Raw genomic sequence first — 72,089 nt, 5'->3', positions numbered from 1 at the left:
TACGCCACATAGCCAGTAGAGGAAAATCTTTCCGGTATAGGTACACCTTAGGAAATAGGATTACGAGAGTTGGAGAAGTATCACCAGGATACTGTGCACATATCGTACAACCTGATACGTGTATTAAGCAGATGGAAGAATTAGGGTTAGGAGATTTCACCTGGAAGGTGTGTAATATGGTTATGTCCTTCTCCGTCCCATATGTTCTCCCCGATGATGCATATTTCATATGCGGGAGAAAGGCGTACAAGTGGCTTGCCCCAAACTCTGAAGGATTGTGTTATATTGGAAAAGTATTGCCTGAAGTGATGACTGTAACACATGACAAAATGAAAGACATACATCGTGGTGCCCAAGCTCCTTATACTCACACCCACTACGAGCACGTTGTTAAAAGGCACCTGATAGAGAAGACAGAGCATCCGGCCTCTGATCTGATAAGTGAATCCACCGGGATTCAATTCTTAATCGCGTTAGATTTCACCCGCACCGCTAGAGGAGTGCTAAATTATAAATACATATCGGCGCTCGCAAATTTGTTAGATAATATCACTGAAATGTATGATGACACGTTTAGATATACTGGAAGGGAACTTCAAGCTTATAAAACAGAACTGGTGCAGCATAGAATGGTTCTTAATTACCTCACAGCAGTGACAGGCGGATATTGTGTTACATTGGCAACACAGTACGGCGTGAAGTGTTGCACGTATATCACGAATAGCACCGAGGATCCGGTCGAGGTCATAGACCAAAAGATGGACGATATTCTCCAATTGAAGTGGGAATTTCGCCGAAAACACAATCTCACTCTTGCTGCTGTAGGTAATGAGCTGACTGGTTGGGTGTCATGGTTGAACCCGCGAAATTGGTTCTCCGGTTTGGGAGACTGGGCTCAAGGAGTCATAATGGATGTTGGGAAGTTTCTCCTATGTATCTTAGGTGTTGTCATATCAATTGGCTTGATATTTAGATGCGGTCAGGCTTTAATGAAGTGCAAACATCGTACCAGGGTAATGAGTTTGAGGAGTGAGGAAACTGTAATTAACCTGGATTTGATTTATGACCCAATGATAGAAATAATGATGTAATGAAAATGCGATTATACGGTCCGTTTCTTTCACCTGTTTTTCTGGTTTTTCTCCAAGATAAAAAGACCCACTTGGACGAGGAAGTTGACGAGACGCTATACAGACAACGGATAGACCAAAGAAGAAGTTTTGACCACTTGAGATACGGACATTTGATGAACTTTGCCATGGATCCCCAGTTTCCCTAGAATTCTTAAACTTACGCTAGCCCAACATTTTTTGTAAATCTAATGGCATTGACAAAGCTTTTTGCTCACACCTAATGGGCAACACAGCGCAAAGAAGACGACTTTCAACTGATACCGAACAAAACTTCAACCGACAGATGTACATTAACCTGACATAGAATACTACTGCATTTTCCATAAGTGTTCTTTATCTTCATCTCTACAACCCTCAGGTAATGACACACATAGTCGATAGGGAATACAGGCACAAATATCAGCAACCACATACCTCCCCTATTCATGTATCATCAACTAAAATGTGCTTCCCCATTTTGTTACAACCACAGCCGAAAAGAGCTCGGTAGAGTTTGACAGCCCATCCACAGACCCTTAATACGGGATAAGAAGGAATTCAAATGTATACTTCGCAATACCTCGAAGCTTGATTTACAACACGTACGGCACGATGATACATGACCCCCCAAACATGGACTCATACACACATGCTTCTGCTATCTCACTAGGTCATACCCTCTTCCCACCTACTCCTCTCTCCTCCCTTACCCAACCATGGAAATGAATTAACCCCTGACATATATTTTTCTCCTTTTGAAATGTTTTAGAAGGTGGCAGTTATTATTGACTGCCAAAGGGTGGACTGTCAAAGTCAGAAAAATATCTCTATGCACACTGCCATATTTGCACCTCATTCAGGTCCGCGCTGCGCATGCGTGCGCTCTCCCGTGAGTGCGCATACCCGCTGTTGCGTGCACCCGCTGGTGCTCGGTATGCGTATTTACGGTAAAGTTTGTGTAGTCGTAGCGTGCGACTCAATCGTTACATATTTTCACTAATAAGGTATTTTATAGATCATGGTCCCTTTGATAGATTCTGAAAGTTTGGTTAACATAGCATGTTCCTGAACAGAGAGATCCCTCTTTGTATTGTACGAAGGGTCTAACAGGGGTCATACAGTAGTGTTTGGTACCCATCGGAAGAGTATTTAAATAGCAATATTCCGGTGTTGGTTTGGAGCGGATTAATCGCTCGTGCGAATGGTTATGGACATAAGAAGTTTATGTCCATTTACTATTATTTGTTCTTACTTAGTCATGCGGCGGGAAACCCAGTATCCCACCCACCTGAACAGTTGGAAACAGTCACAGCCCACCTGTATGAATCAACCTATGACCTTTTGTTATAATGCGAAGCCGAATTCCTGTGTCCAATGGACAATGAGATTGTAGGGACCATTGAATTGTATTGTGTGTGGGGCATAAATAGGCAGGCCGACCATATCCAGATTCACTCTCATCAACGGTTCTCATTGCTGATAATCGGAAGCTGGATATCGAGGCGCATGCGATCGTTCCCCTTGTGCGTAAGTTTTCTCCGTAATCATATTGTCTTACTGTGAGCCATCTCTCTCTCTCTCTCCCTACTCTTTCTCTCGTATTTTCCTTTAATTGTATTGTATTGTATTTCCCGTGTAGTTATCTGGTTAGTTAGTCTATGTTATATTGTAGTGTATCATTTGTACTGTGATTCCTTTTGCAAGTATAATAGTTATAATACATATAATAGGTTTTGGACCCTAAGCCCAGGTATCTGTGTATTCTTTATAGGGTTAAGTATTCTCTGAGCGTCGGTGACGCTCAAGCAGCTTTGTAGTTAATCAGGTTACACCAGGTTGCACTTACACTCTGTCTCTACACTAAGGTATACTGTGTATCTCATTGTTAAAGGTATAGATATAAAGGTTTTAACGTTGTAAGCGTCTGCACCGCTGGTGATCTCCTCGTGGTCCCGAGCGTACGCTACGCTATAGCGAATCATTACGTTAGTCGGCAGCCAATAGCGTGCCTGCCTGTGATCACTGGGCCGTAAGCGAACGTGACGCTTGAGCGTCTCGACTACGGTTGAGCGATCGCTACACAACTTGCGTACCCTTACGGTACTTCTTACGTAGATAGCGTACAGTGTTCTTAGACCTCTTAAAGTGTTTTATATACGATAATAAGATTTTACTTACCGATAAATCTATTTCTCGGAGTCCGTAGTGGATGCTGGGGTTCCTGAAAGGACCATGGGGAATAGCGGCTCCGCAGGAGACAGGGCACAAAAAGTAAAGCTTTTCCAGATCAGGTGGTGTGCACTGGCTCCTCCCCCTATGACCCTCCTCCAGACTCCAGTTAGGTACTGTGCCCGGACGAGCGTACACAATAAGGGAGGATTTTGAATCCCGGGTAAGACTCATACCAGCCACACCAATCACACCGTACAACCTGTGATCTAAACCCAGTTAACAGTATGATAACAGCGGAGCCTCTGAAAGATGGCTTCCTTCAACAATAACCCGAATTAGTTAACAATAACTATGTACAATTTATGCAGATAATCCGCACTTGGGATGGGCGCCCAGCATCCACTACGGACTCCGAGAAATAGATTTATCGGTAAGTAAAATCTTATTTTCTCTATCGTCCTAGTGGATGCTGGGGTTCCTGAAAGGACCATGGGGATTATACCAAAGCTCCCAAACGGGCGGGAGAGTGCGGATGACTCTGCAGCACCGAATGAGAGAACTCCAGGTCCTCCTTAGCCAGAGTATCAAATTTGTAAAATTTTACAAACGTGTTCTCCCCTGACCACGTAGCTGCTCGGCAAAGTTGTAATGCCGAGACCCCTCGGGCAGCCGCCCAAGATGAGCCCACCTTCCTTGTGGAGTGGGCCTTTACAGATTTAGGCTGTGGCAGGCCTGCCACAGAATGTGCAAGTTGGATTGTGCTACAGATCCAACGAGCAATCGTCTGCTTAGACGCAGGAGCACCCATCTTGTTGGGTGCATACAATATAAACAACGAGTCAGATTTTCTGACTCCAGCTGTCCTTGCAATATATATTTTTAATGCTCTGACAACGTCCAGTAACTTGGAGTCCTCCAAGTCACTTGTAGCCGCAGGCACTACAATAGGCTGGTTCAGATGAAATGCTGACACCACCTTAGGGAGAAAATGCAGACGAGTCCGCAGTTCTGCCCTGTCCGAATGGAAAATCAGATATGGGCTTTTGTAAGATAAAGCTGCCAATTCTGATACTCTCCTGGCAGAAGCCAGGGCTAGAAGCATGGTCACTTTCCAAGTGAGATATTTCAAATCCACCTTATTTAGTGGTTCAAACCAATGAGATTTTAGAAAGTCCAAAACCACATTGAGATCCCACGGTGCCACTGGAGGCACCACAGGAGGCTGTATATGCAGCACTCCCTTAACAAAGGTCTGGACTTCAGGGACTGAAGCCAATTCTTTTTGAAAGAAAATCGACAGGGCCGAAATTTGAACCTTAATAGATCCCAATTTGAGACCCATAGACAATCCTGATTGCAGGAAATGTAGGAATCGACCCAGTTGAAATTCCTCCGTCGGAGCACTTCGATCTTCGCACCACGCAACATATTTTCGCCAAATTCGGTGATAATGTTGCACGGTTACTTCCTTCCTTGCTTTAATCAAAGTAGGAATGACTTCTTCCGGCATGCCTTTTTCCTTTAGGATCCGGCGTTCAACCGCCATGCCGTCAAACGCAGCCGCGGTAAGTCTTGAAACAGACAGGGACCCTGCTGAAGCAAGTCCCTCCTTAGAGGTAGAGGCCACGGATCTTCCGTGATCATCTCTTGAAGTTCCGGGTACCAAGTCCTTCTTGGCCAATCCGGAACCACTAGTATCGTTCTTACGCCTCTTTGCCGTATAATTCTCAATACTTTTGGTATGAGAGGCAGAGGAGGAAACACATACACCGACTGGTACACCCAAGGCGTTACCAGCGCGTCCACAGCTATTGCCTGCGGATCTCTTGACCTGGCGCAATACCTGTCCAGTTTTTTGTTGAGGCGAGACGCCATCATGTCCACCATTGGTCTTTCCCAACGGGTTACCAGCATGTGGAAGACTTCTGGATGAAGTCCCCACTCTCCCGGGTGAAGATCGTGTCTGCTGAGGAAGTCTGCTTCCCAGTTGTCCACTCCCGGGATGAACACTGCTGACAGTGCTATCACATGATTCTCTGCCCAGCGAAGAATCCTTGCAGCTTCTGCCATTGCACTCCTGCTTCTTGTGCCGCCCTGTCTGTTCACATGGGCGACTGCCGTGATGTTGTCCGACTGGATCAACACCGGTTTTCCCTGAAGCAGAGGTTCTGCCTGGCTTAGAGCATTGTATATTGCTCTTAGTTCCAGAATGTTTATGTGAAGAGACGTTTCCAGACTCGTCCATACTCCCTGGAAGTTTCTTCCTTGTGTGACTGCTCCCCAGCCTCTCAGGCTGGCGTCCGTGGTCACCAGGATCCAATCCTGTATGCCGAATCTGCGGCCCTCCAATAGATGAGGACTCTGCAACCACCACAGAAGAGACACCCTTGTCCTTGGAGACAGGGTTATCCGTAGGTGCATCTGAAGATGCGACCCTGACCATTTGTCCAACAGATCCCTTTGGAAAATTCTTGCGTGGAATCTGCCGAATGGAATTGCTTCGTAAGAAGCCACCATTTTTCCCAGGACTCTTGTGCATTGATGTACAGACACCTTTCCTGGTTTTAGGAGGTTCCTGACAAGCTCGGATAACTCCTTGGCTTTTTCCTCCGGGAGAAAAACCTTTTTCTGAACCGTGTCCAGAATCATCCCTAGGAACAGCAGACGAGTTGTCGGCATTAACTGGGATTTTGGAATATTCAGAATCCACCCGTGCTGTTTTAGCACTTCTTGAGACAGTGCTAATCCCATCTCTAGCTGTTCTCTGGACCTTGCCCTTATTAGGAGATCGTCCAAGTATGGGATAATTAATATGCCTTTTCTTCGAAGAAGAATCATCATCTCGGCCATTACCTTTGTAAAGATCCGAGGTGCCGTGGACAATCCGAACGGCAGCGTCTGAAACTGATAGTGACAGTTTTGTACAACGAACCTGAGGTACCCCTGGTGTGAGGGGTAAATTGGAACGTGGAGATACGCATCCTTGATGTCCAAGGATACCATAAAGTCCCCCTCTTCCAGGTTCGCTATCACTGCTCTGAGTGACTCCATCTTGAACTTGAACTTCTTTATGTACAGGTTCAAGGACTTCAGATTTAGAATAGGCCTTACCGAGCCATCCGGCTTCGGTACCACAAAAAGAGTGGAATAATACCCCTTCCCTTGTTGTAGAAGAGGTACCTTGACTATCACCTGCTGAGAGTACAGCTTGTGAATGGCTTCCAAAACCGTCTCCCTTTCGGAGGGGGACGTTGGTAAAGCAGACTTCAGGAAACGGCGAGGTGGATCTGTCTCTAATTCCAACCTGTACCCTTGAGATATTATCTGCAGGATCCAGGGATCTACCTGCGAGTGAGCCCACTGCGCGCTGTAATTTTTGAGACGACCGCCCACCGTCCCCGAGTCCGCTTGAGAAGCCCCAGCGTCATGCTGAGGCTTTTGTAGAAGCCGGGGAGGGCTTCTGTTCCTGGGAAGGAGCTGCGTGTTGCTGTCTCTTCCCTCGACCTCTGCCTCGTGGCAGATATGAATAGCCCTTTGCTCTCTTATTTTTAAAGGAACGAAAGGGCTGCGGTTGAAAAGTCGGTGCCTTTTTCTGTTGGGGAGTGACTTGAGGTAGAAAGGTGGATTTCCCGGCTGTAGCCGTGGCCACCAAATCTGATAGACCGACTCCAAATAACTCCTCCCCTTTATACGGCAAAACTTCCATATGCCGTTTTGAATCCGCATCGCCTGTCCACTGTCGCGTCCATAAAGCTCTTCTGGCCGAAATGGACATAGCACTTACCCGTGATGCCAGTGTGCAGATATCCCTCTGTGCATCACGCATATAAAGAAATGCATCCTTTATTTGTTCTAACGACAGTAAAATATTGTCCCTGTCCAGGGTATCAATATTTTCAATCAGGGACTCTGACCAAACTACCCCAGCACTGCCCATCCAGGCAGTCGCTACAGCTGGTCGTAGTATAACACCTGCATGTGTGTATATACTTTTTTGGATATTTTCCATCCTCCTATCTGATGGATCTTTAAGTGCGGCCGTCTCAGGAGAGGGTAACGCCACTTGTTTAGATAAGCGTGTTAGCACCTTGTCCACCCTAGGAGGTGTTTCCCAGCGCTCCCTAACCTCTGGCGGGAAAGGGTATAATGCCAATAATTTCTTTGAAATTATCAGCTTTTTATCAGGGGCAACCCACGCTTCATTACACACGTCATTTAATTCTTCTGATTCAGGAAAAACTATAGGTAGTTTTTTCACACCCCACATAATACCCTGTTTAGTGGTACCTGTAGTATCAGCTAAATGTAACGCCTCCTTCATTGCCAAAATCATATAACGTGTGGCCCTACTGGAAAATACGGTTGATTCGTCACCGTCACCACTGGAGTCAGTGCCTGCGTCTGGGTCTGTGTCGACCGACTGAGGCAAAGGGCGTTTCACAGCCCCTGACGGTGTTTGAGTCGCCTGGACAGGCACTAATTGATTGTCCGGCCGCCTCATGTCGTCAAACGACTGCTTTAGCGTGTTGACACTATCCCGTAGTTCCATAAATAAAGGCATCCATTCTGGTGTCGACTCCCTAGGGGGTGACATCCTCATATTTGGCAATTGCTCCGCCTCCACACCAATATCGTCCTCATACATGTCGACACACACGTACCGACACACAGCAGACACACAGGGAATGCTCCTAACGAAGACAGGACCCACTAGCCCTTTGGGGAGACAGAGGGAGAGTTTGCCAGCACACACCAAAAGCGCTATATATATATCAGGGATAGCCTTATAATAAGTGCTCCCTTATAGCTGCTTTGTTATATCAAAATATCGCCATAAATTTGCCCCCCCCTCTCTGTTTTACCCTGTTTCTGTAGTGCAGTGCAGGGGAGAGACTTGGGAGCCGTCCTGACCAGCGGAGCTGTGAGAGGAAATGGCGCCGTGTGCTGAGGAGATAGGCCCCGCCCCTTTTCTGGCGGGCTCGTCTCCCGCTATTTAGAGAAATCAGGCAGGGGTTAAATATCTCCATATAGCCTCTAGGGGCTATATGTGAGGTATTTTTAGCCTTTATATAGGTTACATTTGCCTCCCAGGGCGCCCCCCCCCAGCGCCCTGCACCCTCAGTGACCGCGTGTGAAGTGTGCTGAGAGGAAAATGGCGCACAGCTGCAGTGCTGTGCGCTACCTTTAGAAGACTGCAGGAGTCTTCAGCCGCCGATTCTGGACCTCTTCTGACTTCAGCATCTGCAAGGGGGCCGGCGGCGCGGCTCCGGTGACCATCCAGGCTGTACCTGTGATCGTCCCTCTGGAGCTTGATGTCCAGTAGCCAAGAAGCCAATCCATCCTGCACGCAGGTGAGTTGACTCCTTCTCCCCTCAGTCCCTCGCTGCAGTGATCCTGTTGCCAGCAGGAATCACTGTAAAATAAAAAACCTAGCTAAACTTTTTCTAAGCAGCTCTTTAGGAGAGCCACCTAGATTGCACCCTTCTCGGCCGGGCACAAAAATCTAACTGGAGTCTGGAGGAGGGTCATAGGGGGAGGAGCCAGTGCACACCACCTGATCTGGAAAAGCTTTACTTTTTGTGCCCTGTCTCCTGCGGAGCCGCTATTCCCCATGGTCCTTTCAGGAACCCCAGCATCCACTAGGACGATAGAGAAAAATATTTAGCTTTATCAGTATGAGAGGAAGAGGAGGGAATACATAAACCGACTGGTACACCCACGGTGTCACTAGAGCGTCCACAGCTATTGCCTGAGGGTCTCTCGACCTGGCGCAATATCTTTCTAGCTTTTTGTTTAGGCGGGACGCCATCATGTCCACCTGTGACCTTTCCCAACAGTTTACAATCAGTTGGAAGACTTCTGGATGAAGTCCCCACTCTCCCGGGTGTAGGTCGTGTCTGCTGAGGAAGTCTGCTTCCCAGTTGTCCACACCCGGAATGAACACTGCTGACAGTGCTAACACGTGATTTTCCGCCCATCGGAGAATCCTTGTGGCTTCTGCCATCGCCACCCTGCTTCTTGTGCCGCCCTGTCAGTTTACATGGGCGACTGCCGTGATGTTGTCTGATTGGATCAGTACCGGCCGGTTCTGAAGCAGGGGTCTTGCCTGACTTAGGGCATTGTAAATGGCCCTTAGTTCCAGTATATTTATGTGTAAGGAAGTTTCCTGACTTGACCAAAGTCCTTGGAAGTTTCTTCCCTGTGTGACTGCCCCCCAGCCTCGAAGGCTGGCATCCGTTGTCACCAGGACCCAGTCCTGTATGTCGAAACTGCGGCCCTCTTGAAGATGAGCACTCTGCAGCCACCACAGCAGAGATATCCTGGTCCTTTGAGACAGGGTTACCAGCCTATGCATCTGAAGATGCGATCCGGACCACTTGTGCAACAGGTCCCACTGAAAAGTTCTTGCATGGAACCTGCCGAATGGAATTGCTTCGTAGGAAGCTACCTTTTTTTTTTTTTTTTCCCAGGACTCGCGTGCAGTGATGCACCGACACCTGTTTTGGTTTCAGGAGGCCTCTGACTAGAGATGACAGCTCCTTAGCTTTCTCCCCTGGGAGAAACATTTTTTTTCTGGTCTGTGTCCAGAACCATACCCAGGAACAGTAGACGCGTCGTAGGAACCAGCTGCGACTTTGGAATATTCAGAATCCAGCCGTGCTGTTGTAGCACTTCCCGAGATAGTGCTACTCCGACAAACAACTGCTCCCTGGACCTCGCCCTTATAAGGAGATTGTCCAAGTATGGGATAATTATTTCGGCCATTACCTTGGTAAATACCCTCGGTGCCGGGGACAGACCAACGGCAATGTCTGGAATTGGTAATGACAATCTTGTACCACAATTTTGAGGTACTCCTGGTGAGGAGGGTAAATAGGGACATGCAGGTAAGCATCCTTGATGTCCAGTGATACCCTGAAATTCTCCAGGCTTGCAATAATCGCCCTGAGCGATTCCATTTTGAACTTGAACCTTCGTATATAAGTGTTCAAGGATTTCAATTTTAAAATGGGTCTCACCGAACCGTCTGGTTTCGGTGCCACAAACATTTTGGAATAGTAACCCCGGCCTTGTTGAAGGAGGGGTACCTTGATTTCACCTGCTGGAAGTACAGCTTGTGAATTGCCGCCAGTACTAACTCCCTTTCTCCGAGGGCAGCAGGCAAGGCTGATGTGAGGTAACGGCGAGGGGGAGTCGCCTCGAACTCCAGCTTGTATCCCTGTGATACTACTTGCAGAACCTAGGGATCCACCTGTGGGCAAGCCCACTGGTCCCTGAAGTTCCCGAGACGCGCCCCCACCGCACCTGTCTCCACCTGTGGAGCCCCAGCGTCATGCGGTGGACTCAGAGGAAGCGGGGGAAGATTTTTGATCCTGGGAACTGGCTGTCTGATGCAGCTTTTTCCCTCTTCCCATGTCTCTGTGCAGAAAGGAAGCGCCTTTGACCCGCTTGCTTTTCTAAAGCCGAAAGGACTGTACCTGAAAATACGGTGCTTTCTTAGGCTGTGAGGGAACCTGAGGTAAAAAAATTTCTTCCCAGCTGTTGCTGTGGATACGAGGTCCCAGAGACCATCCCCAAACAATTCCTCACCCTTATAAGGCAGAATCTCCATGTGCCTTTTAAAGTCAGCATCACCTGTCCACTGCCGGGTCTCTAATACCCTCCTGGCAGAATGGACATTGCATTAACTCTGGATGCCAGCCGGCAAATATCCCTCTGTGCATCCCTCATATATAAGACAACGTCTTTAATATGCTCTATGTTAGCAAAATGTTATCCCTGTATAGGGCTATATTATCTGACAGGGTATCAGACCACGCTGCAGCAGCACTATTCATGCTGAGGCAATTGCAGGTCCCAGTATAGTACCTGAGTGTGTATATACAGACTTCAGGATAGCCTCCTGCTTTTTATCATCAGGCTCTTTCAAAGTGGCCGTATCCTAAGACGGCAGTGCCATTTTTTTTTACAAAAGTGTGAGCGCCTTATCCACCGTAGGGGATATCTCCCAACGTGACCTATCCTCTGGCGGGAAAGGGTACGCCAGCAGTAACTTTTTAGAAATTACCAGTTTCTTATCGGGGGAACCCACGCTTCTTTACACACTTCATTCACTCATCTGATGGGGGAACAAAACACTGACTGCTGTTTCTCCCCAAACATAAAACCCCTTTTATGTGGTACTTGGGTTAATGTCAGAAATGTGTAACACATTTTTTATTGCCGAGATCATGCAACGGATGTTCCTAGTGGATTGTGTATATGTCTCAACCTCGTCGACACTGGAGTCAGACTCCGTGTCGACATCTGTGTCTGCCATCTGAGGTAACGGGCGTTTTTTGAGCCCCTGATGGCCTTTGAGACGCCTGGGCAGGCGCGGGCTGAGAAGCCTGCTGTCCCAAGCTGTTACGTCATCCAGCCTTTTATGTAAGGAGTTGACACTGTCGGTTAATACCTTCCACCTATCCATCCACTCTGGTGTCGGCCCCACAGGGTGCGACATCCCATTTATCGGCCTCTGCTCCGCCTCCACGTAACCTTCCTCAACCAACCTGTCGACACAGCCGTACCGACACACCGCACACACACAGGGAATGCTCTGACTGAGGACAGGACCCCACAAAGTCCTTTGGGGAGACACAGAGAGAGTATGCCAGCACACACCAGAGCGCTATATAATGCAGGGATTAACACTATAACTAAGTGATTTTTCCCTCAATAGCTGCTTGTATACACCAATTTGCGCCTAAATGTAGTGCCCCCCCTCTCTTTTTAACCCTTTGAGCCTGAAAACTACAGGGGAAAGCCTGGGGAGCTGTCTTCCAGCTGCACTGTGAAGAGAAAATGGCGCCAGTGTGCTGAGGGAGATAGCCCCGCCCCTTTTTCGGCTGACTTCTCCCACGTTTTTGAAACTCTGGCAGGGGAATTAATTTACACCTATATAGCCTCTGGGACTATATATGGTGTAGATTTGCCAACCAAGGTGTGTAATATTGCCCTCAGGGCGCCCACCCCCCCAGCGCCCTGCACCCATCAGTGACCGGAGTGTGAGGTGTACATGAGGAGCAATGGCGCACAGCTGCAGTGCTGTGCGCTACCTTGGTGAAGACCGAAGTCTTCTGCCGCCGATTTTCCGACCCATCTTCATGCTTCTGGCTCTGTAAGGGGGACGGCGGCGCGGCTCCGGGAACGAACACCAAGGTCGGGTCCTGCGGTCGATCCCTCTGGAGCTAATGGTGTCCAGTAGCCTAAGAAGCCCAAACTACCACCAGTTAGGTAGGTTCGCTTCTTCTCCCCTTAGTCCCTCGCTGCAGTGAGTTTGTTGCCAGCAGATCTCACTGTAAAATAAAAAACCTAAAATATACTTTCTTTCTAGGAGCTCAGGAGAGCCCCTAGTGTGCATCCAGCTCAGCCGGGCACAAGATTCTAACTGAGGTCTGGAGGAGGGTCATAGTGGGAGGAGCCAGTGCACACCAGGCAGTGCTAAAGCTTTCTTTAATTGTGCCCAGTCTCCTGCGGAGCCGCTATTCCCCATGGTCCTTACGGAGTTCCCAGCATCCACTAGGACGTCAGAGAAAAAGTATTTGGTTATACCTTTCCATCAATGGAGGGAAACCATCTGGTTCTCCCCCATCAATGGCAAAAGTACTCTACATCGGCCATAAACCATCAATGATTTTGAAACATCGATGGCCATCCCTAATATGTAGCAGTGTGTTCAGAAACATGCGTTTGACTCAGAATATGGGAGCATAGTTGCCTTAGCATACCTTTTGCAGCGGGTGTCCGGAGTTGCATTCACATTATGGGTGGGATGTACTAAGCATTGCATCCACGATGTAGCACATCCCGCCACTTATCGTGTACATGCTTACCGGATATGTACTTACAAATGTGATTAGTATCGCACAGGACAGCTCCCCCGGTAAGAGCTGTTTTGTACGATCACTGGACTTCCGGGTTTAGGACCCGGGAGCCAGTGACGTGCAGTCAGGTGCGGCACAGCCTCACCTGTCATAGTCTAGTATACTACAGAGTTTTGACTATAAAAATGATAAGAAAAATACAAAGATCAAAACCCACCAAATGTCCAGCAGTACAGTACACACTGCTGCACCTGTGTATAATGCCCACATAAATACTCGGGTTCATATATGTGTGTAAATCTGGCTTTGATTCAAGCCAGTGCCTCCCCAGCCATTTACCTCCCCGCACGTAACTGCTGCCAGTGGCAATGGTCCTCTAGCCACCAAGTGCGCTGTCTTGGAGTAATTCTTGACTCCTCCCTCTCCTTTAAAGCACACAAACCTGCCGTTTCCATCTCAAAAATCTCCAGGATCAGACCCTTTCTCACCCAGGACACTAATAAGACCCTCGTCCACTCACTGGTCATCTCCAGATTGAACTACTGTAATCTCCTATCTGGCCTCCCTGAAAAACGCCTCTCTCCACTCCAATCTATCCTCAACCAAACATACTACATCCACCTCCCCTCTCTTGCAGAACCTTCACTGGCTCCCCTTCCCATTCAGAATCCAATTCAAGCTTCTCACACTCACTAACAAAGCCCTCACCCTCTCCTCTCCCTCTTACATCTCTGACCTTATCTCTCTTTACATTCCCACCCGTCCTCTCCGCTCTGCTAATGCACGCCGACTCTCCTGCCTACTGATTACCTCCTCCCACTCCCACCTACAAGATTTTGCACGTGCTGCTTCCTATCTCTGGAATTCTCCACCTCTCCCCACCCAGGAGACAGTCAATTGACCGCCTGTCGGGATCCCGGCGGACAGGATACCGATGCCCGAATCCCGCCACCAGCTGAAATACCGGCGGTTGGAGTCCTGACCGCCGTCTGGTTACCCCTCTTGGGTGGTGGTCCACGCCACCACCCGGGGGGAATAGAATCCTTCGGTCGCCATTGGCGAGTGCAGCGAGCCTGCAAGGTGGTATGCTGCGCTCCCTGCTGGGATCCTGGCTATCGGACTCCCAGTGTCGGTCTCCTGACCGCCGGGTTCCCAACTGCAGGGATCTCCCCTATAAAGAAATAAAACAATTAAAAAAGAATACACTCTCCACAATCCTAAAGGTTTATAATATACAGTGACATAAAAGATGGTTGGAATTCCTCAGTATATCGAGGAGCTTCGTGTCTTTGTTGGTATGAGGCTGCGGGACACTGCCATCTGGATGCCTGGGGTCTGTCGGCCTCGGACCACCTCCTCATTATGCTGAAGAAGACCAGGTTTGGGAATCGGATCTCTCACCAATACACCTGTTTTTATTGTAGGAATGAGACCTTGAAAGAAGACATAGGGCAAGGTTGGGGCGCGCTTGGCCCTCCAGCTGTTTTTCAACTACATATACCAACATGCCCAGCTACAGTTTTGCTATTCGACCATGCTAAAACTGTTGCAGGGCATGCTGGGATGTGTAGTTCAACAACCGCTGGAGGGCCAAAGGTTCCACACCCCTGACATAGGGGGTGATTCAGAGCTGATCGTAGATGTGCTAAAATTAGAAAATTAGATTTCTCCCTCCATGTTTTTCCCAATTTTCCAATTTTTTTTTTCCACTGTGTGGTGCTGTCGCTGCTTTGGCAACCATCTCACTCTCTCCTTGTTTTCTATTCAATAACAATTTAAGAGACTGATACAAAAGAGTAAAAGGCCCCATACATTATGTGACCTGTCCGACCGTCATGTCGCAGGTGATCCCCCCCGCAGCCTCCCGGGCGGCAGGATCGCCCAAGATACATCGTATGCTGTCCTTTTGCATACACTGTATCTTGTGCGATCCCAGTCATGCCTGCGGGGTCGGACATGATCGCTAGTGCAGCACGGTCAGTTTGGAGGATCCGATCCAATGCTCACGGGAACGCGGATCGGAAACACCTCCATAATGCCCGATTTCATCTGATATATCGGGCCGAATGCCCGAAATCGGATATTATCATTCTAGTGTATGGGGCCCTTATCACACACTGTCACTGACTGGGCTTCTGTGTGTGCTTTCACTGCTTTGGGCATTTGCTGCTGCGATCAGGTCTGAATTAGGCCCCAGGTTCCAGACAGTGCACTTCTATTATGCAGTACATTATACAAATGTTACTGTTGTTAATCTGGTACATTATTCTGCATGCATTAGCAGTATTTTCAAGGGGCCCAGACCATGCATTCTCTTATGGTAGCCAAGCTTAGAACATAGACTGTGATGGCAAATAAGAACCACTTGGCCCATCTACATGCACAGGCTTACACACTAGGGATATGTTTTTGTTGGGAACCAACTAACCTACCGGTATATTTTTAGACTGTAGGCGGAAACTGGAATACCCAGACAAAACCCATGCACATACGGGGAGTATATACAAACTTCACACGGTTAGAGCCGTGGTGGGAATCGAACCCATGACCTCATTGCTCTGAGGCAGAGACGCTAACCACTACACTATCTGCACTGTGGAGGCAGGCCACGCCCCTCAGCATCGGCTCTTCATGTGCCAGTCCAGCACTGGGAGTCTCATTACATTATATACTATAATGGGGAGCACAGGAAGAATATGCAAACTCCATACAGTTAGGGCCATGGTGGGAATCAATGCTGTGAGGCAGTAATACATTTATATACACACGTATACACACGTATACACACACACACACACACACACACACACACACACACACACACACACACACACACACACACACACACACACACACACACACACACACACACACACACACACACATCAAATCCACCCACCAAGAAGAAGCCATTTGGTGGAAGCTCCTCGGTCCTGTAGTCTGGAGGGGCAGAGCTTTTGATGTGACTGACAGGCTGGGACCCCAAGCATGAGAGGAGAGGACTGAGGAGAGGGAAAGGGTGGTCACTACACTGCCTGCATGCTCCATGTCACTGACTGCAGATATCTGACAGGCATGGAGGTTCTTCTGATAGGCCTCCTAGTTCCCCCTGCACTCTCAGACTGCTGTCAGCTACAGCCGGGAACACACCAGCGGCGAGGAGTGCAGAGTACAAAGGCCCCTCCCTCCCCTCAGGCCAGCCTGTTACAGAGCTCAGCAGGTGCACTCAGGGCATTCGAGAGCCAGGATGGGCCCAGGTACTTTTCAAGGGGCGTGGCCTAATCACAGGAGGTGTGGTCATGTACCCTTAGAAATAAATACTGAAAAAAATTGTAATTGAATTGAATTGAAAAGAGCTACATCTGCTGCTGCTAGGTAAGGGGATGGTGGCCAGGGCCCCTACTGGACCCTCACTGGGCCCCTCCATCAGACCTGGGCCCAGGTAATTTGTACCCACTACCCCCCTATCTCGACACCACTGGGTGCACTTCTTAGTGTGGCGCCTTTCTCACCTGCGTACCCGGCATGTAACGGGAGGGGAGGCCTTAGTTTTAGTTTGGGTGGGTCCGCTATATGGACATGAGTGACTATTTGGTTGCTCAACATTGCTAACATTGGGGGGGGGGTGAAATGATTTCTATGTCGCACTAAATACAGAAGTCAGCAAGCCAGTCTGTGTATAAGCAGGTGGAAATCTGTAGAGGCATTATCACAATGCATTAGGGACAGCCTAATTTGCATATGCAAATTAGTTTACCCATAATGCATTGCAGTTATAAATGATGTAATGTTTGCACTCTTGCGTCATTGACATATAGGAATCAATAAATAGTGATTAGCATATAGTGAGTATTATAAATGCTAAAACTATAAAGAAATAAAACAATAAAAAAAGGATACACTCTCCACAATCCTAAAGGTTTATGATATACAGTGACATAAAAGATGGTTGGAATTCCTCAGTATATCGAGGAGCTTCGTGTCTTTGTTGGTGTAAGGCCACGGGACACTGCCATCTGGTTGCTTGGGGTCTGTTGGCTTTGGACCACCTCCTCATTATGCTGAAGAAGACCAGGTTTGGGAATCGGATCTCTCACCAATACAACTGTTTTTATTGCAGGGATGAGACATCGAAAGAAGACATAGGGCAAGGTTGGGGCGCGCTTGGCCCTCTAGCTGTTTTTCAACTACATATACCAACATGCCCTGCTACAGTTTTGCTATTCGGCCATGCTAAAACTGTTGCAGGGCATGCTGGGATGTGTAGTTCAACAACTGCTGGAGGGCCAAAGGTTCCCCACCCCTGACATAGGGGGTGATTCAGAGCTGATCGTAGATGTGCTAAAATTAGATTTCTCCCTCCATGTTTTTCCCAATTTTCCAATTTTTTTTTTTTCCCACTGTGTGGTGCTGTCGCTGCTTTGGCAGCCATCTCACTCTCTCCTTGTTTTCTATTCAATAACAATTTAAGAGACTGATACAAAAGAGTAAAAGGCCCCATACACTTATGTGACCTGTCCGACCGTCATGTCGCAGGTGATCCCCCCCGCAGCCTCCCGGGCGGCAGGATCGCCCAAGATACATCGTATGCTGTCCTTTTGCATACAATGTATCTTGTGCGATCCTAGCCATGCCTGCGGGGTCGGACATGATCGCTAGTGCAGCACGGTCAGTTTGGAGGATCCGATCCAATGCTCACGGGAACGCGGATCGGAAACACCTCCATAATGCCTGATTTCATCTGATATATCGGGCCGAATGCCCGAAATCGGATATTATCATTCTAGTGTATGGGGCCCTTATCACACACTGTCACTGACTGGGCTTCTGTGTGTGCTTTCACTGCTTTGGGCATTTGCTGCTGCGATCAGGTCTGAATTAGGCCCCAGGTTCCAGACAGTGCACTTCTATTATGCAGTACATTATACAAATGTTACTGTTGTTAATCTGGTACATTATTCTGCATGCATTAGCAGTATTTTCAAGGGGCCCAGACCATGCATTCTCTTATGGTAGCCAAGCTTAGAACATAGACTGTGATGGCAAATAAGAACCACTTGGCCCATCTACATGCACAGGCTTACACACTAGGGATATGTTTTTGTTGGGAACCAACTAACCTACCGGTATATTTTTAGACTGTAGGTGGAAACTGGAATACCCAGACAAAACCCATGCACATACGGGGAGGATATACAAACTTCACACAGTTAGAGCCGTGGTGGGAATCGAACCCATGACCTCATTGCTCTGAGGCAGAGACGCTAACCACTACACTATCTGCACTGTGGAGGCAGGCCACGCCCCTCAGCATTGGCTCTTCATGTGCCAGTCCAGCATGCAAACTCCATACACTTAGGGCCATGGTGGGAATCAATGCTGTGAGGCAGTAATACATTTATATACACACATATACATACATACACACACACACACACACACACACACACACACACACACACACACACACACACACACACACACACACACACACACACACACACACACAGAAACATATACACATCAAATCCACCCACCAAGAAGAAGCCATTTGGTGGAAGCTCCTCGGTCCTGTAGTCTGGAGGGGCAGAGCTTTTGATGTGACTGACAGGCTGGGACCCCAAGCATGAGAGGAGAGGACTGAGGAGAGGGAAAGGGTGGCCACTACACTGCCTGCATGCTCCATGTCACTGACTGCAGATATCTGACAGGCATGGAGGTTCTTCTGATAGGCCTCCTAGTTCCCCCTGCACTCTCAGACTGCTGTCAGCTACAGCCGGGAACACACCAGCGGCGAGGAGTGCAGAGTACAAAGGCCCCTCCCTCCCCTCAGGCCAGCCTGTTACAGAGCTCAGCAGGTGCACTCAGGGCATTCGAGAGCCAGGATGGGCCCAGGTACTTTTCAAGGGGCGTGGCCTAATCACAGGAGGTGTGGTCATGTACCCTTAGAAATAAATACTGAAAAAAAATTGTATTTTAAGCACCTTCATGGCCACACTGCAGCCCAGTACACAGCGGCGTGTGATGGGCTGAGGAAAAGAGCTGCATCTGCTGCTGCTAGGTAAGGGGATGGTGGCCAGGGCCCCTACTGGACCCTCACTGGGCCCCTCCATCAGATCTGGGCCCAGGTAATTTGTACCCTCTACCCCCCTCTCTCGTCACCACTTAGTGCACTTCTTAGTGTGGCGCCTTTCTCACCTGCGTACCCGGCATGTAACGGGAGGGGAGGCCTTAGTTTTAGTTCGGGTGGGTCCGCTATATGGACATGAGTGACTATTTGGTTGCTCAACATTGCTAACATTGGGGTGTGTGAAATGATTTCTATGTCGCACTAAATACAGAAGTCAGCAAGCCAGTCTGTGTATAAGCAGGTGGAAATCTGTAGAGGCATTATCACAATGCATTAGGGACAGCCTAATTTGCATATGCAAATTAGTTTACCCATAATGCATTGCGGTTATAAATGATGTAATGTTTGCACTCTTGCGTCATTGACATATAGGAATCAATAAATAGTGATTAGTATATAGTGAGTATTATAAATGCTAAAACTATAAAGAAATAAAACAATAAAAAAAAGAATACACTCTCCACAATCCTAAAGGTTTATGATATACAGTGACATAAAAGATGGTTGGAATTCCTCAGTATATCGAGGAGCTTCGTGTCTTTGTTGGTATGAGGCTACGGGACACTGCCATCTGGTTGCCTGGGGTCTGTCGGCCTCGGACCACCTCCTCATTATGCTGAAGAAGACCAGGTTTGGGAATCGGACCTCTCACCAATACAACTGTTTTTATTGCAGGGATGAGACATCGAAAGAAGACATAGGGCAAGGTTGGGGCGCGCTTGGCCCTCTAGCTGTTTTTCAACTACATATACCAACATGCCCTGCTACAGTTTTGCTATTCGGCCATGCTAAAACTGTTGCAGGGCATGCTGGGATGTGTAGTTCAACAACCGCTGGAGAGCCAAAGGTTCCCCACCCCTGACATAGGGGGTGATTCAGAGCTGATCGTAGATGTGCTAAAATTAGAAAATTAGATTTCTCCCTCCATGTTTTTCCCAATTTTCCAATGTTTTTTTTTTCCCACTGTGTGGTGCTGTCGCTGCTTTGGCAGCCATCTCACTCTCTCCTTGTTTTCTATTCAATAACAATTTAAGAGACTGATACAAAAGAGTAAAAGGCCCCATACACTTATGTGACCTGTCCGACCGTCATGTCGCAGGTGATCCCCCCCGCAGCCTCCCGGGCGGCAGGATCGCCCAAGATACATCGTATGCTGTCCTTTTGCATACAATGTATCTTGTGCGATCCTAGCCATGCCTGCGGGGTCGGACATGATCGCTAGTGCAGCACGGTCAGTTTGGAGGATCCGATCCAATGCTCACGGGAACGCGGATCGGAAACACCTCCATAATGCCTGATTTCATCTGATATATCGGGCCGAATGCCCGAAATCGGATATTATCATTCTAGTGTATGGGGCCCTTATCACACACTGTCACTGACTGGGCTTCTGTGTGTGCTTTCACTGCTTTGGGCATTTGCTGCTGCGATCAGGTCTGAATTAGGCCCCAGGTTCCAGACAGTGCACTTCTATTATGCAGTACATTATACAAATGTTACTGTTGTTAATCTGGTACATTATTCTGCATGCATTAGCAGTATTTTCAAGGGGCCCAGACCATGCATTCTCTTATGGTAGCCAAGCTTAGAACATAGACTGTGATGGCAAATAAGAACCACTTGGCCCATCTACATGCACAGGCTTACACACTAGGGATATGTTTTTGTTGGGAACCAACTAACCTACCGGTATATTTTTAGACTGTAGGTGGAAACTGGAATACCCAGACAAAACCCATGCACATACGGGGAGGATATACAAACTTCACACAGTTAGAGCCGTGGTGGGAATCGAACCCATGACCTCATTGCTCTGAGGCAGAGACGCTAACCACTACACTATCTGCACTGTGGAGGCAGGCCACGCCCCTCAGCATTGGCTCTTCATGTGCCAGTCCAGCATGCAAACTCCATACACTTAGGGCCATGGTGGGAATCAATGCTGTGAGGCAGTAATACATTTATATACACACATATACATACATTCACACACACACACACACACACACACACACACACACACACACACACACACACAGAAACATATACACATCAAATCCACCCACCAAGAAGAAGCCATTTGGTGGAAGCTCCTCGGTCCTGTAGTCTGGAGGGGCAGAGCTTTTGATGTGACTGACAGGCTGGGACCCCAAGCATGAGAGGAGAGGACTGAGGAGAGGGAAAGGGTGGCCACTACACTGCCTGCATGCTCCATGTCACTGACTGCAGATATCTGACAGGCATGGAGGTTCTTCTGATAGGCCTCCTAGTTCCCCCTGCACTCTCAGACTGCTGTCAGCTACAGCCGGGAACACACCAGCGGCGAGGAGTGCAGAGTACAAAGGCCCCTCCCTCCCCTCAGGCCAGCCTGTTACAGAGCTCAGCAGGTGCACTCAGGGCATTCGAGAGCCAGGATGGGCCCAGGTACTTTTCAAGGGGCGTGGCCTAATCACAGGAGGTGTGGTCATGTACCCTTAGAAATAAATACTGAAAAAAATTGTATTTTAAGCACCTTCATGGCCACACTGCAGCCCAGTACACAGCGGCGTGTGATGGGCTGAGGAAAAGAGCTGCATCTGCTGCTGCTAGGTAAGGGGATGGTGGCCAGGGCCCCTACTGGACCCTCACTGGGCCCCTCCATCAGATCTGGGCCCAGGTAATTTGTACCCTCTACCCCCCTCTCTCGGCACCACTGGGTGCACTTCTTAGTGTGGCGCCTTTCTCACCTGCGTACCCGGCATGTAACGGGAGGGGAGGCCTTAGTTTTAGTTCGGGTGGGTCCGCTATATGGACATGAGTGACTATTTGGTTGCTCAACATTGCTAACATTGGGGTGTGTGAAATGATTTCTATGTCGCACTAAATACAGAAGTCAGCAAGCCAGTCTGTGTATAAGCAGGTGGAAATCTGTAGAGGCATTATCACAATGCATTAGGGACAGCCTAATTTGCATATGCAAATTAGTTTACCCATAATGCATTGCGGTTATAAATGATGTAATGTTTGCACTCTTGCGTCATTGACATATAGGAATCAATAAATAGTGATTAGCATATAGTGAGTATTATAAATGCTAAAACTATAAAGAAATAAAACAATAAAAAAAGAATACACTCTCCACAATCCTAAAGGTTTATGATATACAGTGTGTCAAAGTCAGAAAAATATCCCCATACACGTTGCCATATTTGCACCGCACACTGGTCCGTGCTGCGCATGCGTACGCTCTCCCGTGAAGGCGCATACCCGCAATAGCGTGCACTCGCAGGCGCGGTATGCGTATTTACGGTAGAGTTTATGTAGTCGTAGCGTGCGACTCATTCGTTACATATTTTCACAATTAATGTAGTTTATAGATCATGATCCCTTTAATGATTTCTGAAAGTTTAGTTAACATAGAATGTCCCTGAGCTGAGGAATCCCTCTTTGCATCGTACGAAGGGTCTAACAGGAATCATACAGCAGTGTTTGGTACCCATCGGAAGAGTATTTAATTAGCAATATTCCGGTGTTGGTTTGGAGCGTATTAATCGCTCGTGCGAATAGTTATGGACATAAGAAGTTTATGTCCATTTCTATTATTTACACATACTCAGGTATGCGGCGGGAAACCCAGTTTCCCACCCACCTGAGCTGTTGGAAATCGTCACAGCCCACCTGTATGAATCACCCTATGACCTTTTGTTATGATGCAGGGCCGAATTCCTTCGGCCAATGGACAATGGGATTGTAGGACCAGGAGATTGCATTGTGTGTGGGGCATAAATAGGCAGGCCGACCACATCCAGCTCTCACTCTTCAACGGTTCTCATTGCTGAAAATCGGGTGCTGGATGTCCAGGCGCATGCGATCGTTTCCCCTTGTGCGTAAGTTTTCTCTCCGTAATCATTGTCTTTCTGTGAGCCAATTTCTCTCATCTCTCTCCGTCTCTCTCTCTCTTTCCCTTCCCTTTCTCTCGTATCTACCCTAGACTAGTATTGTATTGTATTAGATAGTATTGTATTTTGGTTAGGAAGTCTTTGTTATATTGTAGTGTATCATTTGTACTGTTATCCCCTTTTACAAGTATATTAGATATAATACAGTTAATAGGCTTTGGAACCTAAACCAGTATCTGTGTATTTTCTATAGTGTTAAGTGTTCACTTGAGCGTCGGTGACGCTCAAGCAGCTTTGTAGTTAGTCAGGTTACACAAGGTTGCACTTACACCCTGTATTCACATTAAGGTATTCCGTGTATTTCATTGGTATAAAGTTTAGACATAAAGGTATAGCGTTGTGAGCGTCTGCGCCGCTGGTGATCTCCTCGTGGTCTCGAGCGTCCGCTACGCCATAGCGAATCATTACTCTAGTCATAGCCAATAACGTGTCCTGTGATCACTGGGCCGTGAGCGAACGTGACGCTTGAGCGTCTCGCCTACGGCTGAGCGATCGTTACGCAACTAGCGTACCATTACGGTACTTCTTAAGTAAACAGCGTACAGTGTTCTTAGCTTCATAAAGGGTTGTTTATACGACAAGGGAATTTAGCATTGTCAATTGGGGACTCGTCCTATCCTTCTCATATCTGCACTAGGTAGATCAGCAGACATTATCCCTCCAGCAAAGGGTGGGAGGTTGTCTCGCTGTGCTGACGGGATAAGCGTCTGCTTCGCTTAGATAAAGAGTGCTGAAGGAATCCGGGAACCGGAAGTAAGAACAAAACGCTTGTGTCTTTTAAAACTGTTTTATTTCTCTTCTGTCTTGCGTATACACGCACGCATACATTTATCTGCATTTCTTTTTCAATTTCGTATATCACTATTCCTGTTTGCCAATTTTTATAGTTGATAGAAAGTGCTAAAAAGAGATTTGCTGTTATTTAATAGTAAAGGTAATAGTTAAAGTATAGAACAACACACGATTTGTCTAGGAGACAAGGCAGTCAGTGTGGATTGCGGTAGATGATCAGGGATCATTTACATTGATAAAAGTATATATTGTGTTACGGTGGATCTTTGCATTGCGTACACGTGTCGCTAACAAAGACTAGCGTACGCAATCCAAAAGGCAGAAGCACGCAGCGTTCATTACGCAACGTAGCGTCCAGTTACGCCCACCTAGCTCAAGTCACGAAAAGTTGAATTAGCGCAAAGCGATAATTAGCGCAAAGCGATAATTAGCGCGAAGCGATAAGTAACGCACAGCGGTAGATAACGCGAAGCGGTAAATAACGCAAATCTATTTTTGAAAAAAAAAAAAATCTGAAATTTAGTTTAACAGATCCTGCTCCTAATTGGTAACACTGTTGGACTGAAGACAATTTCTGCGCAGAAATAGATATAGAAACAAAAGTGTACATGTGTTGAGTGAGTGTGTTTTTTTTTTTTTTTTTATACATAAGTTTATACAACTTTAAGGTGGAACCAAAAGGAAAGTCGGGTACTCGTCAAGGGACATACGTGTAAGTGACATATACGGTGGCTAGGGAGGCATCCCTGGTTAAATAATATTTGAGCATTAGAGTATAGCGGACCATAAGGTAACAAGACCAGGAGGTCATAAGGTCAAGACCAGGAGGTCACAAGGTACTAAAAGGTCCGCTATAAAAGTCCAGTGGCACAACGCCTGGGGTGTTGGTGCAGAACCCATATAGGCCATAAGCTCTTGCTGAAGGAATCGCGGCCGGAAACATCGATTCCATTGATCTTTCAGTACATGACAAGTAGTGCTTATGTACTGAACGATTGGACCACACGTAATTGTGTGCAGTAGTTAGTAATCTGACCTAATACCATTAGAGTAAAGTGGTCACAAACGCTATCTGTACATTCTGACGTGATTTGTGTAATTTTTTATTTTTGGAAGGGAAGTTCGCTGGTCACTCAGGAACTATCTAACAACCCCACCTTTACTGGAAAGAGTAAGTGTCCTGCGGGTAACCCTCATATGTTCCAGTAAACAGAAGGTTCCATAGGGGCCCTGTATCGAGTACGCCAGCACCATATCGGTGTGATCAGGTCGTATTGGTCGAGGTGGGCGAGTGAGTGGGGTACTCGGTAAACCGCCACCGCCGGCCTACTGTGGAGTAATTTGGTTGTCTGTAAAGGCTTGCTGAAAACCTTGATACAGAAATCCAAGGAGGACTAAGCAACACCTGCAGACTATGGGGGCCAGTTGCTCAGGTAGGGGGCGATCAACCCTGGTTCAGGTTGATTCTGTGAACCGACCAGTTGGGTCGGCACGATATGTAATGTGTGAAAAATATGGAAGTCACACCGAATCTTTATGTGATGAATGGGAGAGAATGACTGTACAAGACAGGGACAAATTCCCAAGAATAGGTAGCTTCAGTCCAGACGTGTTACAAAATTTAAGGAGGAGGATATGTCTCGTAAAATCAGCAAAGAGACGAATTCAGCATCATGATTATTTACAGTTATGGCACCAGGAAGGTGAGATACAGAGAGGTTTGGCTCTGGCGGCGGGATCTGGGGCAGTCAGGAAGCTGATAGCCACAGCTCCACCTCCACCATACATTGCAGGAGAGAAGTTGATTACGGAGAGAAACGCACTGGGTTGTAAAACACAAACTCTTAGTAACCCTGTAAATGTTAATGATGTTAACCAAATAACTCATGCAAGTATTAACCCGTGCAAGATGTACCCTGTTTTGAACCTTCCTCAGGAGTGTGATCAAGAAGACGATTCAGCAACAATTTCAGCTCTCTCTCTTGCAGCCACCATAGCAGAGACCACAGTAGGCACCGCGACACCCACGAGATTAGTGAAAGCCCCTAGCGGAGGGATAGGTGAGGTCGTGTCAACGGGTAAGTACGGCACCATGCACTACACTGAAACAATTGTACCACAACAAGCAGTAGAATCTACACAGGAAGAGGCTGTTAGAATTGCTCCTGTAAGGGTAATAGCAGTTCCCAATGGAAAAACAGATGTGTCTGGAGCCACTCCCATAAGGAACATTGCCATGTACACTCCATTTTCCCGAATGGAATTAAGAACAATAGTGTCCGAATTTCCTGACCCCAGGAAAGACTTAGTTGCTAGCCAAAAATACATCAGGGATCTAGGTAACACTGTAGAACCCAACAACAAGGATTGGCAGATACTGCTAAGAGCTTGTTTACCTTCCAATGTCGATGCAACTCAATTTTTAGTTGACTGCGCCTTGGATAAAGATGTACCGCTTACAGACGTGTACAACAAGGATAATGTAAAAAGGATAAATTTACAGCTAAAGGAGTATTTCCCAGCCGTTGTTAAATGGAATAAAATATTTTCCATTAAGCAAAAGGAGTCCGAAACGGCAACAGAATATTTTCACCGGGCACTATTAGAAATGGCAAAGTACACTGGTATAGAAGACATTAAGACCAACCCAAACCATCGAGAAGTAGCAGTATCTGTACTGATGGATGGTTTGAAAGAAACATTAAAAGCTAGGGTACAGACCACGCAGCCATGTTGGCGAGGTCTGTCAGTGTCCACATTGAGAGAGGCTGCTATTGATCACGACAGAAACATCACTAGGCACAGGGAATCGCAAAGTGATAAGTTGATGTCCGTAAGTATACAGGCGCTGACCACAAGGCAGCCTGCGTATGTACCACCGAATCCTGTGGGTAAGGCAAGTGTAATAACATGTTTTTCTTGTAACAGACCGGGACACTTTGCACGAGAATGTAGAACAAAGAATGTACAAAGATCTTTTCAACCCCCTAGACAACGACACGACACACGACATTGGGAGCAGGGTCCACAGAGGCGGAGTTTTGAGCCACATACAGGGGAAACCAAAAGATATCCCCCGAACAGAGATTGGCATGCCTCTGGTAGTTCCCAGCTAACCCCCGCACAAGTAGTCGCTGCCAGCAGGATTCAGGGAGGTCAGCATACCCAATAGGGGTGTGGCCATACCTGTAATCTGCACCCAGTTAGGTTGATTGCTAGTCTTGGAAGCGAACCAGAGATTGCAATCAATGTAGCTGGTAAAACTTTAAACTTTCTTGTAGACACAGGGGCGGCCAAGTCAGTGATAAATTCGACAGTGGGCATGAGAACCACTGGTAGGACAATTCCAGCCATGGGAGTAACAGGAGTAGTCCAGCACTACCCTGTTAGCAAACCAGCCGAGATTACAATAGGGCCTTTGCATACCAAGCATTCCTTTTTGCTGGCTGCATCGGCACCAACTAATCTCCTGGGAAGAGACTTACTATGTAAAATGGGTTGCGTCATTTATTGTACTCCTGAAGGTGTATTCTTGGACATCCCTGAGAATCACGCTCAGGAAGTACGAGACATGTTAGACTCCCCATCAAAATTAATGTCACATTCCATTATGACAAATAGGAACCCATCCCAAGTAGAAGAGATGACATCTCAGATACCAGAGTCACTTTGGACAAAAGATGGACAGGACACTGGATTAATGGCAAACGTAGCTCCAGTAGTTGTACAAGTAAAAGATGGTAGGATAGCTCCAAAAATCCCACAGTATCCTCTGAAGCCAGAGGTGGAGTTAGGAGTTTTCCCAGTAATAGAGCGCTTGCTACAACAGGGCATTCTAGTAAGAACGTCCAGCACGGCAAATAGTCCCATCTTCCCTGTTAAAAAGAGTGGGGGGAGGGGTTACAGGCTAGTGCAGGATCTAAGGGGGATTAACAAAATAGTTGAGAGTCAGTTCCCCGTAGTGCCTAATCCAGCTGTCATCCTAATGCAAATTCCTCCCACTGCCAAATTTTTCACTGTTATTGACCTCTGCTCCGCATTCTTTTCGGTACCTCTGCACCCTGACAGCCAATATTTGTTTGCATTCACATACAGAGGAGTCCAATACACGTGGACTCGGTTACCCCAAGGTTTCATAGATAGTCCAAGTATATTTTCTCAAGCTTTGCATGATTGTTTACAGTCTTTCCAACCGGAGAGTGGATCAGTGTTGATACAGTACGTGGATGATCTACTACTGTGTTCTGATTCATTGGAGGCATCCCTGAAGGATACGAAACAGCTCCTGTTTCATCTTTCAGACACAGGTCACAAGGTTTCCAAAGACAAGTTACAATTATGCCAAACTAAGGTAAAATATTTGGGACACTGTCTAACACAAGGACTGAGACACCTGACCGCTGATAGAATCCAAGCCATTAGAGACATGACACTGCCACAAACCCAGCAACAGATCAGGACGTTTTTAGGAATGTGTGGGTATTGCCGTAATTGGATCCCAGGGTTTTCCATATTGGCGCTACCTCTGCAGGAAATGGTCTCTTCAAACAAACCTGATCGGATTTCGCATACAGACGAATCTGAAACAGCATTTGAGAGACTCAAGCAATGCCTAACGCAGGCACCAGCACTAGGTATGCCAGACTATGGGAAACCCTTTGAACTATACGGAACAGAAAGTGCTGGGTGCGCAGCAGGTGTACTAACCCAAAAACACGGTGACGCCAGCAGGCCAGTCGCATACTACAGCGCCCAGCTAGACACGGTAGCGCGATCCCTCCCCACATGCTTGCGTAGCGTTGCGGCGATAGCATTGCTAGTGACAAAAAGCGAAGATGTCGTGCTAGGCCACAACCTCACAATCCATACACCGCATGCGGTATCTGCCTTATTGAATTCTGCCCAAACCAGACACGTCTCATCAGCAAGGTTTACAAGATGGGAATTGGCATTAATGGCCCCAGTAAACATCACCATAAGGAGATGCAGTGCATTAAATCCTGCAACATTTCTCCCAGGTGTGCCTGGTCAGGCACAAAGGGTGGAAGATGAGAGTGATGGGGAAGGAGGATTTAATGCAAAGGAAGATACACATGATTGTATGGAATATTTGACCCAAAATTTTACCGCAAGGCCTGACATCAGTGACAATCCACTGGAAGATGCAGAACTCACGTTCTACACGGACGGTAGTTGTCACAGACAGTCAGACTCGGGAGACTTGTGTACTGGATACGCAGTCGTAGATGACCAAGACACCATAGAAGCGGAACCGCTAGGCCCACCTCACTCAGCCCAGGTTGCTGAACTGGTCGCCCTAACCAGAGCATGTGAATTGGCTAAGGGTAAGTCAGCCAATATCTACACCGATTCCAGATACGCGTTCGGGGTAGTACATGATTTCGGAGCCCTATGGCGGCTCAGAAATTTCATGACGGCAGCTGGCACACCGATAGCGCATGCAGCTCATATAAAAAGGCTTCTAACAGCGATACAGGAACCCGACAGAGTGGCTGTTATCAAATGTAAAGCACATACATATAGCCAAGACCCAATATCCCTTGGTAACAGCCGAGCAGACGAAGCCGCAAAGCTTGCAGCTGCTACCCCCATACAGACAGACACCACACAACTGATGGTATTTAATACCATCAACGCACAAAAGTTGTGTGAGATGCAGAATTTGTGTTCCACACAGGAAAGAGCAGTCTGGAGGGCAAAGGGATATGGCCAGGAGTCCTCAGGGCTCTGGACGGATGGACATGGTAAACCAGTGGCCCCCAGGGCATACCTTCCATGTCTGGCTGAAGCAGCTCACGGGCTGACTCATCTAGGCAAGGAGGGGATGTGCAAATTGGTAAGAGCATACTGGTGCGCCCCAGGATTCTCCTCTCATGCGGGTAAAAGAGCAATGTCATGCCTTACCTGTCTGAGAAAGAATATTGGAAAAGCAATACCTACAGAACCATCCCATATCCCACCTGCCGGCGGCCCTTTCCAGGTAATACAAATTGACTTCATTCAATTACCCCCATGTCGAAATTTGAAATATGTACTTGTTTGTATAGATGTTTTCTCGAATTGGGTCGAAGCTTTTCCAGCAGCTACAAATACCGCTATGTTTACAGCTAAGAAAATTGTGCAGGAATTTGTATGTAGATATGGTATCCCTAGAATCATTGAAAGTGATAGGGGTACCCATTTTACAGGTGATGTCTTTCAAGGAATGTGTAAGTTGATGGGAATTGATAGTAAGCTGCACACTCCGTACCGTCCACAGGCGAGTGCGAAGGTCGAAAGAGTGAACAGCACTATTAAAAATAAATTGAGTAAAGTAATGGCAGAGACAGGATTGACGTGGCCAGAAGCTTTACCCATTGTTTTGTATAGCATCAGAACCACTCCCAGGTCCCCTCTTAATCTGTCTCCTTTTGAAATCTTGTTTGGTCGACAACCGCATGTCATGATTAACCCTCAGGAGGATTTGAAATGTAACAATGAAGTAACTGTAAAGTACTTGATTAACATGAGTAAGCAGTTGAGGAGTCAAAATGATAATCTGAAGTTGGTGATTCCTGATTTACCAGGTAGTAATTGTCATGACATTGAACCTGGGGATTATGTAATGATACGAAATTTTCTACGCTCAGGTTGTCTTATTGATAGATGGGAAGGACCATACCAGGTCTTATTGACTAGCACCACAGCATTGAAGGTTGCTGAGAGAGAGACTTGGGTCCATTCATCCCACTGCAAAAAGGTTGCTGATCCAGAGAAGTCCCGTGATAAGGAACAGACGGTAGAGGTTGTATCACTGTTTTTCTCCACTTCCCAGCCCCTCTCCCTTAAAATTTCTTTTTCCCCCTTCTCATTCTTCTCTATTTCCTCCTCAAAGATGGACTTGCCCCAAGAGACTGTGATCCGGATTTTGATGTTAACCATGATGTTGACCAGAGCAGTCTGTTCCGGCGAGAGTACCATAGAGGTCGAAAGAGGTTCTGGAATGGGTTCCGATTATGATGATGGAGGCGTAGTTTTCCAAGATCAACCAAACCAACAAGCAAAGGCGAGTATCAGAAAACGATCCGATAGAAGAAATTGTGATGGATTGTTAGCTGAAGAAAATTGTATCTGTAGGCTCTGTGATAATCTGGTTGAAGATGGATGCATAAAGAAATGCCAATCTAGTTTTAATATCCATATGGACCGGCATCCATTGAGTGACTATCACTCCTTAGTGGGTAACATGTTAAACCAAACAGATTGTTGGGTATGCTCTCAAGTACCTCAGGGTCACAGCAAATCAGGGCTAGTACCATTTCCTTTAACGTTAGGGGAGGTACTTGAGCTAAGTGGTGGGAGACCGGTGGATCGGAGGTTTAACATCTCCAGCCCTCCTAGTTTGAAGCTCCACCAATACCATGTGGATAGGTCCCTCATATGTTTTAACATCTCCAATCCCAGAAAACCGGGAAATTGGGAAGTGTCATGGAGCAACCTTACCATGACCTTTTCACACAGAGCAGATAGAATGCCTACAGATACAGAGCTCGTACGCCACATAGCCAGTAGAGGAAAATCTTTCCGGTATCGATATACCTTAGGAAATAGGATTACTAGAGTTGGAGAGGTATCACCAGGATACTGTGCACATATCGTACAAACCGATACGTGCATTAAGCAGATGGAAGAATTAGGGTCAGGAGATTTCACCTGGAAGGTTTGTAACATGATCATGTCCTTCTCCGTCCCTTATGTTCTCCCCGATGATGCATATTTCATATGCGGGAGAAAGGCGTACAAGTGGCTTGCCCCAAACTCTGAAGGATTGTGTTATATTGGAAAAGTATTGCCTGAAGTGATGACTGTTACACATGACAAAATGAAGGACATACACCGTGGTGCCCAAGCTCCTTATACTCACACTCATTACGAGCACCGAGTTAAAAGACAGCTGTCAGAAAGGTTAGAGCATCCGGCCTCTGATCTTATCCATGAATCCACCGGGATTCAGGTTCTGGTAGCGTTAGATTTCACTCGTACCGCTCGAGGAGTGATGAATTATAGATACATTTCCGCACTCGCCAATTTGTTAGATAATATCACTGAAATGTATGATGACACGTTTAGATACACTGGAAGAGAACTTCAAGCTTACAAAACAGAACTAGTTCAGCATAGGATGGTTCTTAATTATCTTACAGCAGTAACAGGCGGATATTGTGTTACATTGGCAACACAGTACGGCATAAAGTGTTGCACGTATATCACAAATAGCACCGAGGATCCGGTAGAGGTCATAGACCAAAAGATGGACGATATTCTCCAATTGAAGTGGGAATTTCGTCGAAAACACAATCTCACCCTTGCTGCTGTAGGTAATGAGCTGACTAGTTGGGTGTCATGGTTGAACCCGCGAAATTGGTTCTCCGGTTTAGGAGACTGGGCTCAAGGAGTCATAATGGATGTTGGAAAGTTTCTACTATGTATCTTGGGTGTCATTATATCGATTGGATTGATATTTAGATGCGGGCAGGCTTTAATGAGGTGCAAACAAAGTACAAAAGTGATGAGCTTGAGGAGTGAGGAAACCGTAATTAACCTGGATTTGATTTATGACCCAATGATAGAAACCAGGATGTGATGAAAATGCGATTATACGGTCCGTTTCTTTCACCTGTTTTTCTGCTTTTCTCCAAGATACAAAGACCCCCTTGGACGAGGAAGTTGACGAGACGCTATACAGACAACAGACAAGCACCAAAGAAGGATTTTGACCACTTGAGAAATGGACACTTGATGAACTTTGCCATGGATCCCCAGTTTCCCTAGTACTTTTAAACTCACGCTAGCCCAACATTTTTTGTAAATCTGATGGCTCAGACAAAGCTATTTGCTCATGCCCAAGGAGCAATACAGCGCAAAGAAGACGACTCTCAACAGATACCGAACACAACTTCAACAACAGATGTACATTTCCCTGACATAGAATATCATTGCATTTTTCGTAAGTGTTCTTTATCTTCATCTCTACAACCCTCAGGTAATGACACACATAGACGATAGGGAATACAGGCACAGATATCAGCAACCACATACCTCCCCCATTCATGTATCATCAACTAAAATGTGCTCCCCATTTTGTTCAAAATCCGAAAAGAGCTCGGTAAAGTTTGACAGCCCATCCACAGACCTGTACCACAGGATAAGAAGGAATTCAAATGTATACTTCGCAATACCTCGAAGCTTGATTTACAACACGTACGGCACGATGATACATGACCCTCCAAACATGGACTCATACACACATGCTTCTGCTATCACACTAGGTCATACCCTCTTCACACCTACTCCTCTCTCCTCCCTCACCCACCCATGGAAATGAATTAACCCCTGACATATATTTTTCTCCTTTTGAAATGTTTTAGAAGGTGGCAGTTATTATTGACTGCCAAAGGGTGGACTGTCAAAGTCAGAAAAATATCCCCATACACGTTGCCATATTTGCACCGCACACTGGTCCGTGCTGCGCATGCGTACGCTCTCCCGTGAAGGCGCATACCCGCAATAGCGTGCACTCGCAGGCGCGGTATGCGTATTTACGGTAGAGTTTATGTAGTCGTAGCGTGCGACTCATTCGTTACATATTTTCACAATTAATGTAGTTTATAGATCATGATCCCTTTAATGATTTCTGAAAGTTTAGTTAACATAGAATGTCCCTGAGCTGAGGAATCCCTCTTTGCATCGTACGAAGGGTCTAACAGGAATCATACAGCAGTGTTTGGTACCCATCGGAAGAGTATTTAATTAGCAATATTCCGGTGTTGGTTTGGAGCGTATTAATCGCTCGTGCGAATAGTTATGGACATAAGAAGTTTATGTCCATTTCTATTATTTACACATACTCAGGTATGCGGCGGGAAACCCAGTTTCCCACCCACCTGAGCTGTTGGAAATCGTCACAGCCCACCTGTATGAATCACCCTATGACCTTTTGTTATGATGCAGGGCCGAATTCCTTCGGCCAATGGACAATGGGATTGTAGGACCAGGAGATTGCATTGTGTGTGGGGCATAAATAGGCAGGCCGACCACATCCAGCTCTCTTCAACGGTTCTCATTGCTGAAAATCGGGTGCTGGATGTCCAGGCGCATGCGATCGTTTCCCCTTGTGCGTAAGTTTTCTCTCCGTAATCATTGTCTTTCTGTGAGCCAATTTCTCTCATCTCTCTCCGTCTCTCTCTCTCTTTCCCTTCCCTTTCTCTCGTATCTCCCCTAGACTAGTATTGTATTGTATTAGATAGTATTGTATTTTGGTTAGGAAGTCTTTGTTATATTGTAGTGTATCATTTGTACTGTTATCCCCTTTTACAAGTATATTAGATATAATACAGTTAATAGGCTTTGGAACCTAAACCAGTATCTGTGTATTTTCTATAGTGTTAAGTGTTCACTTGAGCGTCGGTGACGCTCAAGCAGCTTTGTAGTTAGTCAGGTTACACAAGGTTGCACTTACACCCTGTATTCACATTAAGGTATTCCGTGTATTTCATTGGTATAAAGTTTAGACATAAAGGTATAGCGTTGTGAGCGTCTGCGCCGCTGGTGATCTCCTCGTGGTCTCGAGCGTCCGCTACGCCATAGCGAATCATTACTCTAGTCATAGCCAATAACGTGTCCTGTGATCACTGGGCCGTGAGCGAACGTGACGCTTGAGCGTCTCGCCTACGGCTGAGCGATCGTTACGCAACTAGCGTACCATTACGGTACTTCTTAAGTAAACAGCGTACAGTGTTCTTAGCTTCATAAAGGGTTGTTTATACGACAAGGGAATTTAGCATTGTCAAGTGACATAAAAGATGGTTGGAATTCCTCAGTGTATCGAGGAGCTTCGTGTCTTTGTTGGTATGAGGCTACGGGACACTGCCATCTGGTTGCCTGGGGTCTGTCGGCCTCGGACCACCTCCTCATTATGCTAAAGAAGACCAGGCTTGGGAATCGGATCTCTCACCAATACAACTGTTTTTATTGCAGGGATGAGACATCGAAAGAAGACATAGGGCAAGGTTGGGGCGCGCTTGGCCCTCTAGCTGTTTTTCAACTACATATACCAACATGCCCTGCTACAGTTTTGCTATTCGGCCATGCTAAAACTGTTGCAGGGCATGCTGGGATGTGTAGTTCAACAACCGCTGGAGAGCCAAAGGTTCCCCACCCCTGACATAGGGGGTGATTCAGAGCTGATCGTAGATGTGCTAAAATTAGAAAATTATATTTCTCCCTCCATGTTTTTCCCAATTTTCCAATGTTTTTTTTTTTCCACTGTGTGGTGCTGTCGCTGCTTTGGCAGCCATCTCACTCTCTCCTTGTTTTCTATTCAATAACAATTTAAGAGACTGATACAAAAGAGTAAAAGGCCCCATACACTTATGTGACCTGTCCGACCGTCATGTCGCAGGTGATCCCCCCCGCAGCCTCCCGGGCGGCAGGATCGCCCAAGATACATCGGTATGCTGTCCTTTTGCATACAATGTATCTTGTGCGATCCTAGCCATGCCTGCGGGGTCGGACATGATCGCTAGTGCAGCACGGTCAGTTTGGAGGATCCGATCCAATGCTCACGGGAACGCGGATCGGAAACACCTCCATAATGCCTGATTTCATCTGATATATCGGGCCGAATGCCCGAAATCGGATATTATCATTCTAGTGTATGGGGCCCTTATCACACACTGTCACTGACTGGGCTTCTGTGTGTGCTTTCACTGCTTTGGGCATTTGCTGCTGCGATCAGGTCTGAATTAGGCCCCAGGTTCCAGACAGTGCACTTCTATTATGCAGTACATTATACAAATGTTACTGTTGTTAATCTGGTACATTATTCTGCATGCATTAGCAGTATTTTCAAGGGGCCCAGACCATGCATTCTCTTATGGTAGCCAAGCTTAGAACATAGACTGTGATGGCAAATAAGAACCACTTGGCCCATCTACATGCACAGGCTTACACACTAGGGATATGTTTTTGTTGGGAACCAACTAACCTACCGGTATATTTTTAGACTGTAGGCGGAAACTGGAATACCCAGACAAAACCCATGCACATACGGGGAGGATATACAAACTTCACACAGTTAGAGCCGTGGTGGGAATCGAACCCATGACCTCATTGCTCTGAGGCAGAGACGCTAACCACTACACTATCTGCACTGTGGAGGCAGGCCACGCCCCTCAGCATTGGCTCTTCATGTGCCAGTCCAGCATGCAAACTCCATACACTTAGGGCCATGGTGGGAATCAATGCTGTGAGGCAGTAATACATTTATATACACACATATACATACATACACACACACACACACACACACACACACACACACACACACACACACACACACACACACATATCAAATCCACCCACCAAGAAGAAGCCATTTGGTGGAAGCTCCTCGGTCCTGTAGTCTGGAGGGGCAGAGCTTTTGATGTGACTGACAGGCTGGGACCCCAAGCATGAGAGGAGAGGACTGAGGAGAGGGAAAGGGTGGCCACTACACTGCCTGCATGCTCCATGTCACTGACTGCAGATATCTGACAGGCATGGAGGTTCTTCTGATAGGCCTCCTAGTTCCCCCTGCACTCTCAGACTGCTGTCAGCTACAGCCGGGAACACACCAGCGGCGAGGAGTGCAGAGTACAAAGGCCCCTCCCTCCCCTCAGGCCAGCCTGTTACAGAGCTCAGCAGGTGCACTCAGGGCATTCGAGAGCCAGGATGGGCCCAGGTACTTTTCAAGGGGCGTGGCCTAATCACAGGAGGTGTGGTCATGTACCCTTAGAAATAAATACTGAAAAAAATTGTATTTTAAGCACCTTCATGGCCACACTGCAGCCCAGTACACAGCGGCGTGTGATGGGCTGAGGAAAAGAGCTGCATCTGCTGCTGCTAGGTAAGGGGATGGTGGCCAGGGCCCCTACTGGACCTTCACTGGGCCCCTCCATCAGATCTGGGCCCAGGTAATTTGTACCCTCTACCCCCCTCTCTCTCTCGGCACCACTGGGTGCACTTCTTAGTGTGGCGCCTTTCTCACCTGCGTACCCGGCATGTAACGGGAGGGGAGGCCTTAGTTTTAGTTCGGGTGGGTCCGCTATATGGACATGAGTGACTATTTGGTTGCTCAACATTGCTAACATTGGGGTGTGTGAAATGATTTCTATGTCGCACTAAATACAGAAGTTAGCAAGCCAGTCTGTGTATAAGCAGGTGGAAATCTGTAGAGGCATTATCACAATGCATTAGGGACAGCCTAATTTGCATATGCAAATTAGTTTACCCATAATGCATTGCGGTTATAAATGATGTAATGTTTGCACTCTTGCGTCATTGACATATAGGAATCAATAAATAGTGATTAGCATATAGTGAGTATTATAAATGCTAAAACTATAAAGAAATAAAACAATAAAAAAAGAATACACTCTCCACAATCCTAAAGGTTTATGATATACAGTGACATAAAAGATGGTTGGAATTCCTCAGTGTATCGAGGAGCTTCGTGTCTTTGTTGGTATGAGGCTACGGGACACTGCCATCTGGTTGCCTGGGGTCTGTCGGCCTCGGACCACCTCCTCATTATGCTAAAGAAGACCAGGCTTGGGAATCGGATCTCTCACCAATACAACTGTTTTTATTGCAGGGATGAGACATCGAAAGAAGACATAGGGCAAGGTTGGGGCGCGCTTGGCCCTCTAGCTGTTTTTCAACTACATATACCAACATGCCCTGCTACAGTTTTGCTATTCGGCCATGCTAAAACTGTTGCAGGGCATGCTGGGATGTGTAGTTCAACAACCGCTGGAGAGCCAAAGGTTCCCCACCCCTGACATAGGGGGTGATTCAGAGCTGATCGTAGATGTGCTAAAATTAGAAAATTAGATTTCTCCCTCAATGTTTTACTTACCGATAAATCTATTTCTTGTAGTCCGTAGTGGATGCTGGGCGCCCATCCCAAGTGCGGATTGTCTGCAATACTTGTACATAGTTATTGTTACAAAAAAATCGGGTTGTTATTGTTGTGAGCCGTCTGTTCAGAGGCTCCTACGTTTGTCATACTGTTAACTGGGTTCAGATCACAGGTTGTACGGTGTGATTGGTGTGGCTGGTATGAGTCTTACCCGGGATTCAAAATCCTTCCTTATTGTGTACGCTCGTCCGGGCACAGTATCCTAACTGAGGCTTGGAGGAGGGTCATAGGGGGAGGAGCCAGTGCACACCACCTAGTCCTAAAGCTTTTATTTTTGTGCCCTGTCTCCTGCGGAGCCGCTAATCCCCATGGTCCTGACGGAGTCCCAGCATCCACTACGGACTACGAGAAATAGATTTATCGGTAAGTAAAATCTTATTTTTTATTGTTTTATTTCTTTATAGTTTTAGCATTTATAATACTCACTATATGCTAATCACTATTTATTGATTCCTATATGTCAATGACGCAAGAGTGCAAACATTACATCATTTATAACCGCAATGCATTATGGGTAAACTAATTTGCATATGCAAATTAGGCTGTCCCTAATGCATTGTGATAACGCCTCTACAGTTTTTCCACCTGCTTATACACAGACTGGCTGGCTGATACTGCAATCCAACCTGAATTAGGACCTGACTGTAGATATGTCTTAGATGAACGTATGTAAATTATACCAATTATAACTCAAGAATGTTCAGATTAGATTGATTAAAAATGTACAGATGATAATTACAGCCCAATGATTAAGGGAAATGACGAGGTGATATTATTTTTCACAAATGTTTACTATACTGTTATAAACAATTTTTTTAATATGATTTACTATAGATTTCTTTTTATTACTCCAATTGACATATCTATTTTAAGGTGACGTTATTGGCATTACTGACATGGGATGATCATATAGCGCTCTTTTGTCACATGTGTTATGCTGCATTTAGATCGCAAATGCCGGATCCTACCCGGTAAGAGAAACGTGTCCTTACCGGGTGGGATCCGGCATTTGCGCTCCGTTGCTGGCTTTCCGACCCTGCAATATACCGGGTTGGTTGCCATAGCAACGGAGGGCGCAGCAGCAGCAGGGGCGGGGGTGGAGGCGGCTTCGGGAGATGAGCTCATCTCTTGCGCCGCCTCTGCCTATGCTGTGAATGGGAGCCGTGACGCATCGACATGGCTCCCATTCACACCGCACCTGACCTGGTAATCAACCCGGGTAAAACCCTTCTTTTTTACCGGGTTGAATTACCGGGTCAGGCGACCCGCTAAATCGGCAAAGGACCTTTCACATCGCACACTGACCCGGTTCGACACGGCAATATGCCATGTCGATACCGGGTTATTTGTGCGATGTGAAAGGGGTATTAGACACTGAGTGTGGGCATCAGAAGTGTAAACGTCCCGGCTTTGTGGATGAAATAGGATGAATGTATCAGATAAGAACTATTGCAGACTAGAATGTGGGCTTGTACCTGCAAGATGTAGCACAGACAACTGAGGATAAATGAATATATATTGTGTATGAGGAAGTTAGAATGAAATGCTAGGCTTAAAAGTGAATGTAATGATGGGATTCTCTTCCAAAGTAGATGAGGAAGAGTTTGGGTTTATGGCTTTCATGCAGGAACTGGTATCTGTAATAAGACGTGGGACTGTATTCTTGCCATGGGACAATGGGGGTCATTCCGAGTTGATCGCTCACTAGCTACTTTTAGCAGCCGTGCAAACGCTATGCCGCCGCCCACTGGGGAGTGTATTTTAGCTTAGCAGAAGTGCGAATGCCTGTGCAGCTGAGCTCTGCAAAAACAGTTTGTGCAGTTTCTGAGTAGCTCTGAACCTAATCAGCGCTTGCGATAACTTCAGCCTATTCGTGTCCGGATTTGACGTCACACACCCGTCCAGCGAATGCCCAGCCACGCCTACATTTTTTCAGTCACGCCTGCTTTTTTGCAAACACTCCCTGAAAACGGTCAGTTGACACCCAGAAACGCCCCCTTTCTGGCAATCTTCTTGTGGCCGTCAGTGCGACTGAAAACTTCGCTAGAACCTGTGCAAAATAACAAAGGACTTTGTACCCGTACGTCGCGCGTGCGCATTGCAGTGCATACACATGCGCAGAAATGTTGATTTTTAGCCTGATCGCTGTGATGTGAACAACAGCAGCTAGCGATCAACTCGGAATGACCCCCAATATGCTTCACATTTGGTAGTATGGCTATGGCCCTATCTGTGTAGAGTTTGTATAGTCTCCCAGTGGTTGTGTGGGTTTCTTCCAGATACTGCGGTATCCTACCTCAATCTAAAAATATACTGGTGGGTTAATTAGCTCCTTATAAAATCAACCCTAGTGTGTGTGTGCATATACATGCGGTATGGAATATAGGACCTAATTCAGACCTGATCGCAAAAGCAAAAATCTTTCTCTAATTGGCAAAACGATGTACACTGCAGGTGAGGCAGATGTAACATGTGCAGAGAGAGTTAGATTTGGGCAGATTTTATTGTTTCTGTGCAGGGTAAATACTGTCTGCTTTATTTTTACACTGTAATTTAGATTTCAGTTTGAACACACCCCACCCAAATCTAAAGGTGCATACACACGGTGAGCTATTGTCTATGCCCGATCTTGACTATGCGATTTCCCTTGAACTTCCTCAGAGCCCAGAAGCATCAATATTGTATATACATACGGTGCGATTTTGGCTATGGCATACTTTGTACTAGATAGTCAAGAGTGACGCCTGCACAGTCTATTTTTTCTTGTGATACCGTTCCTGTGGGGCCGCGCAGCAGTAATGCAAGCTGTGTACATGTGTAATACCCCGCACCAATCAGTCCTTATCCTCAAGAGCTGACTCTCAGATGGTCCGTTCTTCTTTCTAAAAGGGCCGCATACACTAGAACGATAATGCCCGATTTCATCCAATTTTCGGGCATTCGGGCCGATATATCGGGTGAAATCTGGCATTTTGGATGTGTTTTCGATCCGATGCGCGTTCCCGTGAGGGTCGGATCGGCTGCCCTAGATCGTTAGTGCTGCACTCGTGATATATCAGTTCCCGCAGGCATGGCTGGGATCGCATATGATATATCGCATGCAAAATGTACCAAATCATACGGAATCCTATGGAACCAATCCCGGGAAGCTCCCAAGAGACCTCAAGGGAAATCGCCTCCGACTTCGGCCTCAGACATATCGCTGTAGTGTATGGGGGCCTTTACTTAGAAGAAAGGCAAGGACCCCGCTCCTCCCGACTCAGTGACCAACAATTAATTTGTAAAAGTTACATTTTATTTTGGGCTGGGAAAAATCTTAGGAACCAATCTCTAACATGAATTAAAAGAAGGATAAAGTACTCGCCTTCTTTATATGTTACAGTATTACATGAAGTATAGGCATCAGTTCTACAGTACATAGCAAGGTATTCAGACTATCAATTACAAATACAATTTTCATTCTGTAAACTAACACACTGTCACCAAAACATATAGAACATCCACGTTGAACAAACTCTATCCTGTTACCATCAATAGATTTTACTGACTTGTATTCCAATACTTGCAATGTTACTACTGTGCTGTGTAATCTTTAACGTTACAGTTTATGGGGGTAATTCTGAGTTGATCGCAGCAGCAAGAAAGTTAGCAATTGGGCAAAACCATGGCCCTCATTCCGAGTTGTTCGCTCGGTATTTTTCATCGCATCGCAATGAAAATCCGCTTAGTACGCATGCGCAATGTTCGCACTGCGACTGCGCCAAGTAACTTTACTATGTAGAAAGTAATTTTACTCACGGCTTTTTCATCGCTCCGGCGATCGTAATGTGATTGACAGGAAATGGGTGTTACTGGGCGGAAACACGGCGTTTCAGGGGCGTGTGGCTGAAAACGCTACCGTTTCCGGAAAAAACGCAGGAGTGGCCGGAGAAACGGTGGGAGTGCCTGGGCGAACGCTGGGTGTGTTTGTGACGTCAACCAGGAACGACAAGCACTGAACTGATCGCACAGGCAGAGTAAGTCTGAAGCTACTCTGAAACTGCTAAGTAGTTAGTAATCGCAATATTGCGAATACATCGGTCGCAATTTTAAGAAGCTAAGATTCACTCCCAGTAGGCGGCGGCTTAGCGTGTGTAACTCTGCTAAATTCGCCTTGCGACCGATCAACTCGGAATGAGGGCCCATGTGCACTGCAGGGGGGGCAGATATAACGTGCAGAGAGAGTTAGATTTGGGTGGGTTATTTTATTTCTGTGCAGGGTAAATACTGGCTGCTTTATTTTTACACTGCAAATTAGATTGCAAATTGAACACACCACACCCAAATCTAACTCTCTCTGCGCATGTTACATCTACCCCACCTGCAGTGCACACGGTTTTGCCCAATTGCTAAAAAAATTCCTGCTGCGATCAACTTGGAATTACCCCCTATGACATTACAAATACAAAATTACATTTGTTGCAAATTTACTTTAAAGCTGTAAAGTGTCATTTCTAACATTCACACCATGGGGGTCATTCAGATCTGATCGCTGCAGCGGGCAATCAGGTACTAACTGCGCATGCATATACACCGCAATGCGCACGTGCGTCGGCCATCAACAGCGGGCATCGCTGGTCAGCGACAGGATGGTGTGAAAAATCCAATCGCACGGACGTTTGCAAGGTGATTGACAGGAGGAGGCCGTTTGTGGGTGGTAACTGACTGTTTACTGGGAGTGTCCGGAACAATGTAGACGTTCCCTAGCGTTTTTCAGGGAGGGTGTCTGACGTCAGCTCCGGTCCCGATCAGCCTGATGTGATCGCACTGTGGGAGTAAGTCCTGGGCTGCGCACACACTGCACACAGTGGATTTTAGCAGCTCAGTGTACACATGGGATCGCACACGCGAATATACACTCCCCCTGGGGGCGGCGACTCTCTGAACGCAGGACTACAAAATCAGCAGCCCAGCGATCAGATCTGAATGGCCCCCTATATCCAAATCCGGTGCTACATTGATGTGCATAAAGTTAATGTAAAGACTAATTAGTCATAGATAGCATTAAGTAAGATGATATTTTAGCGCAATAGTTTCTATTGGCTGTAAAAGAGGACTAAGCACAGCAGCTAGTGTTTCTGGCTCTTACCTGGTTAGGTCGCTGCTCATTAGTGGGTAAACTCCCTAGTGGACAATGAAGTGACTATCCAGTTGTCTGTGTAGCTACAGTTCCTTATGAAGCCTGCAGACAATCGAATTACTCCAGTTATCAAATCGCAGTAGTATCATGGTGGGACATTTACTTGTGTAGAGATTACTGTTGTATGTGGGTGCAGTCAGTAAGGGGGTGTATAATCCTGTTATATGGCACTTGTGTAGTATTATTAACATGGACCCCTCTTCATGGCGGTCATTACTGGAGGACTTGGAGACCACTCGGGGCTCATAAATATAGGAGGGCACGCGGGTGAGCCGTGAGGACTGAGAGAAGAAGGCTATAAAAGGAGGACCAGGGGCCGTTGAGTGCTGCGCCACGGGAAGTGGGACGATGAACTGAGATACGGAGTGCGAGAGCCGCCTGCTGTATGCGGAGGCGTGCGGGGGTGATGGACCAATCAGGGGTTAAAGTGTGTGTGGGGAAGGGGGGACGAGGTGGAACTAAGTTCCACCACCTGTAATGGTAGGGGGGATTAGTTCCAGCACCTCCATGTCCCTGCACAGTAATTCCAGCAGAAAAACCTGCCCCATCACCTACATCAGTAGTGTTACTGATGATCTGCAGCCCCCCCCCCTCCTCCTTCTTCCTCAGGTCCTGGTGGCTCCGTGGCCCTCCTCCATTTACAGCCCACCCCTCCTGGTACTCACACACGCTGTGTCTGTTGAACAGCATTCACCCCCTCCTCAGGGCCCAGTGGCTTCCTTTTCCGGCACGGCGTATGTGACGTCATGCTATCACCGCTGCTGAAATGAAGAGGAGCCATGAAGAGGAGCAGGCTCTGTGCATCTTGAAGACAAGATGAGAGGGGGCTGGAGAGACCAGAGAGGCAGGGAAGCTGCCGGAGGGACACAGGCAGTGAGCTGCTAGAGTGACAGAGACAGAGATGTGTATAAGGGGCACTTCTGTGGGCATTATATGTAAAAGCGGCACTATTGTGGTCATTATGTGTAAGGAGCACTACTACTGTAGGAATTGTGTATAAGGGGCACTACTGTGTGGCATAACATGTATAGCGAATACCATTATGTAGTGCAGTGTGCATAAAGGGCACTACTGAGTGATGTAACCTGAATAGGATGCACTACTATGTGGTGTAATGTGAATAAGATTGTGCTAATGTGTTGTGCAATTTGAATTAAGGGTACTATTATGTGACTATGGGGGTAATTCCGAGTTGATCGCAGCAGCACGTTAGTTAGCAATTGGGCAAAACCATGTGCACTGCAGGGGGAGCAGATATAACATGTGCAGAGAGAGTTAGATTTGGGTGGGTTATATTGTTTCTATGCAGGGTAAATACTGGCTGCTTTATTTTTACACAGCATTTAGATTTCAGTTTGAACACATCCCACCCAAATCTAACTCTCTCTGCACATGTTATATCTGCCTCCCCTGCACTGCAGATGGTTTTGCCCAATTGCTAACAAATTTGATGCTGGAATCAACTCAGAATTAGGCCCCATGTTGCTTCTTTGTGAGATCAATGTCCCTTTATAAAGTATGGGAAGTAGGGCACTCATTTATTGTTTGCAGAGGGTGCTGAAAACACTAACACTGGCCCTGGCTCTGCTTAATTACGTGGTGAAGGGGGGGGGGGGGTGAGGGCGGAGGGATATTACTGGGTAAATGAGTTCCATCACCTTTTCAGTACCACTTTAAGCACTGGGACCAATTCTTCTGCCCAGCCTACCCTCATCAAACCCTCTACTAGGCATCGTTGACAGCCCCGGTATCCTGGAGTTCGCAGAGCCGGGGGAGCAGGAGCTGATTGCCGCAGCGGTGAGTGGGAGTAGCCTAGTCTCGGGAGTAGCGGTTTGTGAGCGCCGCCCAGTGGGAGGAGAATCCCGGGCTGAAACACTGCCAACCCGCACTTTATGGAACAGTAAGCCATGATCCTAGTTTGAAACTTGACACTGTGGGGTCTATTTACTAAGCCTCGGATGGAGATAAAGTCGCTGGAGATAAAGTCCCAGCCAATCAGCTCCTAACTGCCATGTCACAGGCAGAGCCGGCGGAACCCGCTAAGCAAAGGGATGCAGTGCAGGGAGGCACATGCCTGGAGAGGCGCTCTCACCTTTCTGCATCTCTTTGATGTGCGCAGTTGCTGCCAGCTGCGCCTATCACGGTAAATGCATACCGGCTCTTCAAGTCCCCACTCCAGCCAGGCCGCTGATGTAATCTTTTCCCTCCTGTGCCAGCACAGTGGCGCTAGCAGTGGGAGGTGTGTTGGCAGGACTGACGGACAAAGGACGGCTCCAGGAGCAGAGATCTGCAATTACTACTGACTGCAGTACTGCCAGGAGCCACTAGATGCCCCCATATCCATGGAGTCATCTCATCACTTACCAGGACTGAGGAACAATAGAGAGACTGTGCGGGAGGTTGTGTCTATCAGAGGAACTAAGTGAGTATTTTGTATGTTTGATTATCTATCTAGCTATCTGTCTGTCTGGGTTTTTTTTTCACTCTGTCTCTTTTTGTTGAAGGGGTCTCTGCCTGCTATAATGTGTAAAATGGGGACACCTGCCTGCTATAATGTGTAAAATGGGGACTCTTGCCTACCGTAATGTGTAAAATGGGGACACCTGCCTGCCGTAATTCGTAAAATGGGGACACCTGCCTGCCGTAATGTGTAAAATGGGGACACCTGCCTGCCGTAATTCGTAAAATGGGGACACCTGCCTGCCGTAATGTGTAAAATGGGGACACCTTGCCTGCCGTAATGTGTAAAATGGGGACACCTGCCTGCCGTAATGTGTAAAATGGGGACACCTGCCTGCCGTAATGGGGACTCATGCCTGCCGTAATTTGTAAAATGGGGTCTCTTGCCTACCGTAATGTGTAAAATGTGGACACCTGCCTGCCGTAATGTGTAAAATGGGGACACCTGCCTGCCGTAATGTGTAAAATGTGGACACCTGCCTGCCGTAATGTGTAAAATGGGGTCACCTGCCTGCCGTAATGTGTAAAATGGGGACACCTGCCTCCGTAATGTGTAAAATTGGGACACCTGCTTGCCGTAATGTGTAAAATGGGGGCACTTTCCTGCCGCAATGTGTAAAATGGGGACACTTTCCTGCCGCAATGTGTAAAATGGGGACACTTTCCTGCCGCAATGTGTAAAATGGGGACTCTTGCCTGCCGTAATGTGTAAAAAGGGGACACCTGCCTGCCGTAAATGTGTAAAATGGGGACTCTTGCCTACCGTAATGTGTAAAATGGGGACTCTTGCCTGCCGTAATGCGTAAAATGGGGACTCTTGCCTACCACAATGCGTAAAATGGGGACTCTTGCCTACCACAATGCGTAAAATGTGGACGCCTGCCGTAATGTGTAAAATGGGGACTCTTGCCTGCCGTAATGCGTAAAATGGGGACTCTTGCCTACCACAATGCGTAAAATGTGGACATCTGCCTGCCGTAATGTGTAAAATGGGGACACTTGCCTGCCGTAATGTGTAAAATGGGGACACTTGCCTGCCGTAATGTGTAAAGTGGGGACTCTTGCCTGCCGTAATGTGTAAAGTGGGGACTCTTGCCTGCCGTAACGTGTAAAGTGAAGACTCTTGTCTGCTGTAATATGTAAAATGAGGACTCTTGCCTGCGCGGTGTAAATGTGAACAAGATTGTGCTACTGTATGGAGTCATTTGAATTGGTACTATTGAGTGACCACGCCCCACCTGTTTTTTTGTGGCGTGAGACTTCATACTGCATTGTCCCTTTATTAAGTATGAGAGAGAGGGCACAAATTTATAGCTTGCAGGAGGGCGCCGAACACCCTTGCACCGGCCCTGGTCACAGGCTAGGTTTGAAAAATGACAGAAGCTGATTGGCTGGTGCTTTATCTCCAGCGACTTTAACTCCATCCAAGACCCCTTTGCCAGCTATCCGTGGGAGGAAGAACTCGTATAACTCAATTGACACTGAGGAGTTATCGTGGGGTTGCTTAGGAACCTCAGCGAGTTAAACGGGGGTATATCCCAAAGCATACCTCCCAACATTACTAACCTTTAAAGAGGGACACCTGCGAGCGCCCACCCGAAAAGGGGCGTATCATATTAAAAAAGGGGCATGGCTTCCCGGGAGAGCCAGGATCATGAGCCACGCCCCTGTTTTCATCACCGAGGGGGCATGCCTAGCGCCCTATGAGCCGCTGGCATGCCCTCTCTCCCTCTGTCTGCACTGAATAGACGCTGTGTGCATGTGCACAGCGTCTATTCTCTGCTGCTCTGCATAGCAATGACTACAGAAGTATCCCAACTGCCCCCCCCCCACACACACACACAGCGGGACACTGCGACCCGCTGGTGGGACAGCGGGACAGTCCGAAAAAACGGGACTGTCCGGCAAAAATCGGGATAGTTGGGAGGTATGCCCAAAGGGACTCACATATATCTGCAAATATATAAAACCGTTAGGGGTGGGGTAGGTTGGGGAATGGGTAGTGGATAAGATAAGATTGGATTGAAAATAAGAATTTACTCACCGGTAATTCTATTTCTCGTAGTCCGTAGTGGATGCTGGGGACTCCGTAAGGACCATGGGGAATAGACGGGCTCCGCAGGAGACTGGGCACTCTAAGAAAGATTTAGGACTACCTGGTGTGCACTGGCTCCTCTCCCTATGACCCTCCTCCAAGCCTCAGTTAGGACACTGTGCCCGGAAGAGCTGACACAATAAGGAAGGATTTTGAATCCCGGGTAAGACTCATACCAGCCACACCAATCACACCGTATAACTCGTGATAGGAACCCCGGTTAACAGTATGATAACAAAAGGAGCCTCTGAACAGATGGCTCGCAATAACAACCGATTTGTGTAACAATAACTATTTACAAGTATTGCAGACAATCCGCACTTGGGATGGGCGCCCAGCATCCACTACGGACTACGAGAAATAGAATTACCGGTGAGTAAATTCCTATTTTCTCTAACGTCCTAGTGGATGCTGGGGACTCCGTAAGGACCATGGGGATTATACCAAAGCTCCCAAACGGGCGGGAGAGTGCGGGTGACTCTGCAGCACCGAATGAGAGAACTCCAGGTCCTCCTCAGCCAGGGTATCAAATTTATAGAATTTTGCAAACGTGTTTGCCCCTGACTAAGTAGCAGCTCGGCAAAGTTGTAAAGCCGAGACCCCTCGGGCAGCCGCCCAAGATGAGCCCACCTTCCTCGTGGAATGGGCTTTTACAGATTTAGGCTGCGGTAGTCCTACCGCAGAATGCGCCAGCTGAATAGTGCTACAGATCCAGCGCGCTATAGTCTGCTTAGAAGCAGGAGCACCCAGCTTGTTGGGTGCATACAGGATAAACAGCGAGTCAGTCTTCCTGACTCCAGCCGTCCTGGAAACATATATTTTCAGGGCCCTGACTACGTCCAGAAACTTGGAATCCTCCAAGTCCCTAGTAGCCGCAGGTACCACAATAGGTTGGTTCAAGTGAAAAGCTGATACCACCTTCGGGAGAAACTGAGGACGAGTCCTCAACTCTGCCCTATCCATATGGAAAATCAGATAGGGGCTTTTACAGGACAAAGCCGCCAATTCTGACACACGTCTGGCCGAAGCCAGAGCCAACAACATAACCACTTTCCACGTGAGATATTTTAAATCCACAGTCTTAAGTGGCTCAAACCAATGTGATTTTAGAAACTCCAAGACCACATTGAGATCCCAAGGTGCCACTGGGGGCACAAAAGGAGGCTGAATATGCAGAACTCCCTTGACAAAAGTCTGAACTTCAGGCAGTGAAGCCAGTTCTTTCTGGAAGAAAATCGACAGGGCCGAGATCTGGACTTTAATGGACCCCAATTTGAGGCCCAAAGTCACACCTGCTTGCAGGAAATGTAGGAATCAACCCAGTTGAAATTCCTCCGTTGGGGCCTTCTTGGCCTCACACCAAGCAACATACTTCCGCCAAATGCGGTGATAATGCTTTGCGGTGACATCCTTCCTGGCTTTGATCAGGGTAGGGATGACTTCCTCCGGAATGCCTTTTTCCTTTAGGATCCGGCGTTCAACCGCCATGCCGTCAAACGCAGCCGCGGTAAGTCTTGGAACAGACAGGGTCCCTGCTGTAGCAGGTCTTGTCTGAGCGGCAGAGGCCAAGGGTCCTCTGCAAGCATCTCTTGAAGTTCCGGGTACCAAGCTCTTCTTGGCCAATCCAGAGCCACGAGAATAGTTCTCACTCCTCGCCTTCGTATTATTCTCAGTACCTTGGGTATGAGAGGCAGAGGAGGAAACACATAAACATACTGGTACACCCACGGTGTCACTAGAGCGTCCACAGCGATCGCCTGAGGGTCTCTTGACCTGGCGCAATACCTTTTTAGCTTTTTGTTGAGGCGGGACGCCATCATGTCCACCTGTGGTTTTTCCCAACGGTTGACCAGCAGTCGGAAAACTTCTGGATGAAGTCCCCATTCTCCCGGGTGGAGGTCGTGCCTGCTGAGGAAGTCTGCTTCCCAGTTGTCCACTCCCGGAATGAATACTGCTGTCAGTGCTAACACATGATTCTCCGCCCATCAGAGAATCCTTGTGGCTTCTGCCATTGCCCTCCTGCTTCTTGTGCCGCCCTGTCTGTTTACATGGGCGACCGCCGTGATGTTGTCTGACTGGATCAGCACCGGCCGGTTCTGAAGCAGGGGTCTTGCTAGGCTTAGGGCATTGTAAATGGCCCTTAGCTCCAGAATATTTATATGAAGCGAAATCTCCTGATTTGACCACAGTCCTTGGAAATTTCTGCCCTGTGTGACTGCCCCCCAGCCCCGAAGGCTGGCATCCGTGGTCACCAGGACCCAGTCCTGTATTCCGAATCTGCGGCCCTCTAGTAGATGGGCCCTCTGCAGCCACCACAGCAGCGACACCCTGGTCCTTGCCGATAGGGTTATCCGCTGTTGCATTTGGAGATGGGACCCGGACCATTTGTCCAACAGGTCCCACTGGAAAGTCCTTGCGTGGAACCTTCCGAATGGAATTGCCTCGTACGAAGCCACCATTTTTCCCAGGACTCGTGTGCATTGATGTACCGACACCTGTCCCGGTTTTAGGATGTCTCTGACTAGAGATGACAACTCCTCGGCTTTTTCCACTGGAAGAAACACTCTTTTCTGGTCTGTGTCCAGAATCATTCCCAGGAACAGAAGACGTGTCGTTGGGACCAGCTGTGACTTTGGAATATTGAGAATCCAGCCGTGCTGTTGCAGCACTTCCCGAGAAAGTGCTACCCCTACCAACAACTGTTCCTTGGACCTCGCCTTTATCAGGAGATCGTCCAAGTACGGGATAATTGAAACTCCTTTTTTGCGAAGGAGAATCATCATTTCGGCCATTACCTTGGTAAAGACCCTCGGTGCCGTGGACAACCCAAACGGCAGCGTCTGGAACTGATAGTGACAGTCCTGTACCACAAACCTGAGGTACTCCTGGTGAGGCGGGTAAATGGGGACATGTAGGTACGCATCCTTGATGTCCAGGGAGACCATGTAATCCCCCTCCTCCAGGCTCGCAATAACCGCCCTGAGCGATTCCATCTTGAACTTGAACCTTTTGATATAAGTGTCCAAGGATTTTAGATTTAAGATGGGTCTCACCGAACCGTCCGGTTTCGGTACCACAAACATTGTGGAATAGTAACCCTTTCCTTGCTGAAGGAGGGGTACCTTTATAATCACTTGCTGTGAATACAGTTTTTGAATAGCCACCAATACTGCCTCCCTGGCAGAGGGAGTTGCCGGTAAGGCAGATTTTAGGAAACGGCGGGGGGGAGACGTCTTGAATTCCAGCCTGTACCCCTGAAGTACTACTTGAAGGACCCAGGGATCCACCTGTGAGAGAGCCCACTGTGCGCTGAAATTTCTGAGACGGGCCCCCACCGTACCCGGGTCCGCCTGAGCAGCCCCAGCGTCATGCTGTGGACTTACCGGACGCAGGGGAGGACTTCTGCTCTTGGGAACTAGCTGTGTGTTGCAGCTTCTTCCCTCTACCTTTGCCTCTCGGCAGAAAGGATGAGCCTCTAGCCCTCTTGCTTTTCTGGGGCCGAAAGGACTGTACCTGATAATATGGTGCTTTCTTTTGCTGTGGGGCAGCCTGTGGCAAAAAGGTCGATTTCCCAGCAGTAGCTGTGGACACGAGGTCCGAAAGACCATCCCCAGACAGTTCCACCCCCTTATAGGGTAAAACTTCCATGTGCCGCTTTGAGTCGGCATCGCCTGACCATTGCCGAGTCCATAACCCCCTTCTGGCGGCAATGGACATAGCGCTTACTCTTGATGCCAGTCGGCAAATATCCCTCTGTGCATCACGCATGTATAAGACTGCATCTTTTATATGCTCAAGCGTCAGCAAAATATTGTCCCTATCCATGGTATCAATATTATCCGACCACGCAGCATCAGCACTGCACATCCAAGCTGATGCTATCACTGGTCGCAATATAATGCCCGAGTGTGTGTAAATAGCTTTAAGGGTAGCTTCCTGCTTTCTATCAGCAGGTTCCTTCAGGGTGGCCGTATCCGGAGACGGTAGTGCCACCTTCTTTGATAAGCGTGTCAGCGCCTTGTCTACCCTAGGGGGTGTTTCCCAACGTGACCTATCCTCTAGCGGGAAAGGGTACGCTGCCAATAATCGTTTTGAAATTATCAATTTCTTATCGGGGGAAGTCCACGCTTCCTCACACACCTCATTTAATTCTTCAGATGCAGGAAAAACTACAGGTAGTTTTTTCTCACCAAACATAATACCCTTTTTTTGTGGTACCTGGGGTATTATCAGAAATGTGTAAAACATTTTTCATTGCCTCAATCATGTAACGGGTGGACCTATTGGAGGGTACACTAGTCTCATCATCGTCGACACTGGAGTCGGTATCCGTGTCGACGTCTGTATCTGTCACCTGAGGGAGCGGGCGTTTTAAAGCCCCTGATGACATTTGAGACGGTGGAACAGGCACAAGCTGTGTAGCCGGCTGTCCTATGTCGTCAAACCTTTTGTGTAAGGAGTTGACACTTTCACGCAATTCCTTCCATAAGTCCAACCACACTGGTGTCGACCCCGCAGGGGGTGACATCACATTCACAGGCATTTGCTCCGCCTCCACATCATTTTCCTCCTCATACATGTCGACACAGCAGTACCGACACACAGCAGACACACAGGGAATGCTCTTACAGAGGACAGGACCCCACAAAGCCCTTTGGGGAGACAGAGGGAGAGTATGCCAGCACACACCAGAGCGCTATATATCACAGGGATATCACCTATAGAAGTGTGTTTTCCCCTTATAGCTGCATAAACGTTATACTGCGCCTAATTTGTGCCCCCCCCTCTCTTTTTTACCCTTTTCTGTAGTGCAGGACTGCAGGGGAGAGCCAGGGAGCTTCCTTCCAGCGGAGCTGTGAGGGAAAAATGGCGCCAGTGTGCTGAGGGAGAAGGCCCCGCCCCTTTTTCGGCGGGCTTTCTCCCGCTATTTTAATGTATCTGGCAGGGGTTAATATACACCTATATAGCCCTTGGGGCTATATATGGTGTTAATTTGCCAGCCAAGGTGTAAATATTGCTGCTCAGGGCGCCCCCCCCAGCGCCCTGCACCCATCAGTGACCGCAGTGTGTGGTGTGCATGAGGAGCAATGGCGCACAGCTGCAGTGCTGTGCGCTACCTTGGAGAAGACAGAAGTCTTCAGCCGCCGATTTTCTGGACCACCTTCTTGCTTCTGGCTCTGTAAGGGGGACGGCGGCGCGGCTCCGGGAACGGACGACGAGGTCGGGTCCTGTGTTCGATCTCTCTGGAGCTAATGGTGTCCAGTAGCCTAAGAAGCCCAAGCTACCACCACTTAGGTAGGTTCGCTTCTTCTCCCCTTAGTCCCTCGATGTAGTGAGCCTGTTGCCAGCAGGTCTCACTGAAAATAAAAAACCTAACAAACACTTTCTTTCTAGGATTACATATACAAATAGGGTTTTGGTACACACTTACAGTAGCGCTCCGTAAAACAACAATACCATGAATGATATAGGTTATGAGTTCTCCTATGATTCTCGAGAGGTTTTATTTCTCAAGAAGTCTTCTACTGATGAGGTATTTTCCAACCGTCTCCGTCAGTTCAAGTCATAGGAAGAAAAAGGGGACAAGAAAGAAAAACCTCAGTCCCTATGATCTAAACGTTCAGATGTGAATATATCAAAGAATGAATCCTCAATCTTCCTCCATATGGGTGGTGTCAGTTTCTTAAGTTTCTTACGGGGTCACCCTTGTGATAGACAGTCAGTAGTGTGCTCACACTGTTCTTACACAGAGCATAGAAGAAAAATTCTCAAAAAGGTTTCTTTTCCCGTCACTATTAACCGTACAGATACTGGGGAAATGCTCACATGTATGCTTACATCTGGTGAAGTGGGGATAAACACATCAAGGTATCTTTTGTCGATCCTCCCTGGTTCCTTCAAATTAGATCCTCGTGATTTCCCAAATGGAGTCACAGAAAGTAAAACAGAAGGAAGTGGTTAACGGGAGGATTTCTTAAGTGGATGTTCACCTGTTATGGGTGCCCTTAAATAACAGGGAAGTGGTGCAAAGAAATATAAGGGACCACCTGTTCAGTGAAGTCGAATAGAATAGATCGCTTACACAGAAGCTTACATGCAAACAGATATGGAATCACACATAAAGGTATCTTTCCATCAAAGATTCAAATTTCACATGCGATACTCTGAAATGCTCACTTTATCTGCTTACATCAACAGGGGTCGTTCAAGCTCATAAAGGTTTCTTTTCCTGATATCAGGTGGGTTCAGATGGTGCCAAAAATTATAACGGAATCCACGTAGTAAAAACAATTCTTTACATTTATTCCAAAAATAAGATAAAAATACAAAATACAAATGACATAATAAAATGTGAAGGACCTCTGGGTTAGATGCCAGATGGAATCGCTTGCCAAAGGGGAGAAAAAAATGCCCGGGTTTCTCACCACTACTGGTCAGCGGGGTATCAGTCCCAAAGGTCAATCCTGGTATCCTATCAGCTCCTCACCTGATACCCCGCTGACCAGTAGTGGTGAGAAACCCGGGCATTTTTTTCTCCCCTTTGGCAAGCGATTCCATCTGGCATCTAACCCAGAGGTCCTTCACATTTTATTATGTCATTTGTATTTTTATCTTATTTTTGGAATAAATGTAAAGAATTGTTTTTACTACGTGGATTCCGTTATAATTTTTGGCACCATCTGAACCCACCTGATATCAGGAAAAGAAACCTTTATGAGCTTGAACGACCCCTGTTGATGTAAGCAGATAAAGTGAGCATTTCAGAGTATCGCATGTGAAATTTGAATCTTTGATGGAAAGATACCTTTATGTGTGATTCCATATCTGTTTGCATGTAAGCTTCTGTGTAAGCGATCTATTCTATTCGACTTCACTGAACAGGTGGTCCCTTATATTTCTTTGCACCACTTCCCTGTTATTTAAGGGCACCCATAACAGGTGAACATCCACTTAAGAAATCCTCCCGTTAACCACTTCCTTCTGTTTTACTTTCTGTGACTCCATTTGGGAAATCACGAGGATCTAATTTGAAGGAACCAGGGAGGATCGACAAAAGATACCTTGATGTGTTTATCCCCACTTCACCAGATGTAAGCATACATGTGAGCATTTCCCCAGTATCTGTACGGTTAATAGTGACGGGAAAAGAAACCTTTTTGAGAATTTTTCTTCTATGCTCTGTGTAAGAACAGTGTGAGCACACTACTGACTGTCTATCACAAGGGTGACCCCGTAAGAAACTTAAGAAACTGACACCACCCATATGGAGGAAGATTGAGGATTCATTCTTTGATATATTCACATCTGAACGTTTAGATCATAGGGACTGAGGTTTTTCTTTCTTGTCCCCTTTTTCTTCCTATGACTTGAACTGACGGAGACGGTTGGAAAATACCTCATCAGTAGAAGACTTCTTGAGAAATAAAACCTCTCGAGAATCATAGGAGAACTCATAACCTATATCATTCATGGTATTGTTGTTTTACGGAGCGCTACTGTAAGTGTGTACCAAAACCCTATTTGTATATGTAACCCTTGAAGTGTATTTGGTGATACACCCTTGTCCACACTAACTATAGCCGCACCCAGAGCGCAGGGATTATCTCTAAATCTCATTTTTTAAATATACTTTCTTTCTAGGAGCTCAGGAGAGCCCCTAGTGTGCATCCAGCTCAGCCGGGCACAGAAATCTAACTGAGGCTTGGAGGAGGGTCATAGGGGGAGGAGCCAGTGCACACCAGGTAGTCCTAAATCTTTCTTAGAGTGCCCAGTCTCCTGCGGAGCCCGTCTATTCCCCATGGTCCTTACGGAGTCCCCAGCATCCACTAGGACGTTAGAGAAACATAGATAATGTACCTGTATATGTACACGAGAGAGTGTTATGTAGTGATTACATACCTCCCAACTGTCACGATTTTCGCGGGACAGTCCCGTTTTTTGGGGACTGTCCCGCTGTCCCACCCGCGGGCCGCAGTGTCCCGCGGTGGGGGGGGGGCAGTTGGGAGGCTCCTGCACGCGCTGCTCTGCTTAGCAGAGCAGCGATGAATAGACGCTGTGCGCATGCGCACAGCGTCTATTCAGTCCAGACAGAGGGAGAGAGGGCATGCCAGCAGCTCACGGAGCGCTGGGCATGCCCCCTCAATGACGAAATCGGGGACGTGGCTCGCGATCGCGGGTCCTCCCGCGAGGCCACGCCCCTTCCCCATAGTCCACGCCCCCTTTTCGGGAGCGCGCGCGGCGAAGCCGCGCGTGTGTCCCTCTTTGCAAGCGGCTAAAGTTGGGAGGTATGTGATTATGTCCACAATGGGACTGGAGAAAAGCTACGTATTATCTATTGCAATGTGAGTACCGTTATTTGTCGCTGTTATTGCGGCAGTGGATGAAGGAGGGAAATCATCTGATGAGACAACGCCCCCCACCACCACCACCACAACCACCACCACACCCCTTGCTGCCCTATACAACCGTCACCATCCCATGAGAATAACCCTGTAAGGTAAAGGGGTGGTGCCAAAAATGAGTTCTCCGTAGGGTTTTCTCAAACCTCCCCTACACTACCTTCCACGCATTGCAGTACAAAGGTTTGAGTGGAGGCACTTATGCGTAGGTCTAATACATTCAGGGGAAGTGAGGGCTACACGTGCTTTACTTTCCCTATATATTTGTCGGAAATCCGTCTTCTCTTTGTTGTCCTGTTATGCTAGTCTCTATGGGTAATGCTGATGCTATTTTTGATATTGGGGGGCGGCTGCTTTTTACTTGTTTACTTGTAATAATACAGTGGGGTAAATTTACTAAAGTGGGAGATTTTTAGAACTGGTGATGTTGCCCATAGCAACCAATCAGATTTTATCTATTATCTGCTAGAAGATGTTGCCATGGGCAACATCACCAGTTCTAAAAATCTCCCACCTTAGTAAATTTACCCCCAGTGAGTCCCATGTGATCTTCCTAACTGGGGGGCACAGTTAAGCTTCACCGTTCAACTGAAATAATTCCCCCCCCCCCCCCCCCCAGTATAGTAACAGAGATCAAATATGGGCCTCAATGTATTAAGCGTTAACAAGAGATAAATCTGAGACGCATAAGGAGAGATAAAGTATCAGCCAATCAGCTCCTAACTGCCATGTCACAGGCTGTGTTTGGAAAATGACAGTTAGGAGCTGATTGGCTGGACATTTATCACTCCTCTTATGCGTCTCAGATTTATCTCGTTAACGCGTAATACATTTTGGCCCTGGGGGTAAATGTATGAAGCAGTGAAGTGAGCCAGTGGAGAGGTTGCCCATGGTAACCAATCAGCTGCTCTGTATAATTTTTATAGTATGGAAATTATAAATGTTACTTCAATGCTGATTGGTTGCCATGGGCAACTTCTCCACTATTATCACTGCTTCATACATTTCCCCTCAGGGTGCCCTGTCATTCTCTATTAAATGTGAGCACTTTCCAGTGGTGAGTGTAAGTTGTATGTAACCATGACAGACCTGACAGACAGTCATCCACAAGCCAGGTCCTGCTCTCTCATTTCTAGCCCCAGCCACAGCTCAGCTGGTCACAGGATCTCTGCTCCATCTCCTGCTGGCTACTTGATCCAGTTCCTCCGAGGCCTGTGTCATACCCAGGAGATGTGGCCGAATAAGGATCCGCTCATAGCTGAGGTGCCTGCTGTCCTGTCCCATTCATCTGCTGCTCTATGGTCTCCCTCTCTGGCTCCCAACTGTCACTAGGCAACACATCATATTCAAAATTCAAATCAACTTTATTTGAAAACGACACTGGCATCAACCACTGTGGAGAAGTGAGCCAGTGAAGAAGTCGCCCATGGCAACCAATCAGCTTCTCCGTACAATTGTATAGTATGCAAATTATAAATGTTACTTCACTGTTGATTAGTTGCCATGGGTAACTTCTCCACTGGCTCCTTCTCCACCTTTTTCACTGCTTCATGAATAGACCCCATGGTGCGATATGTGATAACTTTTCTTGCGATTTTGACTATATAGTCAAAATCACAAAAATAAAACGCACCGTGTGTACGCACCTAAACTCTCTCTGCCCATGTTATATCTGCCCCACCTGCACTGCACATGGTTTTGCCCATTAGAGGAAAAGTTTGATGTTGCGATCAGGTCTGAATTAGGCCCATAGATTGTAAGATCCACGAGGGCAAGGACGGATGTGAATGGCCAAATACTCTAAAAGCTACGCAGAATATGTGCTATATCATATCCTCCAACATTTAACACACAGAAATCGGTACAAATTAGAAAAAGGGGCGTGGCCACGGGTAAAGGGGCGTGGCCACACCCCTTTTCCTATACTTTCAATGGAAGTTTGGAGAGCCAAAAATAGGTACAGACCATAAAAAAAAGGTACTGTACCTATTAAAAAGGTACAGTTGGAGGGTATGCTATATACATAATGGGTAATGAATACATTAATAACAGTACTAAATGCTAGATACAGAGCTGTATGTTGGTTATAAGGATGTTCCCTGGACACAGGGATGTATATTGGATATAATGTTATATGAAGGCTATAGGGCTGTGTACTGTACATAGGGCTGTATGAGAGGCATAAGTCATAGAAACATAGAATTTGATGGCAGATAAGAACCACTTGGCCCATCTAGTCTGCCCCTATTTACATTTTGGTAACGTCAACCTTATTTGATCCGTAATTCTTCTTTGTAAGGATATTCTTATGTGTATCCCATCATGCATGTTTATATTGCTCTACTGTCTGAGCCTCGTCCACCTCTGATGGTAGACTGTTCCCATAGTTGCCAACTTTTGGGCTGATCTCTCCGGGAGAGAGCAGCCAGTCGGCTCAGCAGGGGGGCGGGCAGTGAGGTGACGTGAAGAGGGGGGCGGCCCAGAGGCGGGATGGGGGCGTGGCTGCTTGATTGCATCATGTAAGCCACGCCCCCACTGTGTAATGCCGCAATTACCGGCATTATACAGTGGGGGGGCGTGGCTATGATGACGCGAATCAATTGGTGAATCGCGTCATCGCCTGCCCGGACCGCCCACTTCACTCGCTAAGTGGGCAGCCGGGCAGGGGGTGACCCCTGAAATCGTGAAACTTGCCTGCTCTTCCAGGGGGCTGGGAGGGTCACCCGATTTTCGGGAGCCTCCTGGCCATTGCGGGAGGGTAGGCAAGTATGACTATTCCACGTCTTTACGCTGGACACAGGGATGTATGCTGGTCCTATGGCTGTATGCTGGACATAGTGATGTATGCTGGACATAGCTCTATATACTGTATATAGGACTGTAGTGTACAAAGCATGGGAGGGTATGCAGTGGCGGAAGTTCATCCCAATTGCCCGGTGGCAAGAAAAATATTTTTCAAGGGGCCCAGACCATGCATTCTCTTATGGTAGCCAAGCTTAGAACAAATAAGAACCACTTGGCCCATCTACATGCACAGGCTTACACACTAGGGATATGTTTTTGTTGGGAACCAACTAACCTACTGGTATATTTTTAGACTGTAGGCGGAAACTGGAATACCCAGACAAAACCCATGCACATACGGGGAGGATATACAAACTAGAGATGAGCGCCTGAAATTTTTCGGGTTTTGTGTTTTGGTTTTGGGTTCGGTTCCGCGGCCGTGTTTTGGGTTCGAACGCGTTTTGGCAAAACCTCACCGAATTTTTTTTGTCGGATTCGGGTGTGTTTTGGATTCGGGTGTTTTTTTCAAAAAACACTAAAAAACAGCTTAAATCATAGAATTTGGGGGTCATTTTGATCCCAAAGTATTATTAACCTCAAAAACCATAATTTACACTCATTTTCAGTCTATTCTGAATACCTCACACCTCACAATATTATTTTTAGTCCTAAAATTTGCACCGAGGTCGCTGTGTGAGTAAGATAAGCGACCCTAGTGGCCGACACAAACACCGGGCCCATCTAGGAGTGGCACTGCAGTGTCACGCAGGATGTCCCTTCCAAAAAACCCTCCCCAAACAGCACATGACGCAAAGAAAAAAAGAGGCGCAATGAGGTAGCTGTGTGAGTAAGATTAGCGACCCTAGTGGCCGACACAAACACCGGGCCCATCTAGGAGTGGCACTGCAGTGTCACGCAGGATGTCCCTTCCAAAAAACCCTCCCCAATCAGCACATGATGCAAAGAAAAAGAAAAGAAAAAAGAGGTGCAAGATGGAATTGTCCTTGGGCCCTCCCACCCACCCTTATGTTGTATAAACAAAACAGGACATGCACACTTTAACCAACCCATCATTTCAGTGACAGGGTCTGCCCCAAAAAAGAAGCAATTAATCTCTCCTTGCACAAACTGGCTCTACAGAGGCAAGATGTCCACCTCATCTTCACCCTCCGATATATCACCGTGTACATCCCCCTCCTCACAGATTATCAATTCGTCCCCACTGGAATCCACCATCTCAGCTCCCTGTGTACTTTGTGGAGGCAATTGCTGCTGGTCAATGTCTCCGCGGAGGAATTGATTATAATTCATTTTAATGAACATCATCTTCTCCACATTTTCTGGATGTAACCTCGTACGCCGATTGCTGACAAGGTGAGCGGCGGCACTAAACACTCTTTCGGAGTACACACTTGTGGGAGGGCAACTTAGGTAGAATAAAGCCAGTTTGTGCAAGGGCCTCCAAATTGCCTCTTTTTCCTGCCAGTATAAGTACGGACTGTGTGACGTGCCTACTTGGATGCGGTCACTCATATAATCCTCCACCATTCTATCAATGTTGAGAGAATCATATGCAGTGACAGTAGACGACATGTCCGTAATCGTTGTCAGGTCCTTCAGTCCGGACCAGATGTCAGCATCAGCAGTCGCTCCAGACTGCCCTGCATCACCGCCAGCGGGTGGGCTCGGAATTCTGAGCCTTTTCCTCGCACCCCCAGTTGCGGGAGAATGTGAAGGAGGAGATGTTGACAGGTCGCGTTCCGCTTGACTTGACAATTTTGTCACCAGCAGGTCTTTGCACCCCAGCAGACTTGTGTCTGCCGGAAAGAGAGATCCAAGGTAGGCTTTAAATCTAGGATCGAGCACGGTGGCCAAAATGTAGTGCTCTGATTTCAACAGATTGACCACCCGTGAATCCTTGTTAAGCGAATTAAGGGCTGCATCCACAAGTCCCACATGCCTAGCGGAATCGCTCCCTTTTAGCTCCTTCTTCAATGCCTCCAGCTTCTTCTGCAAAAGCCTGATGAGGGGAATGACCTGACTCAGGCTGGCAGTGTCTGAACTGACTTCACGTGTGGCAAGTTCAAAGGGCATCAGAACCTTGCACAACGTTGAAATCATTCTCCACTGCACTTGAGACAGGTGCATTCCACCTCCTATATCGTGCTCAATTGTATAGGCTTGAATGGCCTTTTGCTGCTCCTCCAACCTCTGAAGCATATAGAGGGTTGAATTCCACCTCGTTACCACTTCTTGCTTCAGATGATGGCAGGGCAGGTTCAGTAGTTTTTGGTGGTGCTCCAGTCTTCTGTACGTGGTGCCTGTACGCCGAAAGTGTCCCGCAATTTTTCTGGCCACCGACAGCATCTCTTGCACGCCCCTGTCGTTTTTTAAAAAATTCTGCACCACCAAATTCAAGGTATGTGCAAAACATGGGACGTGCTGGAATTTGCCCATATTTAATGCACACACAATATTGCTGGCGTTGTCCGATGCCACAAATCCACAGGAGAGTCCAATTGGGGTAAGCCATTCCGCGATGATCTTCCTCAGTTGCCGTAAGAGGTTTTCAGCTGTGTGCGTATTCTGGAAACCGGTGATACAAAGCGTAGCCTGCCTAGGAAAGAGTTGGCGTTTGCGAGATGCTGCTACTGGTGCCGCCGCTGCTGTTCTTGCGGCGGGAGTCCATACATCTACCCAGTGGGCTGTCACAGTCATATAGTCCTGACCCTGCCCTGCTCCACTTGTCCACATGTCCGTGGTTAAGTGGACATTGGGTACAGCTGCATTTTTTAGGACACTGGTGACTCTTTTTCTGAGGTCTGTGTACATTTTCGGTATCGCCTGCCTAGAGAAATGGAACCTAGATGGTATTTGGTACCGGGGACACAGTACCTCCAACAAGTCTCTAGTTGGCTCTGCAGTAATGATGGATACCGGAACCACGTTTCTCACCACCCAGGATGCCAAGGCCTCAGTTATCCGCTTTGCAGTAGGATGACTGCTGTGATATTTCATCTTCCTCGCAAAGGACTGTTGAACAGTCAATTGCTTACTGGAAGTAGTACAAGTGGGCTTACGACTTCCCCTCTGGGATGACCATCGACTCCCAGCGGCAACAACAGCAGCGCCAGCAGCAGTAGGCGTTACACGCAAGGATGCATCGGAGGAATCCCAGGCAGGAGAGGACTCGTCAGAATTGCCAGTGACATGGCCTGCAGGACTATTGGCATTCCTGGGGAAGGAGGAAATTGACACTGAGGGAGTTGGTGGGGTGGTTTGCGTGAGCTTGGTTACAAGAGGAAGGGATTTACTGGTCAGTGGACTGCTTCCGCTGTCACCCAAAGTTTTTGAACTTGTCACTGACTTATTATGAATGCGCTGCAGGTGACGTATAAGGGAGGATGTTCCGAGGTGGTTAACGTCCTTACCCCTACTTATTACAGCTTGACAAAGGGAACACACGGCTTGACACCTGTTGTCCGCATTTCTGGTGAAATACCTCCACACCGAAGAGCTGATTTTTTTGGTATTTTCACCTGGCATGTCAACGGCCATATTCCTCCCACGGACAACAGGTGTCTCCCCGGGTGCCTGACTTAAACAAACCACCTCACCATCAGAATCCTCCTGGTCAATTTCCTCCCCAGCGCCAGCAACACCCATATCCTCCTCATCCTGGTGTACTTCAACACTGACATCTTCAATCTGACTATCAGGAACTGGACTGCGGGTGCTCCTTCCAGCACTTGCAGGGGGCGTGCAAATGGTGGAAGGCGCATGCTCTTCACGTCCAGTGTTGGGAAGGTCAGGCATCGCAACCGACACAATTGGACTCTCCTTGTGGATTTGGGATTTCGAAGAATGCACAGTTCTTTGCTGTGCTGCTTTTGCCAGCTTGAGTCTTTTCATTTTTATAGCGAGAGGCTGAGTGCTTCCATCCTCATGTGAAGCTGAACCACTAGCCATGAACATAGGCCAGGGCCTCAGCCGTTCCTTGCCACTCCGTGTGGTAAATGGCATATTGGCAAGTTTACGCTTCTCCTCCGACAATTTTATTTTAGGTTTTGGAGTCCTTTTTTTTCTGATATTTGGTGTTTTGGATTTGACATGCTCTGTACTATGACATTGGGCATCGGCCTTGGCAGACGACGTTGCTGGCATTTCATCGTCTCGGCCATGACTAGTGGCAGCAGCTTCAGCACGAGGTGGAAGTGGATCTTGATCTTTCCCTAATTTTGGAACCTCAACATTTTTGTTCTCCATATTTTAATAGGCACAACTAAAAGGCACCTCAGGTAAACAATGGAGATGGATACTAGTATACAATTATGGACTGCCTGCCGACTGCAGACACAGAGGTAGCCACAGCCGTGAACTACCGTACTGTACTGTGTCTGCAGCTAATATAGACTGGTTGATAAAGAGAAGATGTCTATGTAACTATGTATGTATAAAGAAGACTGAAAAAAATCCACGGTTAGGTGGTATACAATTATGGACGGACTGCCTGCCGAGTGCAGACACAGAGGTAGCCACAGCCGTGAACTACCGTACTGTACTGTGTCTGCAGCTAATATAGACTGGTTGATAAAGAGAAGATGTCTATGTAACTATGTATGTATAAAGAAGACTGAAAAAAATCCACGGTTAGGTGGTATACAATTATGGACGGACTGCCTGCCGAGTGCAGACACAGAGGTAGCCACAGCCGTGAACTACCGTACTGTACTGTGTCTGCAGCTAATATAGACTGGTTGATAAAGAGAAGATGTCTATGTAACTATGTATGTATAAAGAAGAATGAAAAAAAACCACGGTTAGGTGGTATACAATTATGGACGGACTGCCTGCCGAGTGCAGACACAGAGGTAGCCACAGCCGTGAACTACCGTACTGTACTGTGTCTGCAGCTAATATAGACTGGTTGATAAAGAGAAGATGTCTATGTAACTATGTATGTATAAAGAAGAATGAAAAAAATCCACGGTTAGGTGGTATTACAATTATGGACGGACTGCCTGCCGAGTGCAGAGACACAGAGGTAGCCACAGCCGTGAACTACCGTACTGTGTCTGCTGCGACTGGATGATAAATGATATAAAAAATATATATATATCACTACTGCAGCCGGACAGGTATATATTATATATTATATAATGACGGACCTGCTGGACACTGTCTGTCAGCAGAATGAGTTTTATTTTTATAGAATAAAAAAAAAAAAAACACACAAGTGAAGTCACACGACGAGTGTTTAACTTTTTCAGGAAATCACAATATAAGTATACTACTAACTATACTGGTGGTCAGTGTGGTCAGGTCACTGGTCAGTCACACTGGCAGTGGCACTCCTGCAGCAAAAGTGTGCACTGTTTAATTTTAATATAATATGTACTCCTGGCTCCTGCTATAACCTATAACTGGCACTGCAGTAGTGCTCCCCAGTCTCCCCCACAATTATAAGCTGTGTGAGCTGAGCAGTCAGACAGATATATATAATATTATTATATATAGATAATAGATGATGCAGCACACTGGCCTGAGCCTGAGCAGTGCACACAGATATGGTATGTGACTGACTGAGTCACTGTGTATATCGCTTTTTTCAGGCAGAGAACGGATATATTAAATAAACTGCACTGTGTGTCTGGTGGTCACTCACTATATAATATATTATGTACTCCTGGCTCCTGCTATAACCTATAACTGGCACTGCAGTAGTGCTCCCCAGTCTCCCCCACAATTATAAGCTGTGTGAGCTGAGCAGTCAGACAGATATATATAATATTATATATAGATAATAGATGATGCAGCACACTGGCCTGAGCAGTGCACACAGATATGGTATGTGACTGACTGAGTCACTGTGTGTATCGCTTTTTTCAGGCAGAGAACGGATATATTAAATAAACTGCACTGTGTGTCTGGTGGTCACTCACTATATAATATATTATGTACTCCTGGCTCCTGCTATAACCTATAACTGGCACTGCAGTAGTGCTCCCCAGTCTCCCCCACAATTATAAGCTGTGTGAGCTGAGCAGTCAGACAGATATATATAATATTATATATAGATAATAGATGATGCAGCACACTGGCCTGAGCCTGAGCAGTGCACACAGATATGGTATGTGACTGACTGAGTCACTGTGTGTATCGCTTTTTTCAGGCAGAGAACGGATATATTAAATAAACTGCACTGTGTGTCTGGTGGTCACTCACTATATAATATATTATGTACTCCTGGCTCCTGCTATAACCTATAACTGGCACTGCAGTAGTGCTCCCCAGTCTCCCCCACAATTATAAGCTGTGTGAGCTGAGCAGTCAGACAGATATATATAATATTATATATAGATAATAGATGATGCAGCACACTGGCCTGAGCCTGAGCAGTGCACACAGATATGGTATGTGACTGACTGAGTCACTGTGTGTATCGCTTTTTTCAGGCAGAGAACGGATATATTAAATAAACTGCACTGTGTGTCTGGTGGTCACTCACTATATAATATATTATGTACTCCTGGCTCCTGCTATAACCTATAACTGGCACTGCAGTAGTGCTCCCCAGTCTCCCCCACAATTATAAGCTGTGTGAGCTGAGCAGTCAGACAGATATATATAATATTATATATAGATAATAGATGATGCAGCACACTGGCCTGAGCCTGAGCAGTGCACACAGATATGGTATGTGACTGACTGAGTCACTGTGTGTATCGCTTTTTTCAGGCAGAGAACGGATATATTAAATAAACTGCACTGTGTGTCTGGTGGTCACTCACTATATAATTTATTATGTACTCCTGGCTCCTGCTATAACCTATAACTGGCACTGCAGTAGTGCTCCCCAGTCTCCCCCACAATTATAAGCTGTGTGAGCTGAGCAGTCAGACAGATATATATAATATTATATATAGATAATAGATGATGCAGCACACTGGCCTGAGCCTGAGCAGTGCACAGTCAGATATGGTATGTTACTGAGTCACTGTGTGCTGTGTATCGCTTTTTTCAGGCAGAGAACGGATTATAAAGTAAACTGCACTGTCCTCCTCACTAGTAAACTCTCTCCACTCAGTCTCTACACTTCTACAGTAACAGTACTCCTCCTAGTCAGCTCCAGTAAATCTCTCTCAGTCTCTTATAATCTAAATGGAGAGGACGCCAGCCACGTCCTCTCCCTATCAATCTCAATGCACGTGTGAAAATGGCGGCGACGCGCGGCTCCTTATATAGAATCCGAGTCTCGCGATAGAATCCGAGCCTCTCGAGAATCCGACAGCGTCATGATGACGTTCGGGCGCGCTCGGGTTAACCGAGCAAGGCGGGAAGATCCGAGTCGCTCGGACCCGTGAAAAAAAACATGAAGTTCTGGCGGGTTCGGATTCAGAGAAACCGAACCCGCTCATCTCTAATACAAACTTCACACGGTTAGAGCCGTGGTGGGAATCGAACCCATGACCTCATTGCTCTGAGGCAGAGACGCTAACCACTACACTATCTGCACTGTGGAGGCAGGCCACGCCCCTCAGCATCGGCTCTTCATGTGCCAGCACTGGGAGTCTCATTACATTATATACTATAATGGGGAGCACAGGAAGAACATACAAACTCCATACAGTTAGGGCCATGGTTGGAATCAATGCTGTGAGGCAGTAATATTTCAGACCTGATCGCTACTGTGCTTTTTCACACAGCAGGCGATCAGGTCATAACTGCGCATGCGTACGCTCATCGGACGCCAACAACGCTCTGCGACAGGATGTTGCGAAAATTCAGATCGCACGGCCGTTCATAAGGTGATTGACAGGAGGAGGCCGTTTGTGCGTGGTAACTGACCGTTTACTGGGAGTGTCCGGAAAAACACAGGCGTGCCCAAGCGTTTTCAAGGAGGGTGTCTGACGTCAGTTAAAAAATTGTATAGCACACTTTTTATAATTTTATTTTTAGGCTTTTAGTTTTTATTATTTTAATTTTACACTGGGGCGGAGCCCCTGGATGGACGCACAGATCACCCCTTTCAGATAAAGCAGACAGAGCACTCGCCCCATTCCAGACTACACAGTACTGAGACGGACACGTCCGACCAGTACACGCTCCACAGCCGGAGTGAAGATGGCGCCAATCACCGGGGACCTTATTAGAATTCAAAACCCGTGAGAATCTGACAGCGGGATGATGATGATGTTTTGCTTTGTTTTGGGATCCGAGTTAGGCGGGAAGTCCTGTGCTGGACTGGGATTGCAAAGTTCGGGTGGGTCAGGGTCTCTGAGAACCAGACCCGCTCACCTCTAATAATAAGTAGAATCTAACATGCTTAAGAGAATTCCATATGCATGTAGAGGAAGTCCGAGCCTAAGAATTGTTGTATAGGAAGGAACAAGTTAGTGTGTGGTTATTACAGCAATTAATTAATAACTATTGTAATATGAATATATTGTAATATGATGGTTATTACAGCAATTAATTAGTAACTATTGTAATATGAATATATTGTAATATGAAGAGGAGCTCGACCTAAAGATACACAATTTAGAGGAAGGAAAAACACCCATGACTCCTCCTCTTTTTAGATCAGCGCGAATATCACTACAAGGAGCATGTAGGGGGGAGGAAATATCAGACACCAAAAAGATACAGAGATCGAAGTATAGAGGACGACGGGGGGGCAAAAAAGAGAAACTTAAGAGATTAAGATACAAAAAACTAGAAAGAAATATGAAGAGTATTTACAACTTATCTTCCAAAAAACTAACCACCAGTGAAACATCACTCTTATGTAAAGGTCTTAAGTTTGCACCCTCAGAACCTCCCAATATATTTGACCTCTATGTTGAGTTGAATCGGTTTGTTCGCACACTTTGCAGAAAGAGGTTTTTTGCAAAGAAGGCGAACTCAGGGATTTGTTCTAAGGGGATGCCAATTGTACTTGATGCTACTGATGATCCTTTTTTAAAAATTCTAGAAGAACTAGGGGGGGGGGGGAGACAATAACACTCAGCCTCCAACAAAAAAGAACTTTGATGTAGACAAAAAGATGTGCAAACTAAAGTCGGATTTCTTTCCCATTAGCTTCAAAAGTAGCCAGGTGGAAACTTTTTATAAAACCACTTTAGAAAACTTTAAATCTATATGTTCATCAAAATGTGAAATTAAACAAAATTTGAATAAATGGGAGAAACAAGCTATTAAAAAACTAACAAAAGATACATCAATTGTTATCAAAGAAGCCGATAAGGGGGGTGGGCTCGTTATACAGGACAGAGAAGATTACATCCAGGAAGCACATCGACAATTATGTGATGTCAACTTCTATGAAGTCCTTATACGGGATCCCACCCCTCTTTATCAAAAGGAATTATATGCACTTTTACAAGGAGCTTTTCAAGATGCAGTGATATCCAAGGAAGAACTGAATTTTCTTTTTCCCCTCCACCCCACTATTCCCATTTATTACCACCTTCCCAAAATTCACAAGGCCCTCACCTCACCCCCGGGACGCCCTATTATATCTGGTGTCAATTCCCTCACTTCCTCTCTATCTGCATATGTCGACAGTTTTCTCCAACCACGTGTCTCTCGGCTAAGGTCCCATATTAAGGACACCATGCACTTTTTGGAATTAATCCAGGGAATTACCTGGAAACCTTCCTATGCCTTCGCTACTCTGGATGTATCCAGCCTCTATACAAATATACCTCACGGGTTAGGTGTACAGGTGATTAACCAAACATTAATAACAGATGGAGACCTTTCCAAGAGACACCGGGAGTTCATTGTCGACTCCATTTCCTTCATTCTTTCTCACAATTATTTTCTTTTCTCTGACACTTTTTATCGTCAGACGATGGGAACCGCCATGGGGACGAGATTTGCGCTGAGTTACGCCAACCTATATGTAGGTCACTTGGAGGAGGACCTTATTTGGGGAGGCGGACTCGGCGACCGTCTCGTCCTCTATGGGCGGTACATCGATGACTTATTTTTTATTTGGGATGGGGATCACGACACTTTTTCGACCACATTTAATTTAACCTTCACGTCCAACTTCAGTTCTTCTAAGATTAATTTCTTGGATATCTCTCTAGAAATAGTGGATAATTGTATCCATACGTCTAATTATACAAAGGATGTTGATCATAATTCTTATCTAAACTATAAGAGTGCACACCACCAATCGTGGAAGAACAATATCCCCAAAGGCCAACTGCTACGCATGAAAAGAAACTGTTCCACTACCCAAGCTTTTGAAATTCAGGCAACAAGATTAATGGAGTCCTTTAATGACAGGGACTATCCACAATATTTATTGGACAAAGCATTACTAGAAGTAAATCAAATAGAGAGACATACACTTCTCTATCCGAAATCCAGAATTTCTTCTGATAATAAGAAAGAACTGGCCTTCATATCAAGATTTAACAATCGATCTAATCAGATTAAAAATACGATTAAACAAAATTATCACATGCTTCTAAGTGATCCCATCTTGAACGATATTCTTCCGGCTAAGCCAAAGTTTATTTTTAAGAAAAACAAATCTCTAAGGAATATATTGGCACCTAGCCAACTAAAGAACCACCCTATAGAAAATCAATCATTAGGTTTAGAAAAAATTTTGGAAGGAGGGTGGCCGTCAATCAAACCGAAAGGTTTCTATAAATGTGGAGCCAATAAATGTACTACATGTCAACATGTATGTAATAAAACCAAAAAGATAGGTCTAGCTTTGGGGGAGAAATCTGTAAATATCTCCACTTTCATCAATTGCAATACGTCATAGGTCATATTTCATAAAATGTGGATGCAATCTTAAATATGTCGGCAGAACGACCCGAACACTAAAACTAAGATTTATGGAACATCGTAGGAATGTCGTAAACGGGCTAATGAAACATAGCCTATCGCGACATTTCGTTTATCATCACAATAAAGATCCTAGTTCATTGAGAGTAATTGGATTAGAGCACATTCCACCTACATGTCGAGGGGGAGATAGATATACCCGACTATGTCGACAAGAGATCTTTTGGACATTTCAGCTGAACTCTCTATATCCCAGTGGTTTGAACGAAGCATTGGAACTAAATGCAGTACTCTAAGTTTCTGGTTTACTTAAACAATTAAAAAATAATAATAAAGAACAAAAAATAAAATAAAATATTAAATATATAAAAAACTAATAACAGAAGTATATAAATACTATATCAAATATATCATCTTTTGCACTATAGGTATGTCATTTACATTATTTACGGTATCAGAGAATGGCCATATAATGAGGGACAATTAAGAAATGATAATATCCATTTCACATAATGTAGTGATAAAACAACACCACAAGATGTCACCATAGAGCTATAATATTGTAGTATTATTATACTATTTCTAGAAGATTTTTCTTCCTGGCTCCCACACTTCTTATCCTCTGACATCTCCACCATCATTATGGGCGATTTCAATATAGCTCTTGACAGTCCACAATCTGTTCATGCATCCAAACTCCTCTCTCTAACCTCCTCTCTTGGCCTAACCCAATGGTCCGACTCCTCTACTCACCAGGAGGGCCACTGCCTTGATCTTGTGTTCACCAGGCTCTGCTCAGTTTCCCAACTCATTAACACTCCTTTCCCTCTCTCTGATTACAACCTGATCACCTTCACAATCTCTTCTATTACTTTAAATTCTAGGACACTAAAACCAAGCAAGCCTCCTCTAACACGCAGAAATACTAACAATATCAATTTTCAACAACTTTCCACTTCTCTGCAACAACGTCTCTCACCAATCTCTACATTCACCACACCTGACACTGCTGTATCCCACCTGCACCAGACCCTAGAGAGTGCCCTTGATGAAGTTGCTCCAGCTACCCATCACACTCCACGTAGGCTTAGATGCCAACCATGGCACTCTAAATCAACAAGACACCTACAAAAACTGTCACGTAAGGTAGAACGTCAGTGGCGGAAATCTCAGAATCCAAGTGACTGTCTCACAAATAAGACTACCTACCACTCCTATCGTCAGGCCCTGGACACTGCCAAACAAACATATTTCCAATCTCTCATCTCTTATCATGCCACCAACCCCAAACGACTTTTTAATACATTTAAATCACTTCTTTACCCTCCCTCACCTCCCCCACTAGCTACTATCAATGCACAAGAACTTGCTTCCTACTTCAAGGATAAGATTGATAAAATCCGAGATGAAATGGTATGCTCTAACTCAGCCAGTGACCTGCTCAAATCCCTATCTGAACCCTCTGGCACTTTCTCTTCATTTGATCCCACAAATGAAGATGAAGTATCAACACTCTTTTCATCCTCCTACTCCACTACCTCTCCTCTTGATCCTATACCCTCACAGGTCAGCAAAAGTTTGTCTCCTGTGCTTATCCCAACCTTAACTAAAATCTGTAATCTCTCTCTCTCTCTACTGGCATCTTTCCATCTCTGTTTAAACATGCAGTGATTACTCCCATTCTGAAAAAACACAACTCTGACCCAAACACACTCTCTAACTACCGTCCCATTTCTCAGCTACCCAGTCCCTCCAAGTTACTTGAGAGACTTGCCTACACTCGCCTTACACACTTTCTTAACTCCCACAACTTAATGGACCCACTTCAGTCAGGCTTTCGTGCCCAACACTCCACGGAGATGGCACTGACCAAAGTAGTGAATGATCTGGTCACTGCTTGATCAAAAGGCCATTACACACTGCTTATTCTTCTAGATCTCTCTGCTGCTTTTGACACTGTTGACCACTCTCTTCTCATACAAACACTAGAGTCCCTAGGTATGCTAATTTCTTTATGGATATATATCTGACTAGATTTATACAGATCTATTTTAATTTATATATACATGTTCTGTGGAGACGTATATGGGTATAACATTTTAATATAATCCGTCTATATGGGACTACTATGTAAGTCATGTGCGCACACATAGATTAAGATATGTAGCTAAAAGGAAACGGTTCTTATTTTATCCAAGGAGGATTATCTTATTATAAACGGTGCAATGAGATACTATCTAATAGATAAATAGAATGGGGTTCTTCTTTTTTGAAATATATAAAAATATCAGTTGTATTGTACTAAGGGCAACTAAGCCCACTGAGTA

At 46.6% G+C, this 72,089-nt stretch overlaps 1 long non-coding RNA gene across 1 annotated transcript; it reads right to left on the bottom strand.

The window, feature by feature from the left end:
* Positions 1–14,391: 14,391 nt before the first annotated feature.
* Positions 14,392–57,470, bottom strand: LOC134970234 (uncharacterized). Its single transcript, XR_010189738.1, has 3 exons — positions 57,253–57,470; positions 43,159–43,251; positions 14,392–14,559 (listed from the first exon to the last, which is right to left on the bottom strand). It is a non-coding gene; the product is annotated as an uncharacterized LOC134970234 (long non-coding RNA).
* Between the last annotated feature and the right edge of the window lie 14,619 nt (positions 57,471–72,089).

The sequence above is a fragment of the Pseudophryne corroboree genome, chromosome 11 (assembly GCF_028390025.1).
Source record: "Pseudophryne corroboree isolate aPseCor3 chromosome 11, aPseCor3.hap2, whole genome shotgun sequence".
In the NCBI taxonomy this organism is placed as follows: domain Eukaryota; kingdom Metazoa; phylum Chordata; class Amphibia; order Anura; family Myobatrachidae; genus Pseudophryne; species Pseudophryne corroboree.
This window is presented reverse-complemented; position numbering and strand designations above follow the sequence as displayed.